General features: G+C 38.6%; 1 protein-coding gene across 4 annotated transcripts; it reads left to right on the top strand.

The window, feature by feature from the left end:
- Positions 1 to 454: 454 nt before the first annotated feature.
- On the top strand, positions 455 to 44,060 carry kitlga (kit ligand a). Of its 4 annotated transcripts, XM_075470514.1 has the most exons (12): positions 455 to 779; positions 10,831 to 10,999; positions 15,978 to 16,108; positions 25,970 to 26,080; positions 29,157 to 29,213; positions 29,663 to 29,815; positions 30,339 to 30,519; positions 34,207 to 34,263; positions 34,963 to 35,060; positions 35,300 to 35,400; positions 40,546 to 40,609; positions 40,706 to 44,060. In XM_075470514.1, exons 3-11 carry the CDS (start codon positions 16,088 to 16,090, stop codon positions 40,574 to 40,576), a joined length of 810 nt encoding a protein of 269 aa, XP_075326629.1. In that variant the 5' UTR covers positions 455 to 779; positions 10,831 to 10,999; positions 15,978 to 16,087; the 3' UTR covers positions 40,577 to 40,609; positions 40,706 to 44,060. The 4 variants fall into 4 exon arrangements, with proteins under 4 accessions (XP_075326629.1, XP_075326630.1, XP_075326628.1 ...); XM_075470515.1 differs by lacking the exon at positions 10,831 to 10,999; XM_075470513.1 differs by lacking the exon at positions 15,978 to 16,108.
- Positions 44,061 to 60,948: the final 16,888 nt, after the last annotated feature.

Raw genomic sequence — 60,948 nt, 5'->3', positions numbered from 1 at the left:
AACGTTCATGTGAAAATATCCATAACTCCTCAAATCCCATGACACAGACTTGGACTCATTCAGATGCTGAGTCATTCACTATATTTGGCCACATGCATTCACACACAAAGATGCTTGTACATTATTCAAAAACTTTCTTTCGAAAAAGAACCTTTTTCATGCAATTTTATCATGAATAAATAATTATCATATTAAGACTGTAGGCTACCACAACCTCAAGCTTTGACCATCAATGAGTTACATGCCAGCTCATAAAAGCGCCATTTGGACCCCAATCTCATTGTTGAGCAAGCGGTCCATTGAAGCCCAGAACCTGTTTTTCTCTGTTAAGTGTTTATATTGGCAGTATTAGTTCTGGAGTGAACCTCTTCACACATCCGTTCGTCAGAGGGCGTCTCTTTAACTGCTTTTTACATATCATTATAAAGGCTTAACGCCCTCCCTCTGCGCGTTGTCCCGCTCCTCCACTCCCCTGTGAGTCCTCAGTGACTGGATGTATGTAGTAGCCTAGATAGATGTGGCTGTATCCTACACGCCACGAGGCTATAGGTTGCAAAGACTGACCGTTTTATTAAATTTTGCGCTGTTCTTCTTCTTCTTCTTCTTCTTCTTCTTCTTCTTGGGGCTTTTTTCCTCCTCTGCTTGGATACTGCGGACTTAGGCATTGGATATGTGCACACAGGATGATGATAACCCCTTTCCTCCCCGTAGAAGTAAAATAAAATAGGCTTTCGCGCACACTGGATTTACTCCTGTCATTCCATATGAAGAAGTCAAAAGTAAGTGATTTTTTTTTTTATGTTGTTTGTTTTTGTTTTTTGAATCGAATCGTTTTTGCTGAAAGGAAAAAGCAGTTTGTGTTGTGGCGTTACGCGGGGCAGCGGGACACGTTCCTAATGCGCTCGACTAACCGGAAAGCTGTTTCGGTTTGTTTCTATTTACTCTGAACAGTTCTTAATGTACTTTCATAAAGAGAACCAACGTGGTTTGCACAGAGCTGCCTGGATTTAAGCGCTAACAGGATCAATATTACTCCACTGCGCTTCCTTTGATCAACATAATTACTGTGGTCATGTGGGTGGCAATGTGAAAAACCTGCGTTCCTCCTGAACACGAAATGTACTGAAATGCTCCACTTGTTCGCAGTTTTGTCTACCTCTTGCTTTTACGTTGTTGGAAAAGCTGCGCTCTCTGATGATAAATTGAGTGGAGCTAGTCCGTCATCTCAGAGACTGAGGACTGCTTGCGCCTTGCATAACTTTCACTTCCTTTACATGTTTCCTATTTATCCTTATGGATGTTAAAGTTAATCCTTGTATGATGTAGTTGGCACTTGACGCACACATGCGGCAAATGAACCGGCTACCTGTCTAATTTGAGTCATACATAAATAAACAAGTTGGCCTGAAAATTATATTCTCATATTAAGGTTTTTTCTTCAGATCTTTGGGTGCTCAGGTAGGCCATAACGCGAGGACAGGTGTGTGGTGAAGCTGATAAGAGAAGTGATCAGCCTTTTCCCCCGCCGCCTGTCCTCCCAGCTTGACGCAGCCCACTTCGACGATTTGACGAGCTCTCCAGGGCCAGTTTAGGCTACATGTCTGCATGTTCTGACACCATAATCTGTGCCCTATGACATGGTTTATCTTAAAAATTAATTTACACACGACTGTATAGAATTATTTTATTATTTCTGGCTAATCAAGACATTTCATTTAATGTCGTTGTCGTGTTTTTTTTTTTTTTGGTGTTACTATCACTAAATAGAAACACTTTCTTCACATATTTGAACTTATAGTTTTCATTTCTCAAACCCAGCAGAACCTGAGGTGTGGTGTAAACATGGAATACTCGTGAGTTACATGAGATCTTAATGTGTTAAAAGCCTCCTCGTGGATATGTGCAATCTTAAAGAAATTACATTGGATTAAAATCTTCTGTATACTGTGCACATAATACATTGTCAAAATTAAGCGTAAGAGGCTTCAATCTGCACTTCATCCCAGGGCCACTTAACCAAAGAGTGCGCATTTCAGATTTTTGACCAATCTTTGCCTCCCTCCTGGGTACTCCTAGAACCCATGTTAATCTCTAAATCAGATTTTGAAAGGAAAAGGACGTAAAGCATGTTAATATTGCTGTAGCAGTGTGTACGTGTGTGTGCACACAACTGGGAGAGAAATTCTTTGAAGTCTCCTGGAGGCTGGGTGGGCATCTCTGCAGCTATTGATTATATTCTGAGCAGTGTTTCCTTGATGCTTTTTAATGGGGTTAAAGAGTAAACTGAGCCACTGTATGTGCCTGACTTTATTAACAAACACCTTTTATCTTTCGTCCATGTGCAGACATTTCCACAGCTTGGGAATCCAAATTAGGAAATATGTAAGGAATATATTTCTTTTTGCTTTGGTCCCTGACTTGTGTGTATTGTAAAAAAGAAAAAAATTGTATTGTTTCTTCCTAGGATTGCACCGATCCTTATTTCTTCTCCTCATATTTGAATCGTATATCAATAGTATATCGTGGTAGACTTATTGTAAACTGATGACAGTTTGTCTTTGGTAAATTCATACTACTCTTTTAATGAGTAAGACTGTTGTTCCATCAGATTATGACAGCTAATAAAAGCCTTTTTTGGCAAGCTGTGGCGCACAGTGTGTCTGAAAGCATGTTGAGACCTTCACACCTTCACAGAACATTTGACACCAGTAGGGAGCGCTAGTTTTCTGAAGCCACTCAAGCAGGGCTTTGAGCTGTGCAAGGTTTAGACAGGCATCACATGTCGTGCCCTCTGTTTCCTTCTTCACACAAAAAAGAATTGAGCTTTTTTTTACTATTGATACAGCAGCAATATTTTGAGATTAGGGATCTGATGGTTTGAGTGACATTTAAGATGATCTTTTTCTCAATTGCTTGTTCCTGTGCTCTACCTTGGGTGTTTTCTCAAGTTACACTTCCCCATTCAGGTGAGGTGAAACAAGGCAGGTTAAGAGACTTTGAAGTATTCGAGCAGTAGGATGATTTAGACGCACACAAGGTCTGAGCAAAGGAGCAGATCTCTGAGAGAGGCTGTAAATCCACAGGCCCACTGCTCACATAATCACGGCTCAGTTTACCTCTTCTTTATTGTTGTGGCCTCTGGGATTTTTCTTCTTTATCATTTTTACTGAGTTGCAAAAAATATGACTGTTGATGATTTATTTTTTCAGGCTTTAAGGGTGCAGACTGAGAGGCAAAAAAATGAAGAGAAGAAGAAGACACACAGTTCCGAATGATCAAATTTATTATGTCACATGTTCCGAGAAGCATACAGGAGGTAGGCGTCATGGCAAAGAGGGTGTTAATGTGCTAGATTTACACTCTCCAATAATCACATCTGAATGAATTTGTTAAGTTGTTAATGAGATTATCCTTGCTGCAGGAAACAGAACGCAAAACATGAAATCAGAGCCAGCCTTCTGGGTTGTGTTCAGTTCGGCAGCATGCAGAGTGAGCCTGGTGTTGTGGAATCAAATATTTAGTTCCTCTAAGTGAGTCCCGTGACTTCAACAGCCCCATATATACATTTTTCATCCCAGGTTAATCATTTCTGTGTGATCAGCCCCTGGAGGTGATTTATGACAGTTCACTGAAGCCAAGTGTGGAGCTAGTAAATTATCCTGGCACACGGGCAGTTACTAATATTCCCTTGTTGTTCTCTGGCTGTCAGCAGACACACAAGCAGGTCATGTTGGTGGAGAATGTTCATTTATCAGGGCTGCATTAAGCTCACTTGCTGCAAATCTTCACTCAAGTTGTTTCCTTTGTGTTTGATCCACCCCTGTTATGTGACTGTGTGTCAGCTGTACTACCTGAATTGAAATTCACCCTCACTGCCCCAAAATATTCCTCTTAGGATGGTTCTTAATAGTTGCAGCATTAAATTAGGTAGACTTCGTGGGTATCATGTTGCACATGTTTCTCTGTAATGTGCTTTGAAACCTAGACTTTTTTCAAAGAGGTGTTAGAGGTTCATGTTGAAGCTGGTGTTTTGGGTCTCCCCAAAGACAAAAAATATTTGCACAGCAGACAAAACAATGCTTTTGGTGCTCCTCTCCAAACGGTTTTGTAGCTCAGTGAATAAAAGCAAAGAAATATTACATGACTGCACAAAATGCTCAATGGTCCTGTGTTGTATCCTATTCTATACATGCAGCACATTTTCCTCTAACGTATAATACATCTGCTTTAGATGAGGGGCATAAAACTACCAAAGAATAACGGAGGGCTGGAGCTTGTGGATTCTTTTAATAGCTTTTAATGGTGCAAACAGACTAATGTTTCATCTCCATCACAGACAATAATCTGCTGTCTTACTTAGAGATATTTACATGCAACCTCTGATCTTCTAATTGGTAGAGGACTGCTCTAAGCTATGAATTAAGTCATGGCTGCCCGCTTGTCAGTAGTAATTACATTATTTTTTTTACCAAAATAATATTTTGTAGTTAAGCTGAAATGTATGTAATTTGGTTGATAAACCAGTTCCTGAAAAGTTACCCTTTAAACAACTTTCTAATAGCAAAAAAATAATAAACACCTGGAGAAAACTTTGTTTCATGTCTCTCCAGCATTTCTCCAAAAATCTCACCAGTGTTCCTCAGTATTGTATATGTTTAAGCTTTTTGGCAGACAAAAGTTCTCATAATCTTAAAGATGACCTTTTTTCATATTCACTTAATGGGGGATCAGTGAATATGCTAATCTAGCCCACATTTAATGCCAACAGCAGATGGCTTTGCCTACCCTATTTTTGTGATGTTATAGCCAGTTCTTTGGACCAGACAGGGTTTATTATTTTCAATTAATTTTTTTTATTTATATAGCGCCAAATTACAACAAATGTCATCTCAAGGCACTTAATTAATATAGTCCATTTCAAGCCAATTGGAGTTCAATTCATTGTAATCATAATTAATTTCAAAATAATCCAATTATTATGAAGAGAAAGCTTAATTTTACATGGTTAAATTCAGGTAACCTCTTTCTTCTTCAATAATTTTAAATGTAGCTACTACGAGGAGCTTCCAGATGGCCTAGCTAGATGTGCTAGCGATCATTTAGCAGATATGGTTGCTAGCAGGAAGGAGCTAGGAGGCCAGAGCTGCGGCTGCAAAGAGCTACTTACCCCCTATATGGACAACAGTATATTTCCAATATTGTTGAAATATATTATTATTTTGTATTTTTACGTGTTTACAGTAATTGTTTTAGTAGCCGTGGATGCTAGCTGACATACCCTGGTTGCTCATTTCATCACTTCCTTAAAACAAGAAGACCAGGACCAACAAAAAGTGTCTAAGCATATCATTGCTTGTTGATTTTGCTCATGATTTGTGTTGTAACATAAAACAAACTTATAGATGTAAGAATGTATGCTAAGAGGGCTAAAAGGGATTTTTGGTGTAGGGGGACTTATTTTGCACAATTTGAATTTATGTCAAACAAATCTTTATGGCTGTCTTGTATTGTTTCTGAATGCATTAGGCTCAAAAATAAAATAATCTCATCTAGGCATCCAGGACTTGAACAGAATAAAGCAAGTATGCTAAAGGAGGGCAACTGCTCTTCTGAGTTCAATTAAGGAGGCACAATGTCTCACAGTTTAAAGAACTCTGCATTCGATAATATGGTTAAAAGACAAGAGCCATAGTTTGCCTTTTGTCCAGTCATGTTTTTAAGTCTTGCTTTTGTCAAAACTCTATCTGACTTTATGAGCATTAGATCTTTTGTGTCTTTGATGTCCTGGACCCTGAGAAGGGTCTGTATAATCCTGCAAGTCTAACCTTATCTATGCATTCTGAGTATTTTGCACGAATGCAACAACCAGCAGTGATAACTGCTTGGAATCCCTGGTATTTGTTTTTTGTTATGTTTGGAATATAAAACCAAGAAAATCCTCATTTGAAGTCATCCACCAAAGTGTGTTAGATGACCTGAAGAGTGTTTGGCGGCTTTGAAAGAGCCTTAAAACGTATAAAGCCAGCCAGGAAACAGAAAACTCACAGCAGGAACTCAGATCCATTAACTACCACACGCTGATATCTGTCAGTTAGGAATTCCTATTTTAAACTGACATGCAAGCTTTGAATTACTGGTTGGATGACTTCTAAGATTTATCTTACCTGGCTTTGCGCTTGTATTTGCAGAAAAATACACTGCTACTTGGGATCATGTGAATTCAACTGTAAGTGGGGAAACCAGTGTCACATGGATGCAGTACAGGAGTAGAGCCAAGCTAATGCTTTTGTTTTGTAGATTGGCAGGGAATCTGAACCAGAACCCGCCACTTTATCTCTTTTTTAGAGGCTATTAGCAACACTTAACATGGAAACTTTTAATTTTCTTCCCTCTGTCGTCCACACGTGTCTCGAGCACGCTGCATATTTGATGTTGAGGTTGTGGGCTTGCAATATTTGTATGTTTCAGCCAATTTCCCACAAGGGAGTAGCATGTCATTTAAAGTGTTTATAACAATAAATACTGCATAAGGGGATGTGGGTGTCTGCGTCCATATTATTGGATGTAATACAAATTTAAAAAGGATGACTAACAAACATTTATCAAGGAAAAAAATAAAGTCCAGATTTTCAAGCAAGATCTTTGCTGGTGGTTTCCCTCTGTTTTGCATCATAGCAAATTAAATATCTTTGGGTTTTGGAGTGTTGGTCTAAAAGTCACTGTGGGAACTAAGATTGTTTTGATTGTTTTACTTTATTGCTTCACTTTTTATATTGATCTTATTTGTGAAGCACTTTGAGCTACATTTTATGTATGAAAGGTGCTATATAAATAAATGTATTATTATTTTTATTATTATAAGACATAGCTATAGGCTTTTTGAGCTATTTCTTGACATTTTTTACAGTGAACCAGTAATTCATTCCTTGTGATTAATGAATGATGATTGTTACCGTCCTACAGGAAACAGTCTGTAATTCGTAGCTGAAATGATAATTTGTTACCTCAAGTTGCTTTGGGGGTCAGATGGCATCCATGCAGATACTTAGAAAAACACTTGGCCAAAGTATTCAATTTATTATTTGATGACTGCAGTCTTTTGCTAACCCTCTCAGGTTCAGTTTATAGCATATATTTTATCCGTTCATACTTCTCTTATTTTCCATTTCTCCATTTTCATATCAAGGGCTTCTCTTGAATTCTGTTGACTTGCTGAGAATGCAGAGACAGCGAGCAGTACTTCAGCAGGTGCAACTGAGTGTCCCTTTGACTATTCTCCTCCCATGTGGTACAAAGCAGAATTTCTAAAGGTTTTTGTGGTGTATCTGCTTTGGCCAAGAGACATATGTGCTAAGTGATGCCTAGCTCTGGACTCTCTTAAAACTGAGCCTCACTTCTTCTTCACCTTTCTGTTTGTGCAATCATTTTTGTGAGCATCAGGGAAACATCAAAGTACATTTTTCCATTAGGATTCATTGCTTAGGTTCGGTTGGGTAAACTCTTTCATTCTCGTGAACCACTGAAACTTTTCTAAAGATCCTTAATCAACGCTGGCTGCTCATGGCAGTAGAGCAAAGTCAAATATGTTTGGCTCCATTGGTCTTTGAATAGTTGACATTGAGGAGATCCAAGGTTCCCCTGAGCAGCTGCAACATCTGTTTTGTTGATGTAAACCTCGTCTTCCTAAAAATGTGAACGAGGTTTCTATTCTCCTACTGGGTTTTTGGAAGTGAACTTAAAGTCTGGATGCAATGTAAAGGGGAATAATTTATTTTTTTGACAAATCTGATGCTAATATCCCCCAAGAGACTTGTTCACATCTACTTCAAACAGGATTTTTATGGTTTTTATGGTTTAAATGGTGTTTCATCTGTTGTATAAAAATAGGGATAATCACTTTATATGGTCTCTTTTGTCTCTTAGCAGCAGTAGCTAACACATTATCAGATGAGGATGACTATATCTGAGTACATTTTTTAATGAATTCCTTTTTTCTTTTCTTCTTTTTGTTTACTCAGAAACCTTTAATTTAAAAGCATACTACTCATACTGTGGTTGTCTACACATGTTTGCTCTTTCAAAGATCTCTGCTCCTTGAGACTGACGAGTCATTCAACTCATATGATGAACAGAAGCCTGAGGTCCCTAAAGTATAAAAGACCTCTGGGTATTTTACAAGCGTAGACTGATCATTTCTGAATATTCACCACTGAGCAATCTAAGTGTGCATGTGGCTCAGCAGTCGCTGGAGGACATTTAGATGGGTCTGCAGTACTTGTAAACTGCAGTTTCCGCATGATCAATTTGCTTTTGAGGCATTGAAAGAACATGCAAAGGACTACTGATGCTGAAGTCAGAACCTGTGTTAGATATCTGCGCTATTCAGAAAAACTTTAAAGACGTGCTTGTGGGTTTTGTCAAATGCAGTTCGCTTTAAGCTTGACATGCTGTGCGGCAGACTAAAGGTGCTTTTTGTGGTTTCGGGAACTGTCACTTACAATTGTTATCTGGGTTTAATAATTCAATATTATTTCCTGTATTATTTGAGCCCCAGGGCCTCTTTTTTTTCTTTAATGTTCACCTGAAAGATATCTCCAATTTCAGTCAGTGACAGATCCTTGACTGTGAGGCCAAAATTAACAACCTTAGGCTCTCTGAATAGGAGACACTTTGGAAGACTTTTTGATAACATAAGTCTCCTTGTTCCCCTCAGGGAGTGAGATTAAGAAAGATTTTTTACTTTTGTTAAACACTTGTGCTGGTGATCAATAAATTCCCAACTGTAACATTATCAAATCTGATACAAAAGAAACAAATCCCATCAATGCCACATACATTTTAGTTTCAGTATTTCCAAGTTTTTTTTTTTTTTTAATTGAACATTCTTTGCTTGATACAGCAACTTGCAGGGTTAACAGTGGCAACAAGAAATCTCAAGAAAACAAGCTGGAATCTCAACGCTAGAACTGAAAACATTGTATTTCGAAAGGTGGTCTTGTTTTCATTTTTCAACAAAATATAACAACTTTTCCTCATAACATGTACACATAATCAGAAAAGTTTTGACTGAAAAATAAAATAGTTTTATTTTTGGTTTAGGCACGTGAAGAAAAGTTTGAATATTTGCACTTCACATTGTCAGCAGCATGCTTCTTCTGTGAAATTCAGTGTAGCAACTGAAACTAAAATGTACAGGAGCCGATCCTTACCATCTCATACAAGATAGATTTATTGTTTTCTAAGTGGGTGGCACATTCTTCCATTTTTTCCTTTGCCCTTATGTCAATCATGGCTGAATTAAAAAATAACAAAAAATAAGTTGTATCTGTTGAGCAACAAAACACATCAATCATTTGCTATGAAAGTAGAGAGCAAAATTGATCAATTAGACTTGTATAATTGGTCTGCAATAAGCTGGTGGGAGCCATTACCAACCAGTCATACATATCTGAGGTTGAATCACAAGATTAAAACTTTACTTTTTTTTGTTTTACAATTAAATATTTTCTTCCACTCTGTTAGATTCCATCCTGTCATTTGAGAAGAAGCTGGGTACACCCATAGCAACTTGGCAATCCAACACAGACTATCAACTTTCGAATGAATATCTTGGAGGATATAGGAGCAAGGCAACATAGTAATTAAGCTGAGCAGTGGCTTGAGAATTTGAGAGGGTAAAAACTTAGCAGGGCATCTATGTGGGGAATCTGATAACAAGCACAGTTGCATTACACAGCCTTCTTGCTTGTTGGCCAAGACGAATTCCCCTACTGCAGTTAGTGTATATTAACCAGATCTGTCCTACCCCTTTGTTTATTGACATAGTTGGTAATGCAGCTATATAAAGAAATTTAAGGGGATCATAAAACATCATGTTTCCTCTCCAAGGAAAACAAGACAGAGCATTCTGTCATCAAATACATTTTATCGTCAACATCCATCTCCCCACCACCCCCGTCAGATTAGCTTTCAGCTGTGGAATCAGACTTCCTGCTGGACACCAACACGACAATGTGATTGCAGTCAAAACATCAGTAGTTTAAGTTAAAATGTACTGTAAGGAAATAAAGTTTACTCTGGGTTTGTAAATGTGTATCCAGACCTGTATCAGAAGAATGTTTGACACACGAATAATAGTTGCTCTGGGAGAGAGAACATTTTTTTTTTCTGTCTACTAAGTTCACATAACAAAGACCATAATTCTTCAATCACATGTTAGGCAAATGTCTGATGCAGTAATTTAATAAGTTGGAGCTTAATTACTTTAATGTCAATATAAAACTACATTTGTCTGTCAACATTATTTTAGTATGACAACAATTCCTACTTTATATTATCGTCTTATCCCAATTAGCTCTTATTAAGCTATTTGGGCACAAGGCAGATCCAACAAAAATAAAGTTTCTTTGTCAAAGGCATCATGGCGTCATTAATTTAAGTTGTTCTGCTCTAGATTCTATTGAATCTGTTAAAACAATCCATTTTCAGACAGAGGCAGTATTTTATTTGGGTAAATTACTCTCGAGGCTACACATATATGTCAATATCTGCTGCTGATCAATCATGCAGACATAAAAAAGATAGCAGCTGTGATCATACATTACAACAAATCTCACAGAATATTCTGATTAAGCCGCTCTTCCGTCATTTCAGATTACAAATATGTGGACACACCCTTCTCGAGAAGAGTACTCCAGTAAGATCTTGAAAAGACGATTGACAGTGACTGACAGCTAAAGCTGCATTTTCACCCAAATTATGCATAAGTGCCAGGGATGTTTTCTGGTACATAAAAGGTTTTTTGAAACCGTTCTTTTCTCTTTTTTTCAGTGTGAAAGTGTGAAGAAATGGGGAAAACCAAGTCTGTCTTTGCTGCTTTCTGTGGGAGCTGCAGAGCTGGCTCCACTACACAGCCACATTAGGCAGCAGAGAGCGCTTTTCAGCTGCATTCACTCAAAATCTGGCAATGTTGTACCTTCCTACAGTGTTGTGGCAAGATGTGGGTATTTCTGTTTGTACTTATGAATGTAACCTCTGTGAAATGATCAGAAATGAACAGATCATTTATCTGATTCAATGCTGTGTTCTCACCATTGACGTGTCTGTCCTCCAACTGATTGAACTGACCTGAAAAGTTTGTGTTTCAGAGTACAACAGCTGGTATTGGTACAAACTGAATTAATGCATTTTAGAAGTTATGGTGTAGATGACTGTGACAGAAAGGCAGAAATAAGATGCTTGGAACAATAGAGCCCTCAGAAATGTCAAACACTGCAAGCCCCATTACAAAAGTATTGGATACTTTCAAGAGTCCAGCTTCCTAACCAGGGCTGTTTTAGGGATACATATCTTCCATGTACTTGTTCAGTTACTGATTCCTGTGGTTGAATTACATGGAATTGTGGTAAATACTTTGTAAGTCCCCAGTCCTTGGGGGACGTTCCTGCAGTTGAAATGCAGCTTAAGACACATTCTTTATTTCTTTTCCTGTCTATTTTCATTGTTTCCACAGCTGCATTGTTGTTTGTGTTTTTCAGTATTAAAACCTCTAATTTTCTGCAGACCACTCACAATCATTAGGAGGCCATATTTGGTATGTACTGAGCTTTGGAACCATTTGTTTAAAACAGCAGGGACTCTAAATTCCACCATTACTACTTAGTGACTTCTCATCTTGTTAGAAACTAGAACATTTGTTTTATGTTTCCTGTTTATTTCCTACAGCATATGCTTAATTGCCAACTGCTGAGCTAATTGGTGGGTTAAATGAGCCATATCTCTAACAATAAGCATGGTTATGTGTGGCAGCCTACATGCTGCTGCCATGAATTGATCTCAGCCCACATGGTCTTTGTCTCTTCATGTTTAGTTGTTCTGAAATGAACGATTTTGTCTTGCCTTCCTTTTTCTGTAAGACATTAAGTTAAGTTTTCCATTCATTTATTAAGCCCTTTTCGAGAATGGGATGCATGCATTAAATTTGCCAAAATGATCCATGTTATAAACAGTTTTTAAGTTAATATCGGTGTGAAATTCCCTCTCTGCCACAAGTAATTTTTTAGAGGGACTTCCACACAGTTGTAATTATCACAACAATCGCTGACACATAATATATCAATCACCTTTTAATGACAGAATGCAATTGATATACCTGACAGTTTTTGTCATTTCTTCATTAAATGCACTTTCTCTGCTGCAAAGTCCTACACTTTGTTATTGCATTCTATTTATTTTCATGCAGTAAGTAGTCTGTTTATCATTAGTTCAGTGAAAGCCCAGTAGTATAAAACAGAGCTTATTATTAAGACGGTTGCAATGACTGCAAATTTGCAACACCACAGCATTGACAGGCCAACTGCAGAGGATGATCCCGAGGATATTTGCTGAGTCAATACACTTAATGGGACAGCCCTAGTTTTACTTCTATCGGTTATTTTAGATGTATACATAGGTACATCCAGAGATAAGGGAGTACTGTGTGCAAGAGTTATTAGACTTGTCAGACCCGTGACCCTTAGGTTGCCCTCTGCATGTCTCAGTGTCATCATCTGGCTCCTCTCTATTAACTAGCTGTTTTTTGGGTTAGTGACAACAGCAGCTGCAGCAAAGTAAATATTATTTGCTGTCATTTTCATTATCTACACAAAGTAAGTGTGTATCAATCATTTGAAATTCAGTATGTTTTCTTTTAAAAAGCTTTTGAGCCTTTATTTTATACTTTAATCATTATGAAAAAAACACTGCTTTCTTTGAATATTTAATCAAGGTAATGGATTTGGTTACAACTGCAATATTGTCTCTGTTAGTAGTTGATCCATTTCAAGCTCAACACAGCATGCAAAAAAAGATTGATAAGAAATACAGCTGTCATTCTAGTCTTATGCTGCGTGTACACCAAGAGCGACCTACGCTGCCTGGTAGCGGAGGTAGTTGGAGAAGCTTCGCTTGAGAATTTGCTTTGGTAGCTTTGGTAGCTCGTGACGTCACATTTAGAATGTTAAATTTTTAAAGGCCCCGCGGCTGAGCAGCACCCCCGCAGAAAAAAACATGAGGAAAGAGAGGGCAGGGACACGAATAAACGTGTTGTTATTTACAATTTGTTATACAAGACATACATCACGTTACAAATTATGTAAAACTACATTAGGTACACCTGAGAAGAGCAGGAATAGCAGAGGCAGCTGTGAAAATAAACTAAATTCGAAATAAAATCCGAAATAAAACTTAATTGCAGTGAGAAAGGTATGCGTGGGGTTATTACACTATTGTATTGAAGCAGTTGACACGGCAGTTGCAACAGTCCCAGGATTAAACGACTATTGTTTGGATAGGAACCAAAGTTTACACGTCTGTTTCCGCAAACCCCGCGGATTGTCGGACCCCTACAATCTGTGGATTGTCATTGGTTTTCGCCGAAACGCGTCATAGCTCATTACCATAATGTTAGCTTGAGTTTAATCGCTGGAATCCGCTCTGGTAGCCCAGTTCGCTCACCCTCCATAGAGAAATAATGAATTCCGGCGCTCAGGTAGCGTAGGTCGCTCTTGGTGTACACGCAGCATTAGCTTTATGTTTTTTTCTGAGTTTTGATATCAAGGACCAAAACTGTCATAATCACAAATAAATAAATATATGTTGAAATAACTAAATGCATATGTTTTTATATGTTACATTTATCTATCAATTTATTTTTTACTTACTTTATATTTTTTTCCACTTTTTTTTTATTTCCAAGTTTACTTTTTTTTATTTCCACATTTATTTTTTTAAATTTTATTTATTTATTTTATTCGTTCAGGTGGATATATACACGGCAGGAAAAGGGGGCCTTTCATATCACGCAATTTCGAGGCCCAGATGACACTTCTGTTTTCCACTTTTATTTTGTTCCGATGCGTCTGAATAGTCATGAAAAATGTTAATTTAAAAAAAACTTCATATACGACGTAAATTTGGAAATTTAATGAAAGTAGTCAAAATAAGGGATGGTGTTGAGAGCTTCTTCCTCTCGTCCTGTTCTCGGCTGATCCTGCTGACCTGCAACAATACAGATGCAACTGAATATTTCTTGGATGTGTCTGCTCACTCCACATTACAATTACACACTATACATTACAATCAAGTATGCAAATGAAGATCGCCATTTAACGTTGATGCAGGTTAAACGCTAACACTGGCTGTCCCTAAATGATATACAGACTTGTTCAAATGATGAGCAACTTCCTCCAAATATTAGAACACCTTCAACTTATGTGTCTGTGTGTGCAGCTAAAATAATAATTCTGTCAGTTACAGTATCTACCCAAAACAGTAAATAGTCATCACTGACAATATTATTCTGAGTCAAGTCAGCCATTTGCCTTAGTTCACCAGCAATCTCCTGATGGAAGCCAATGTTTTTCCCGCAAGAAAGTAGGGCAGAGGCAGATGGTTTCCTGTGGTTTTATTGAGAGCTGATTGGTTGGCACTGTTTCTCGAAGATGACCAATCATGCTTTAGACCATGGTTATAAATACCCACCTTATTACCATACACTTGAGGGGGAAAAAGGGTGAAGTGAAGTAATAATGAGGAAAATAGGGAAAAGAAATATGTGTAGATTAGGAAATGTAAAAAAGTAAAAAAATAGATGAATACATGTGGAAATTAATAAATAAATAAATGTAAAGTAAGTAATAAAAAGTAAGTAAAAAAGAAATTCGTAGATAAATGGAAAATGGAAAAACACACGTATTTGATTATTGATTTCCATATATATTTATTCATTTGTTTATTTATTCCTCAATATTTGATACCTCTTCAATGCTGTTTATTCACTGAAATGATAAACATTGACACTAAATGTGACTGAGGTGCTTCCTGGCAAATTTGGGCCAGCTGGCATTTCTTCACCATGTGGTGTTGGAGAGAAACAGGAAGTAAACCACTGAAAACTTAATCAGAGATAGACAAAGTCTTAGCTTATATCAACTGTAGAGCATCTGGACAACAACAAAAGGCAGGAATTTTTTTTTTTTTGTCTATACAGCCTTTGTCATCTGCACTGTTTTAATCCTCATTATGAAACACAGGATCAGAGGTCTCATGGAAAAATTCAAATTGGTGATGTAGGCAGAAGATTAGGATAAAATATCCATCTCTCTAACAAAGCAGACGGCATGTTGCCATGGTAGACCAATGTCACACAAGGTCCTGCGTTCCGCATTTACTAGATTATGTGGATAAGAGAACCACGAGCCCGGCGGTCTGGAGAGCTTGTTCAGCTAATGACACATCAGGTTCAAAGTGGTGGTGGAAAATGAGACAAGGGTTATAATCCTCTGCATCAATACAATTAGAAAGAGCAGACTTGCTGCTGGCCTCCAGAGCTGTAATGCAACTGACAATGATGGATAAGAGTGAAAGTGGAGGGGTGCGTCTGACTGCTGTTTAGTCTGATATCAACTTGTTCTGCTACTTGAAGAATAAAAACTGTAGGGTTTACTGTAGTTTTCATTGTTTCACAAAAAAATGGGGACCATTATCAGCATGGCAAACGATTATGTTCACTGACAGGGCAGGTGCGACTTTAATCTCATAAATTCAATGAGGGAATATCCAAATGAGTGAGTTGAACTCTTCTCAATGAAGCCTAATTGTTTATTGATACATTTGGCATGAGCTGTGTGCGGAGGCTGTGAGCATTTTTGGAGCTTTTAGAATCAAATTTCGGTTTGTTTTTGAATGGTTATCGTCTAAACAACATGTTTTCTAATCTGTTTTCTCAAAACAAGACACTTGTTAAAAAGATAAAATCCTCTGAAAGCATGTTGTGGGACTACATCGCAATATTAAAAGTGGCAAATTGCACTGATATTTTATTTTTGTTGGCTTTTATATACTGCAAGGACAACTAAGATAAACCAAGTACCCTTGTTACACGCTCCTTGCATACTTGACTTTTTGAAAGTCATCCGTCCATCCATTTTCTATTCCAGCTTAATCCAATTCAGGGTTGCAGGGGGCCTGGAGCCTGGAGCCTATTCCAGCTGTCATTGGGCGAGAGGCGGGGCACCAGTTCATCACAGGGCCACACAGACAAACAACCATGCACGCTCACACTCCAAAGGTAAATTTAAAATCACCCGACATGCATGTTTTTGTACGGTGTCAAGTCAAGTCAAGTCAAATTTATTTATAAAGCACATTTAAAACAACCACAGTTGACCAAAGTGCTGAACAGAAGTAAAATCAAATAAAACAAAACAACAATAAAAAAGAATTAAAAAACCACAGGGAATAAAAACATACAACATTAAAAAAGAAAATAGAGAGTAGGGAGATAGAGAGAAGGAGAGAGAGCCAAGAATCAACTGGTAGGGAATGCCAAAGAGTACAAATGGGTTTTCAGATGTTTTTTAAAATGTTCCACCGACTGAGAAGCCCTAACGTGGGAAGGTAGGCCGTTCCACAGAGATGGAGCCACGACTGCGAAAGCTCGGTCCCCTCGAGTCGAGAGCCTAGATCTAGGTACCACCAGGAGCATCTGGTTTGCGGACCGAAGTGCCCTGGCAGGGTTGTGTAGCTGCAGAAGCTCAGATAAGTAGGGTGGTGCCAACCCATTCATACATTTAAAAACAATTAATAAAATTTTGAACTGAATCCTAAAATTAACTGGCAGCCAATGCAAAGAGGCAAGGATGGGCGTGATGTGCTCACTCCTCCTCCTACCCGTGAGCAAGCGGGCAGCAGCATTTTGCACAACCTGCAGGCGGCGCAGTGCTGCCTGGTCAAGGCCAATAAGCAGGGAGTTGCAATAATCTAAGCACGCCGTAATAAACATGTGGATCAGCCTTTCCAGGACATTCCCCGGAAGGTAAGCTTTAGCTTTAGCCAGCAGCCGCAATTGAAAGAAGCTTGCCTTGACTATAGACGATATTTGTTTATCAAACTTAAAATTCCTTTCTAGAATGACACCAAGATTCCTAGCAAAGGGACGACAATAAAACTTAAGGGAGCCAATGGCACTGTCATGGCCATCAAGGAGATTTTGCTGGCCAAATAAAATGATTTCTGTTTTGCTTTTATTTAAGGACAGAAAATTTATCTCCATCCAGGTCCGGATATCATTAAGACAATCCAGCAAAGCCTGAACAGAGGTCTGCTCGTTCGTCTTTAGGGGCAAATAGATCTGAACATCATCAGCAAAACAGTGAAAGGAGATGTTATATTTTCTAAAAATTGACCCCAGTGGCAGCATATATAAGGAGAAGAGGAGGGGACCTAAAACAGAACCTTGCGGCACTCCACAGTTTAGTGGGGAAGTGGCCGAAGAGTACTGGCCCAGGTGGACAGAGAAGCTCCTGTCTGAGAGATAAGATTGAAACCATTTCAGAGCAGTGCCTCTAATGCCCACACAAGTGTTTAGTCGATCCAGAAGAATTTTATGGTCCACTGTATCAAACGCTGCTGTAAGATCTAAAAGGACCAGGACAGCAGAGTTACCAGAGTCAGCTGGTAGGCGGTGGGAGGAAGCCAAAGTACATAGAGAGAACCCACACATATACAGAGAGAATATGCAAACTCCGCTCAGAAAGGCCCTGACTCTTGCTGTGAGGCGACAGTATAATACTGACCCCGAGACCACCGTGCAGCCCCAGATATCCAGATAATAAAGGTAATAATCTTTACAGATAGTTTAAGAGATATACCAACATTTTCTTCTTTGTCAAGACAGATCCATCAAACACCAAACAAAAACATAACAACCACAGAACCTAAATGTTTTTCTATGTCTTTGACCACAGGACACCACACCAGGGATACTTTTAGGGTGTTTTAAAGTTTTTAATACAATGCATACTGACAATGTATATTTTCTTATAAATATTGTGTTTTCCACAGAATGTTAGCTATGTACACATTATTTTCCTCAGCATCACCCTGCTCAGCATTACCTGGCAGCAGCCCATTATAAGCATAGTTTCACTTTGAGCAGCTCTAACTCTTCCAGTGGTTATTGCTCTTTGCAGGCATTAAACATTTTGCACAAGGCCCTCAAAGTTGAAGATAAAACTGCTTCTGCTTCTTTATACAGAATTAGATTTTTATTCATGGTAATTGTCAGGTGATAATCTTGGTGTAATATATTTTCTAGCAGCCAAGTCATTCTGAAAGGGTGTGTAAACGTTCTAAGCAGCAACAAAATAATTCAAGAAGACCAATAAAGCTCTGCTAATTAGGTTTTGTTGCACAGCGTCCAGTCAAATCATCACATATAGCCTCCACAAAACCCTCACTTGTCAGGAACATTGCCATAGCTTGAGGCCCGTTAGGTAGTCAGCTGTTGGATTTTGCAGTGATTGACCATAACATCTAGCTGGTGTTGGAATTTAGATCAAATTTGCTTTCATCAGTGCCAGTGTAATTTTGATAAATAGCAACTAAACAACCGCTTTATATGGAACACAGTAAGACAAAAAATAATGCTTATATGGAAATAATTAGAGGCATGCTGCACTTGTCTTTAATATTTTTTGTTGTGCACTTTGAGATGGTGGTCTGGGAACTAGGTGTGCATTTTCTCGTATTTGAGGCGTGGTTTACGAATGCCTAGAGCCTTTTATTGGGCGCTACGAATGTCTATCAAATGGCGTCTGGTTCTTCCCATGCTGCTTTGCGCGCGATTCATAGCCAATTGTATCACTTATACCAGATGACATATGTAGAGCGACAGAAATTCGACGAGGAAGAAGAAGAAAAAAAAGTAAAATAAAAGTAAACTTGCGTTCTAAGCTACTTAAAACACTTTCAAAGGCTGCATCGAACGGTAACGTTGTGTCCGCTGCCATGTTGGATTAACACTCTACAAGCTTTGGTATCGTGCATAGACGTCGTCATCGTCTTGCTGCCCCCCCCCGTTCTGTGATTGGTTCCCTAACTCAGGCAAAAATAAGGGCGGTGGTTTCCAGGCTGCCTTTGCAGTGTGAATGAAATCGCGCGCAAAGCAGCATGGGAATTCCCAGGCTAATCCATAGGTAAGCAGATGTGAATGAAAAGTTTGTTATAACAATAACTAGTTTCATCACTAGGAAACTCTCTGTGTTTGTAAATTGTTTTCTTTACTGAAATATTCTAATATAATCCAACAACAAAACAGCATTATAGCCTGTGGAAATCTTGATTGAGACTTTGTTTTATATCAATTGATTTAAATGACTGTTAAACTGCAGGACTAAGTGTCCAATACTGAGATTGTCCACTCGTTCAGGAATCCACTCATCTATTATTGAAAGTTCACTATATGGAAGACTTAACGGGGATAGAGGTAAGCAGTTGCTGAAAGATTCCAGACACTTGAATGCAACAGTGATTATTTGCCATGTATTTTCAGATACATATTGTATGAATGGGCTGCACGGTGCTGTGGTGGTTAGCACCGTCGCCTCACAGCGAGAGGGTTCCAGGTTAAACTCCCAGCTGGGGCCTTTCTGTGTGGAGTTTGTATGTTCTCCCCGTGTATGCGTGGGTTCTCTCTGGGTACTCTGGATTCCCCTCACTGTCCAAAAACATGCATGTTAGGTTAATTGGTGTCTCTGAAAAATTGTCCTTAGGAGTGTGTGTGGTTGTTTGTCTCGTTTGTCTCTGTGTGGCCCTGTGATGGACTGGCGACCTGTCCAGGGTGTACCCCGCCTCTCGCCCGATGACGGTTGGGATAGGCTCCAGCCCCTCCACGACCCGACCGACGGATTAAGTGGGTATAGAAAATGGATGAACGGATGGATGTTGTATGAATTGATGCCTGCAGGACTGGTAGGTGCCAAATTTGAGGTGATGGCCAGCACAAGTTTGCTGCTTTTGGTTAAGAACATAACGTAATTTATATCTTACTCCACAAAAAAATATCAAATGCATCAAAACAACTTTAAACATCTGTTTTAAAAGCCACAGTTAGATATTTCAAATAGAAGCTACACGAAAACTTCTCCCTTGTTTTATGTTTAGACCAAAACAACTAAAGTTTCGGCTATGTTTCTGTAACATATTTGAAGGTTTTTTAAAGTCCTATTATTCAGGCAGAGGAGGAGACTATCCATTTCACAGTTGAGATGTCTGTAGAATATAACTGTGCTCAGGTTTTCCCAGCAGGTTCATAGCTGCTGGTTCGAGGCAGCAATGCACTATGGTTTATTTTATCAATTTACTGTACAAGTTCTGAATACTAAATTGTATATACATTCATTCATATAAATTAATATAGATGACAATATTTGAAGAATTCAGGGGGTTAAGCGGTCCTTAACTGATTCAGGTCCTACTTAGAAGGCCGGAGTTATTTTGTTACAATTGGCAGCTATGAATCTGAGCGAGTGGCCATGACTTGTGGAGTCCCCCAGGGGTCAATTCTTGGACCTCTTCTGTTTGACTTGTATATGCTCCCTTTTGGTCAGATATTGCAGAATTTTAACATCAATTATCACTGTTATGCAGACGATACACAACTTCATGTGTCTCTGTCACCGGACGACTGCAGCCCAGCAGACGTACTGTGTCAGTGTCTGGAGGAAGTAAACACCTGGATGAGAGAGAATTTTCTACAATTAAATGAAGACAAAACTTAGATAATTCTGTTTGGTAGCAAAGAGAAGAGGGTCAGCGTTGGTAAATATCTTGAGACTCGGGCCCTTACAATCACTGACCAAGTTCGTAACCTCGGAGTGTTGATAGACTCAGATCTGACTTTCAGCAGCCACATTAAAGCTGTTACCAAGGCAGCTTTTTACCACCTCAGAAACATCAACAGAATTAAAGGTTTCCTCTCCCAAAAAGACCAGGAGAAACTCATCCATGCATTCATCTCCAGTAGACTCGATTACTGTAATGCTCTTTTAACCGGACTTCCAAAAAGAGCATTAAACATCTAGCTCATCCAGAACGCTGCTGCTGGAGTTTTAACCCGGACTAAGAGATCTGAACACATCACACCAGTTTTAAAATCTTTACACTGGCTTCCAGTCAGTCACAGAATAGATTTTAAAAGCCTGCTGATGGTTTACAAATCCCAGAATGGTTTAGGCCCAAAATACATCTGTGATATGTTCAGAGAATATAAACCTAGCAGAGCTCTGAGATCCAAGGACTCAGGTCAGCTGGTCCAGTCCAGAGTCCAGACTAAACATGGAGAAGCAGCATTTAGCTGTTATGCTGCAAACAAGTGGAACAAACTGCCAGTGGAGATTAAACTTTCACCAAATGGAGACATTTTTAAATCCAGGTTAAAGACATTTCTGTTCTCATGTGTCTATGCATGAAATATCTTTGAACATATCTGGACTGTTGCTTGTTTTTAAATTCATTTAAATGATTTTATTTGTTTCTCTTTATATTCTTTTATGTATTTTTAATGCTTCTTGCACTCCCTGCTGCAATTCTTTTATTTTATGTAAAGCACTTTGAATTGTTTGTACATGAAATGTGCTATATAAATAAATTTGATTTGATTTTGATTTGATTTATAATGAAAGTTATCTCTGTACCGATGCAGTGGCATGAGTTTTCATTGCCCCGAGCCTACTTTATTTTCACCAATTTCCATAGACTTCTGCTGCACACTTTATCACAGGGCTGTTCAGTACTGCTGCATATGACACCATGGTGGTATGGAACCATAAGACAATATTGTTTTGCACGGCTTCAGAACGTTTTACACTGTCTAGCAACAACAGTCTAGACTAGAAATAGAATAGAATAGAAAAATACTTTATTCATCCCCCAATGGGGGAAATTCAAATTAGTCAAGTAGCTAAACATTTTTTTTAAATATTTACAATGATTGTATTAACAACAACAATAATAATACCAATTCTAGTAAAAAAAATACTACTACTAAGTAATAATAATAATAAATGACTAAATTAACAAATAAATTAAAAAAAATCAATCAATAAATTTGAGAAGAACTCAGTAGTCACTGTTAAAAAGCCTTATAGCTGTGGGAACAAAGGACCTTCTATTTAGTCATATTTTTCAAAAATGTGCTGAGTCAGCAGATGTCTGTATGTCCTAAATGTGAAATACGTTGTGGTAAGGCTGTTTTTTAACCTGTAAAGGGCTAAAACAAAGGACATATCCAGAATATAAAGACATATTCAGCTATAGCATAGGGAGCGTAAATATAAGTGTGATATGAGCGCGTTACCATCTCAGTCACAGTAATGTATTTCCCAGCACCAGATGACAGATCAGACCTGCCTTGGAGCAAAGGAAAAAATCCTTCTACTCATCAAGCCATCATCAATAATATAATAACATTTTATTGACTTAGTCAATGAATGGATATGTTGCATCTCGTCATATTTGTAGAAAATATTAAATTAGGCACTTTTTGGACACCCTTGGAAGCCCTTTTCATATGTCATTATTCACTTTAATTTCTTTCGAATAAAACTATGACATAATTGAAAAATAGACAACTCTTGGAGAGTGAGAACCTTCACAAAAACTACCCACTTCATAACTTGTCAGCACCAGGAGGTCTGCTGAGATTTGAACCTCTGGCTTGTAGACAGAACCTACAGCTCCTGTAATATTGATTTAATTCTCACTGTTTTCATGTGCTGTGAATGTGTCTCTTGAAGACCTTTGACACTGTCATCACTCATCTCACACACCACGTCCTGCTGCTATACTTCTGTTTTCACTTGGCTTTATTTGCTCTCACAAAAAAAAAGCAGCAGGGATGACCAGTAGGTTCAGAGGAGTTGCAACAGTGAATGACAGCTTCTCTCTGCTGACAAGCCACAACTGCTCTCCTTCCATTGTTGCAAGTACATCAGTGAAGACCATTATAACCTTTTACTGGCTTTGTTGTACATACTCAACCATGCATGCAGTGAGAAACATCCTTGTAGTTTGCTAAAGGTTTTTAAGTAATTTGGCTGAATATTTTTCTTTAAACTAAAATCACATGGTGAAGAGAATTAATCCAGTAATGACCCTTGGAACAAATGTGTAATGTCATAGCAAACAAACACTTAAAGTGAGCTGAAGATGAGTGGTAGTATATGAAACGCAGCAGGATTTATTGTTTCAGCAATGCCTCAAGATGAAAGATGCCTTTCAGTGTAGAAAAAAAACAGTTGTTTTTTAATATATATTGGATATGTTTTTATTACTATAATTACATTTTTTTTTCTCTCTCTAATTCCATTCGGAAAAGCGTATTTCATGTGCTGCCTGAGCTTCGTTTTACAACCAGTTATCACCATCAACCTGAGTCATCCTTTACATAGACTATTAAGTGCAAAAGTCTCGAATTAAATTCTTATTCCAGTTTAAATGTCCAGGGCTAGTGCTTTGTTGCAGCATGAAGAGGAAATATTAGAAGCTGGACCTTTCGAATATGAAAATCTCCAGGCTCCTTTGACAGCTGAAACAAGGATTTTGACTTGTTTGGTAAGGAGATAAAATTCTGATCCAGCTAACACGTGGATTCATTTTGTCAGTTCAGCTTCCATGCATCTGTCCTCACCCATGTAACTCAGGCAGTTTGGATTTTGATGGAAAAAAAAAACATATTAAAACTCACAACAGTTTTAACACTGTTGTGGAACCACTTGAGGCAAATGTGATGTCAGAGAAGACAGTTCATGGTTTTATTTTGTGTCACATGTGCATATGTAGTTGTTTTCTCTATTAAACTGCTTTGAGATGTTGTATTATCAAACTTCGAGCTTTGCAGAACAACTTGCAGAATATTTACTGTAGTTGTGCCTTTGCATCTTTGATTTCATTAATTGTTATTTTAGTGCACAAATGTGGTTTACGATGCACAGAGGTTCAGAATCAACCGATTAATTATAAAGCTGTCAGAGACCATCTGTGTTTTGTTCCCCCCAAAATATTGCTTTCTTCTGTCTGCCATTTCAAGATGATGAGTTGAAGCTGCGGCGAAATTTGATTAAACCCCATCTTCCCTTTACATGGCGCTTTTCCTTTGGCCTTTCCTGCTGTTGATGGATCATTGTTCCTTTCTCTTCCTGTTGTGGTTCAGCTCGACCAAACATATAGTGAGAGATGGAACTTGGGTGGCGGAGTCAGCCACGAAGATTAACAGCTGATCTAAATCAAAACGCTCTCAAGGAAAATGTATGAATGACTTATTGAGAAGGAGAACAGTGAATGGCAGCAGAAGAGCAAGCATAGTCCTGAAACCCTGGTTCAAATAAACCAAAGAACTCAATCCTGTTATGCTGATTGAAGACTAAAGATTATATGGCTCATCTAACTGATATCTTTATCCCTCTCACTTTGAGATAATTCGAGATTTATTTACAAAAGAGCAGGTTGACATGCACTACTTACTGAGAACTGTGCCTGCCCTTAATCTATATTAAGAGGAGAATTGCAGGTCCATTGCATAATATGGGCAGATTGGCACAGAGTTCAGTAAGGAGGTTAGCCAAACGAATGACAACAGTGAGTTCATGAGCCTGCCAAATAACCGTGGGAAATTATATTTACATTAAGCGTCCCCTTGTACAGGGCATTGTGTCTGTCCTTGAGGTCTTACAAACAAATTGAAAGCATTTCCTTTTTCACAGCAGAGCCAAGTTCTAAAAATATAGTTTTTAAATGGTGGATTAATTACATTTACATTTGCTGCCAGCAGTTTTTTGTCGCTGCATTTCCCCATGCATCACTCACAAGGTCAGCATATAACCCGACAGCAGAATTACTGTAGGGTTAAAAGCTGTCGTTGCTCTACATTAGTCCTACTGGTGTATTTTGTTTCACAGTAACTTTTAAGTGTAAAAAAATAAGCATAAATAGTTCAATTTTCTATCACAAAGCAGTGTCGTTAACATAGTAGTCCTTTCCTCAGTAAATGCTGGCAATGGACCAAACATTACTGCTGTTCATCTTTGCATATTCTGTTATCCTGTTTGGTTTGACTTTGCATCATGTAAACATGTAGGATTATATTTGATGGTTTTGCACGTTTTACCTACTTGTCACAACAACGAATCCAACAGTTTTTCTAGCAACAAAGCCGGCAGATCGCCGGCTTCACAACCACATGAGAAGAGAGCTTTCTGGTGGCCTGAAAAATGTTGTTCTGCCCAATTAAAATAGAATGAAATCTGCATGTGCACCAGTTCCACGCAGCGTCTGTCATCTTTATGAAAGGAGCCTCTGTTTGGTTCAAGAATAATGTTGACTAGACTAATTATCACTCTGAATAGTAATTAAGGGGATTTTATTAAAAACCTGTTCTACTTTTGACATTTTTTTTAGCCTTTTCATCCAAGGCAATGCAGTTTCACATTAACTAAAAACAAGGATCCAGGGCTATTTGGATTTTTTTTGTATGTGCCTGAAGATCAGAAGTCCCCGTACAAAAAAGCATGACGATAGCATTTTGCACGAATTCCATTTTTTTTCACCTACATGTATTCCTAAACTGAATTGAACTATTTTTATTGTAATATGTACAACTATGAATATGTCACAATAGCAACTGCAAAAAGGCATATTAATTGACATGTTTGAAATTGGTTCATGTCAGCGTTACTGAAGTGTGAAAAGCTCTTTCTTTGAACACAGGAAATTATTTTTGCATCAACTTAAATGAGAAATATTGGAGAATATACCATGGAGAATATACCAGGGTATTTGTTGGATTGGTTCGATTTACAATACACACTGTGTCCAATGTACACAAATGCTTCGATCGATGTGCAATTCCAATTGTTATAATGTGAAATCGTATATTTATCTTTTTTTGACAATACTGGATGAAAGATATGGACTTATTGTCTAATTGTGGGCTGTAATTCAGTCAAGCTGCAGCAAATAGGTGTTGTAGCACTGATGATTTAAGGCCAGTTTAACGTGATCATTTGTATAGTAGTGTCCGTTGTGATGTGCAATGAGTTGTTTCATGTAAAGTCTGCATTTGACAGCATTATATATGTGTCTTGACCTACAGAGTTGGATACGCCTCTGTGTCCATTTCCTGCTGTTCATCACGCTTGGGGTACATTCAGATACACTTGACGTCAACCCAGTGACCGATGACATCTCTAAACTCTCTATTTTGGTAAGCACAACTTTGGAATTTAAACACTCTGGATTTAGAATTATTTAAACTGAATTTCAATTGCAGTCCCAGTCAGTATCAGCCATGACGGACTACCACCAAACAAGTAATAACCAACAACCCTGTTTTCAAAAAAGCCCCCGATGCTGTGTAAAATTTACTTGATCAAAGCAGGATTTTCTAAATCATTTAAAAGGGGCAATACTTTTGTAAATAACACTTAGGAATGGAGCTTATGTTTATGTCTGCCAAATGTTTATGCATTTAGCAGACGCTTTTATCCAAAGTGACTTACAAACGAGGATATAACATTACAGCTAACGTCAAAGCTAACAATAAGCTACACAGAAGGAAACAACTAATCAGTGGTGACAGTGTAGGGATAGAGTGCAGGCATAGAGGGAAGTACAGAAAGAGAAAGTGCAGTAGAAGGGGAAGTACAGGGTAAGTGCTGGGTTTCGGTCTTCAAGAGTTTCTTGAAGATCGACTGTTCTTGTAGCACTTGGTAGGTCATTCCACCATCGTGGAACGACACACGAAAAGAATCTGGATTGTCTTAAGCGTGGTGTACGCACTGCTAGACGACAACCCCCAGTAAACACTGTAGTTTGGAAACTAAAATGTGTTCCCATCCTTGCTTGGCTTGCAGTTGCTCAACAGTTTGGAGCCTGCTTTGTGTTTTTGTTACATAGTGCATGAGTTGTTTTCAGTGATTGACAGCTTAGGAATGCAGACAGGCCAGTTTATCATTCTCACACTTTGTCTACAGTTTAATGTCACTTTATGATGTGCAAAATGTGGTTTAATATTATCTGGCTAAAGTAAGAAAGGCCTTCCTTTAAAAACAAATACAATTTTGATGGCACCATACTAGATACAAAGATATTTATCATTGCTTTCATAGATTGATAATGCATACTAATGCGCCCCCAGACCATTGGGTTGTTGGCTTTTGAGCTGTGGGGTGATGAGAAGCATGACGGTCCTGATCCTTTTTTAGCAAGAACGTGATTTCCATGAAGAATTTCACATTTTGATTCATCAGGCCAAGGGTAATTTTGGCTCTGCCTCTGTCCATCTTAAATAAGCTCAAGCCTAATTAAGGGTAAACTTATATAGCAATGTAAATATTTGATTTTGTTAAATGAAAATGGTAGGAGACTTTTTGTAATGGTAGTATCCCAAATCCTCAAACCATATAGGTGAATCACTTATTGTATACAGATTTCACCTACATCACTTAGCCAGTTTAGGGATTCAAAAAGTGTACACCAATTCATAATGTAGATTGATACAAAGTTTCTCAAGATGTTTCTGGTCTTTGATATTTTTCATTGAGTTCTCTGTAAGAGATAAAAAGATAAAAATTATTTAAAAACCATTTACAAATTTCAGAAAATGAAAAATTGTTTTGGGACTAATTTTAAAATAAAGCCAGATAAATTCAAATAAGAACACAGTCGGGTATATAAATTATTTAATGTATTTACATTTTCGTCAAAATGAATTTATCAATTTATCAAAAAATTATATTTTGTTTTCCAAAACATACATCCCAATATCCACCTTTGACACTAAAATGTATATATTCAATATTATAAGAGTTGGTCATTGACATTTACAGTGTAAAAGGAAAAGAAATTAAACATATTCTAGAAATAAATCCAAGTAAATAACCAATTAAATATATTTCAGCAGTTACACTGGAGAAACCATAACTGGACATTGTGAATTTTAAATGTAATACTTCATTTACATATTTAAACTTAAAGCAAAAACTTGTTTCAATGTAAATAATCAGTTGGTGAAGTTTCTTACTTAAACCGCCAACCGCCATCATTTTTACCGTTAATTTGTTAAATCTCATCACAAAACAATTTTCCTACACTTAATATCGTTCATTTTATGGTGAAACTTGACAGTTGGAATGCATTTATGCAGATTTATGCCTTCAACTGGCCTTTTTAAAGACTTTTACTGATGGATTTTGTAAAAATGAAAATAAATCGTGAATTTTAAATGATTCAGGTTGTTAAAAATTCTGACTTTTGTGGGGTATTCGGCACACATTGGATTTTTTTTAATATTAGTATTGATGTCATTTTTCAAATTGAATTAAATTAAATTGAAAATTTGGTTTTTTTTATCTCAAAGGGAAATATTGTTGCAGTACGTTTTGTTTGTTTTATTTGTTATTTATGTTTAATTTTGGTATTATTATTTTTGAAAATATGCTAAATTTCTATTCTAGAGTCATTGTACAGGCCAGTTTCAGGTGGATTAAACTGCACAGATACTTGTTTTGGGTTAGAAAAAAATATATGTGGATATTTCTCACATATTTCTCACTATTTTTACTCAGCAAACTTTTGGCAAACGACAAAGTCGGCAAAGTCACTTTCTAATTTTGCATTATCTTATTTAAAAAAAGAAAACCTTGGTGAAATTTGCCAAACTGATATCAGCCTGACATATATACAAAATGTCTACACAGCCTGATTTAAACCCTTGCCTTTGTAAGTTATTTGGCTGGGACTCCGATGTTTGGCATTTCTCTGCATTACAGATTTGCCTATCACCAGGAATTAAAATAAAATTGAGGTAACACAGAAGAGTAGCCTTTCTAAAAAAAAAAAAAATGAATGCAGTGAGGTGTGTTGCTGGCATCAAAATCTAGATAAGAGAATTTTTTAGGATTAATACAATTTTGCGGTTCTGTTTTTTTTGGGGGGGGTTCATTTCTTTTTATTAATTTAACCTTTATTTAACCAACCAAGTCATTAAGAACAAATTCGTATTTACAATAAAAGTTTCACTGATTTGCTAATGATTTTGTTCTGTTTTTGTTACATTTTCACAACATTCCAATCTGACTGTAAACTGGGTCATGCAATCTGTCATGCAAGTATTTTTCCCAAAGACTAAAAATCCACGTTGGCATTTTATTCGAGTGTGACTCTACATATATACATATGTATATACACATTAGATCTTTGTGTGTTTACCAGACTGAAGTGTTTAAGTGTTCCGGCTTGACCTGTCCTCAGTTTAAAACCATTTGTTGTTTTTTTTACAGAGAGAAAATATTCCAAAAGATTACGAAATTCCTGTAAAGTACATTCCAAAAGAAAAGGTAAGACATCATGCCATTTACCCAGAGTAAATTATGATACCCCCCCCCTCCTCTATGTATTAAATCTGTGTAAAATTGATCATTTTCATTTCCAGCTGTACAGATTTTATTTATAAAACTTTGTATTCTGAACAATCCTTTTTCTATCTTTGTTTGCAATGACATGAACCTTTCATGTGTACTTTCATTTTATCAAGAAGAAACCTGCAGATAGACTTACCTTCTGTTTAGCTTCATTTTGACATTAAATTAACATATAGTTATTGTACAGTGTAGATAGTACTCTGTTAAGTACAGTGTTTACCCACTAATCAGATGACTCTACTCTCCTAAAAGCCTTGTTACTGATATTTTTGATAGATGTGATCTGTGCACTGTTGCATAAGCTGCATGTAACACTGAACAGAATTTTTATGCCGTATTTTGTCTTTTTTTTGTTTTCTTTCTAGGGTGGGATGTGTTGGGTGAAATTAAATGTCTTCCCCTTGGAAGAGAGTTTACAAGATTTAGCCAACAAGTTTGGAAATATTTCTTCCAACAGAAACGATATTAGTATAGTTATCCATATACTTAGAGAACTTCGCTACAGAATGGGTCCTCTGGTAAGTTGATATTGTTTCCACCAAAAATGTGTGGATAATGGATGAAAAGTATAGTTTTAGAAGTTGTGTCTTTATTCAGCCAGTATAATGGCTGTTCATTATGTTGTAAATGTGGAATTTGTGTTTGAAGATTCGCAATTTTGCATACTTTATTTAACTATTTAAAGCTAAAATCCATCATCACCATGCTATACAGATGCAAGCGGTAATTACATTATGTGTGGACTACAAGGAAGATTTAGAGCTGCTCTTGTAATGTCCCGTTGTAAACTCATGGCATTTAATTTTACAGTCATGATACAGCCCTGTGGCAAACATTTTATTTAACATTTTGAGGGTCATTTATTTAACCATATTCTCACAAATGTCACCTTTTGAAGTGCACATTGTCTGCCCTAAAGAGGCTGCATTTTAGCGATTCTAGCTTTAAATGACATTCAGGCTTTTTAGTCAATGCTTTGAACCCAACTGCACAAAGAAAATTTATTTGATTTTTGTGTGATCTGTGGTTATCTTCTAACAGGACTTGATCATGTACGAATTTGAGTGCCACTACAGAAGAGAGAGGTGGCAAACAGAGCAATACTTTGACTTTGTTAAAGACTTCCTCACAGCTGCACAGAATAAACATGATTCAGATGACTGTGATGCTCCTCCCTGTCCCACCACACCACAGACAGTAACAACAGAAGAATATTTAGAAGGTGAGTACTTTCAATATGTCAAATTTTATTAAATTAAAACCACAGACATGAACAGTGAGTAACAACTCATCTTGTTTCAATACAATGTTCTGTTGGTAAATTCATCACATGGATTTTACTATGACACCATGCCACCTACATATGGAAACAGCTACAGACTACAGTTGAAGCTTCCCTCATCAGGATAGCAGTGGTCCATGCAAAAACTGCTTAGGAAGAGCGCAAAGTCGATGGCATTCGGCTAATCTAATCCATTGAGAGATACCTTCACAAGTTAGAGCTCTTTTGGTAGCATGAGGAAAACCCAATTAATACTGGGCAGGTGGTCATAATATTATGGCTGATTATTGTATAGGTGAGGAAAGTTTTAGGAGCTTAATTCGAATGAAAAACATGACGTGGGAGAATATGGGAAAATACAAGAATTTTGACGTGTGATGTCAGTTCACGACAGTAGAATTTGTATCTATGGGTATTAGGGGTGTGACGAGATCTCGCGAGACAGATTTTTAACAAGACGAGAGATATCGTCGAGTTTAATCTCGCGAGATGTGTGAGCCAGCAAGCAGCCAGAATGACGTTGGAAAATACCGGTATTACCATTGAAGATGCCCCGCCACTTTCAAATCGTTTGACAGCATTTTGGGTACCCGGCGGAAATGATAATGAAAATGATAATGATAATGACAACAGTAGAGTGACTGATAAGACATGGACAATATGCAATATGAAAATAATGCCGTACACCGCGGCTAATACGAGCACGATGCAGAGACATATACAGCACCAGCACAGCTCGGTACTCAAATCAACAACTGCGCCTGTGAAGAAAACACTAACAAGCCAGACAACGCTGACAAACGCATTCGTTCCAAGTGACCACATCTTTTCAACAGCAGGAGACATAGTCAATGTGCAAAGATCCCAACTGCTGCCAGAGAATGTGGACATGCTAATAGTCTTAGAAAAGAACATGGCTGTGTAGTTGCAGCAAGTTGTCAGTGACATACTTGGTCAGGCTCTGTTTGCACTATTTGCACTCTGTATTGACAGAGAAGAACTTTGACTTGGTTTTGCACATAAAATTGTTTGCACTTGGAACAAAAGAAAGAAATATTTAATTTATTTTATTTGAACTTTTATAAGTTTTAGTTTGAATTTGTGGAAGAAGAAGTTTATTAAAAGCTCATGCTTACATCATGAGCTTGAGCTTGAGTCTCCATGAGTGTGTGACCCTGTGTGTGTGTGTGTTCAACAGGATCAAATGTGGAGGAGTAATTTCATGTATTTGTGTAAAGACTACATGACATTAAAGTAATGTTAATCTTTAAACCAAAGCACACTACAATAAAATGATCAGACTGGCAAGAGATCTAACAATCTGTCCAGCTTTCTTTGGACAAATTTGATGTTTTCTTGGAAGTTTAGATGTCACACTCTGAGTCTTGATTCATCTTCTCACATGCCTTGAAAAAATGCCAACACTAACATTATGATTTGGCACAGAGTGCTTTGACAGGGCGAGGATAAGTGGGAAGGGATTAAACATCCTTTGGGCAACAGTGTTTTTCGCATAAATCAAAGAATTACAGGTGAGAGAGTTAAACAACTGTTAGTGGTTTCACAGTTCAAACTTTACTGAAGCAATAAATCTGGCTCATGATTCTGTTCGTAGAAAGATAAGATGGCTGGGATGGCTTCCGAACCGACACTTTATTTGTGGTTTACGAGGGTTTCTGAAAATATTTATTTTTGTCTTTTGTTAAGACCTAATCCAAGTAATCCAGATGACATTTGCTCAAGTTTTTTTTTTTTTTTTTTTTTTTTCACATTAACAGGAGCATGTGTTTTTATTTAAACGATATAGAGTCACAAAGGAGGTTGTTTTTGATAATATAAAGTCATAAAAATGAAAGTATAGCTGCCTTCAATACTAAAGTTTTATATATCAGGACATGACAGATTATTAACCGATCCTTCCAAGGACTTAAAACATCAAGGGGGGCGGGGTACACCCTGGACAGGCCGCCAGTGCATCACAGGGCCTGCATTATTTTATGATTAGCAATTATGACCACCAATTTTGAATTTATCATTTTATAGTGACAAAGCTCATTCACAAGTCAAAACGATTCAAGACACACAAAACTAATGTTCTCTGAAGCAGACATCCCAGCAAGTTCACCCAACATTCAGACGGTGCAAAAAACCGGGAGCCACATCTCAGACATCAGTCAGCATGTTAAATGTTAAAGTTCATGACAGTACAATTAGAAAGAGACTGAATAAGTATGGTTGGTTTGGAAGGGTTGCAGGAAATGTCCAGAACAATGTCCTTTGGACAGGTGAGACCAAAGTGGAGATGATTGGTCATAATGCACCACACCATGTTTAGAGAAAACCAAACACAGCATATCATCACAAACACCTCATACAAACTGTCAAGCACGGTGGTGGAGGGCTGATGATTTGGGCTGGTTCTGCAGCCACAGGACCTGGGCACCTTGCAGTCATTGAGTCAACTGTGAACTCGTCTGTATACCAAAATATTCTAGAGTCAAATGTGTGGCCATCTCTCCAACAGCTGAAGCTTGGCTGAGGCTGCCATGCATCAAGACAGTCATCTCAAACACAGCAGCAAATCTACAACAAAATGTCTGAAAAAGAAAAGAAGGTGTTGCATTGGTCCAGTCAAAGTCCAGAACTCAACCTCATTGAAATCCGGTGGTGGGACCTTAAGAGAGCTGTGCATAAACCAATGCTGTAAACCTCAATGAACCGTACCCATGCTGTAAAGAAGAATGGGCCAAAATACCTCCATAACAATGTGGGAGACTGATAACATCATAAAGAAAATCATTACTTTGAGTTATTGCTGCTAAAGGATGTTGTATGTAGGAATGTACTTTTTATGTTTTAACACGCAGCTTACACATTTTGGCTTAGCTTTTCTTCAAAATATTTTGACACAGCGTAATACTGTTGTCATTCATCTGGGGTTGTGTGTACCTAATTTTAATGATTTGGGTGCATAGACTCTTAGATGCTGGGAGTGTTTCATTGTAGCAAACATTAGCAACTGGTAATTATCTGGGTCACATTGTTCATAGTTTCTAAGACTAGTTTACAACTTCTATCTAGCAACATTCCAGCCTCGAGCTCACTTCTGCTTGTAAAACTGCCGTCACGTTCTATGTGCTATTGTGAGCAAGCTCTATTTAGGACAGATCTCCTGTGGCTGTTTGGAGAAGCTTTTAATTCAGAACCATTATTTCTTCACAAGAACGTTGCAAGATAAAAACTCTAAACAGCTTCAGTGCTTAGATGGCCCATTGAGACACGGCTGAGTCACAGGACTGAGGGAAGATGTCCCAAGGTAGCGCATGTGAAAAGGAAGAAAAGGGCCGAAACCTGCCTGAATACGTGTCGATTACAGACGGATCTTTCAATCTTCCCAAGCGCTTTCCTTTTCTTTACCGGAGTAGTTGGATCAGGTCTTTTGTGCATGTTTGTCTGTCTGTGTGTGTTTGGAGGGGGGGGGGGTTGTTAGATGGCGTTGAGGTGACTTTTTAGCACCTGACAATAAATAGTTTTCATCATCAGTCAGTTACGCTCCCCTTTTTCACCTCCCCTGTCTCCTTGTAAAACTCACAGTCACTCTTTTTTATTTGCTTGTTCTTCCCTCAGGGTCCCCCTCTCCCAGCAATGATGGCCCTGAGTGTTCAGCGGACTGCGCTTCATCATGTAAGCTTGTGATTCTCAACATATTTGAAAAAATTACAAGTTGGTTGGCAAAACCAGCCTGCAGGCTTTTCCGCATTAACAACTTTTGCAGCCTTGTTCTTTCCACACTTTTCAGGTTGAGCCGATTTTCTCTTCTTTGACAACTCTCAGCAGGACAAATTCCAAGGCACACTTTACGTTCTAAGTCTTGCCTACTGCTTTTTAGGATTGAACCTTCCTTGTGAAAATCTCTGCAAATGTCTACATCTTTGAAAGTTGATAATGGCAAATATGATTAAAGATTAATTCGATCCTGTTACAGTGATTAATGAAGTATAGTACGTAGGTTAGTAACAGTAAGATGTGAGTAAAATACAAATCATCTTGGTTTGTTATGGCTCATTTGTAATTACAGGCCCAAACAGTATGATTTAGTACAAATTTAGAGTGTCTCTTTTTACAAATGAATTTTCAGGTCCTTTAACAACATTTTTCATTTATACAAGTTGAGAAATATTGGAAGGCTGGACTTTAGTATTTGGAGTAGATTTGTATTTATAGTTGTCTCTGTCCACTGTCAGCTGAGGAAAAGAGGAAATTTGATGAAAAACAGTCACTGACTTAAAATGTTTTGTGGTAGAAGGTGTAACAGATTCAACAAATGTTATGACAGAAAACAGTTTGTTCTAAATTCATTTAAAGTTTTCTCTTTCATTTCAGACACACAGCCAAGACTCCTTTCTAAGGCGGTGGAACAAAGCCTTCTCTCCTTACTGTGTATTCCACTCCTTGCACTTGTTTTCCTGCTGGTGTGGAAGGTAAGCTGACCTGTGACCCTGTATATTACCTGCGCCGTTCCAGAGATACGACTGTTTGTCAGTGGTTTTATAATGTTGTCTGAAGGTCTGAAGATAGATCTTTCTTCTGTGGAATTTATAACGTCTGGCGGCAGCCTATCAACTTTCTGCAGATTCAGTGAAGACCTTTATTGATGTTTATGATGTTTGAGTGTTTATGTGAGCTTTGGAATTAAAAGTAATTTCCTAATGCAACACAGGTCAGATCAAGACGGAGCAGGGAGGATCGTCAACAGAATCGCGGAGAAGGAGAAGACTTCACAGAAGGGAAAGCTCCTAAAGATGCTGACACATCAAAAAAGTGAGCTGGTTTTATATTCTACTGTTGTTTTCAATACAAGCTGTTTCTTTGTTTGAGTATTATAAAAAAGGATGGGTACTACAGAATATACATTATATTTGTCATGTATTTATCTTTCTTAATCAACTTGTTCTTTTCTTGAGTCACATGGCCGCCTTTCCTGAGTCTGGTTGACAGGGTTTCATCCTGCTGGAAAGGATGTTTTATTTTCTCCCTGCTGTTTCCAAGTGCATGTTCAAAGGGAGTTATTGAGTTTCTCTCCATAATGTTGTAAGCGCTTGTCTCCATTATTGTAAGGGCTTGACCCCTTACTATGTGAAGTCTGACTTCTTCGAGAAGAGAAAAATAGGAGCAGAGAGCAAGTAGGACAACCTAATAAAAAACATGTGTACTCTAGAATGACATATATCCAGTGTACAAACTCAAGATGTTCATGTTACTGTAGTTGCAGGAGCTTGAACCATAAAAGGGAACCATCAGTCTGGATCTTGCTACCTCTGCTGCATCAGTTTTGACAATGATTTTTCTGACCTCTCAAAGTCCCCCAACAACCCCAACTAGAAGTGTGACAGTAAATCACTGTTTATTGTATCGTTGTAAAGGGGGCCATGGGTCAACTTTTGCTTCATGGCCAATAACATGTTCGTAAGGCGATCAGCGATGAGAGAAACAGTGCCAGTAAAAGCACATGTGGAGCTTTAGGCCAACCAAATCAGCACTCCATAAATTTAATAACCAAGTTTAAACATGTAATTATAATTAGAACAGCGGACAGTAAGATCATTCTGTTAAACTTATGCAAACCATAGTTTCTGAGTGTAAGAACATGAGCATGCATAGGAGAGAGTGATTAATTACTCTATATACATGACACATTGTTATAAAGCGAGTTTTTGAGAGTTTTTTGTTTGACGACATTCACGTGTAGTCAGATTTTTACATTTGGTTGACACGTTTTATAAATGCAGAATTTTAATTGACATGAAACAGCTAATGGCCCACCAACACCCTATTTGCTCTTTTCTTAAAAAGTTTTGCTTCATACACAAATGTTGTGTTGAAGTCAACGCACTCGTTACATACTGATGGAAAGCCAGGATTCTTGAGATTTGATTATTGCAAAGCGTTTTATAATACTGTGACCAAGGAAGATGCAATTTGTGTAAAACACATTAAAAACAACTCTCACAAAAGGCCTCCTCGTCACCCAATGATGAATATTTTCTTGACAAAAAAATTGTCTTTTTCGTAAATGTAGAACATTTAGCCAAAAAAAATGGTTTCTTCAGTCTATTCAGATTACTGTTACATCATCATGTAGACATCAGCTGTGCATCATCTTTCACAAATTCTCTTTTATAGCCATGTAAACATTAGTCATATTGTGATTTCAAAATGAAGCCGGTTCTCTAGCATTTGAATGACCTCACCAGAGCTTGAAGGAACGTCTCAAACGAATGACGTTTGGACAATGTCGTGCCCGCAGACTTTAGTAGCCAGTCAGAATGTTTGGGGAGCATCTGCACATGTTTTTAGGAAGTTAAATAGAAAACATTCTCCTTCAAAAAATTGCATGGACAAAATAAATCTACAACTCAGTTCCAGTAACACTCAGAGTGATTCTGACAGCTTAGGAAAAACAAAAATACATTTTTTTGCTTTCAAAAGAGACCAAAACCAAGCCTCTATTCCCTTTGGTTCTTGAACAGCTTTCAGTTTAGTTTGATAAGGCCGTGGACAGGCATTTTAAGCAAATTTTTCCAGAATGGGGAGAGGTTAAATTAATTTCAACTTTTGAATAGGCAAATAGTTTATGTGCTTCTTTAAAGTTTTGGAAATAGAATATTAAATGATAAACAGAGAAAATGTTAAATAAGATTGCTGCCGTTGATGTGGGTGACCGGGGTTGGAATCCGCATGAAAGGCACTACTTCCAGTAGGGGTCCTTAGGCAAGACCTCCTTACGCTACCTGCCTACATGAGTGTATCAGCGTAAACATGCTGATGTTCTGTTTTCATATAAATTTTTACTCATTAATTTTTTAACTCATTTAGCTGCAGTTCAAATTGAATTAAATTGTTTACTGATTAGTGTTACTATCATCACTGCACAGAGTGAAATCAACAGCCTAATGCATGTAACAAAAAATCTTGGAGAAAAATTAATTATCTCTGTCTGTTAAATAAATAAAAAAAACTTTATTAATTTCACCTAGACTGATTATTATCTCATTTGCAACCAGAAAAAAGTCACATTACCGAAATGTTTGCATTTGTGCTGATGAAAACAAAATCTGTGTGTTTTGCTTCACCCAGCACACTTTCAAACAAGTGTATGACAGTGGGATATTGGTTTGTGTGCCCAGCTCATTTTAGCCAAGCGGTGGGACTCATCAGAAAGTTACCCAGCAAAAAGATAATTTGGGATTTGTGTTGGTACTTTGGTTCTTTTGTAATGCAAGCCATGATGTTTTCCTAATGCTATCGTCTCCTTTGAAATGACTAACATTTACCCAGTGAATTAGTGAAAGCACAAATTGTTTGGACAGGGCTTGATCTTGGCTCTTCCACTTGGTAGCACCATTCTTCCACACTGCTGACCTCCAAATTGGAACATTTTCACCTGTTAACTGTGATACAGTTGGTACATCATTATCTCACAAAGTGCTGTGACACTTGCTCTATTGAATGATAGTCATGTGCTGGCACACAAAAAAACAAAGACGAGAAGCAAAAAGTCCCTGTGGACATAAATCTGTAGATTTCATTGATGTGACTATTTGACATTTTGACATGAGACTGGGTTGGGACAACAATTAATTAACACACTCCTCAGACAGAAGAAAAATCATTTAAAGTAGAAAGCAGCAACTAAGCAGTCTTTTTAGCTCAGATATGACATCCACTGACAGTGGGACAGCAAAAACGGGGTTTATATTATGTATACCAGAGTAATGTCTTATAAATCAGTTGATAACAAGGACCAGGAACTATGTTCAGTATGTCAAACGTTTCTACTCTTTTAAGAAATAGTCCTATACTTTCATTTTGTTGTTAGACAAGGGAGATCCATTCATGAATATAAATTACAGCAATTAATAAAACAGTATATTTTACTCATGATAATAGTTGTATCACATAGAAGGTATTTGGAAACAACTTTTCTTCACAAATAAGATCGACATTATTATCTCATATGTGATGGTTTGTTTGGGCTCATAATATGACAGCAGTTTGACTTTTGATCTGTAATTGCTTGTTTTTATGATATCCAACTAATTAGCATTACCACAGCAGACACACTTCACTCCATCTCTTCAGTGTCAGTACAGTTCTCTATTGCCCCTTTTCCATTGCCGAGCTAGCCCTACTCTACTCGGTTCGATATAGCGCGGCACGGCACCTGCACCATTTCCTTTTCCACACAAACCGTGACCTGGAAGTGGGTGGAGTCGGCCCAGTCACCACTAACGTGACGTCGGTTTCAGGCGACTACAAAGTGTCACGCCGCGGTTAGTCATAAGTAAACACAACGATGGAGTGTAATGCGTAATGCAGTTGACAATTCATATTGTTTAGTTAAACCAAGCTCTTTTTTAAAAGAGACAGTACAAAAGTAAACAGCAGGAGTTGTCTCAGATACAGGCGTCGACGCCAGTGTTGGTGCCGGTGGAATGCAGATAGCAGCTGTTGCCTCAGCTGCAGATTGCGATGCCAATGTCGGTTCTGAAGCCTGCGGGATTGGAGGATCTTCGCTGACCTCAGCAACCGAACACTCTTTGGTTGCACAAACCGAGTCTTGACAACAAAGACGTCGGCGTCTCCACGCCACTCTCCTTGCCCCGGTTCGCCGGGCGGTGACCGTAAATGCCGTCCATTTGGTCGAACCACTTCCATGTCTTTCGGTTTGACCCACTCCGGCTGTTGTGATCCTTTACCTGCCGGTAATCACTCTTCAGCTTCTTCAGCTTGTCTCGGCACTGCTGAGAAGCCCAGTGATAGCCATGGCTAGCCATCATCTTGGCTATATCCTGGAACACCTTCTCATTTCGTGTTGCTCCGTCCAGTTCCTTCTGTATGCGGTCCTCGGCCACCACACACAGAAAGGTCTGCACCTCGCTCATCGTCCATGGGTTGGCTTTCCTTCTCTGGTCTTCCATATTCGTAGTTCTGTTTATTCTCTGTTTCTCTTGCAGGTGTGTTTTCATACATGGCGGGTGATTATTTAAAGCTCCCCGAGCTTCGCGGCGTGTATGACGCAATTTCACCTGACCAATCAGTGGACAGCACTGATCACGTGACGTTTTAGTATCGGCTAGTACCGACTAGACCCACCACTGAAGCAGGTACTAGCAGGTACTAAAAATCGTAACGGGTCCCACCTTCAACCCGCAATGGAAAAGCTCCTAATCAGGGTAGAGTCGTACCATGTAGAGCCGTAACGTTACAAAATTGTTCAGTGGAAATGGGGCATAATGTACTGATCTCAGAGCATCCATTTGTCACCCTCTCCTCTGCGAGATGCCAGTTCTGTTTGAAAGCCAAACTGAATCTCAGGCTCTAATTTCTGCAATAATTCTGCCGTGAACTGAGTCATGAGGAGGCACTGCTGCGATACACTAACAAAGCGCCAGCAGACTTAATGGAATGTGCATGAATGTGTCACATCATGAATCTGTGCAAATGTCACAGAGAAAACTTTCAAAAAAAGTGCTGCATTAGAACTACTCAAACAAATACAGTTTACTTAGAAAAGTTACCAAATTACATTCAACACATTTACCAACTATCTGTGAAGGAAGTTAAGTGAAAAAAACACCATCATACTACTGACAAGCATCAGAGGATTTAGCTTTGAGAGTTAGTATGATACAGGTTCTTCCCTGCATTCAGCAGTAATGCGTATCTGCAGCTTTTAAGTGCTTCAGAAAAACTGTACAAAATGTCCGCTCAGATTTTTTCATGTTCAAGTATCTGACATCACCTGACTCCCCAGAGCCTAACAACAAGAGCCTGAAATCCTCTTGTGTGGTCGCTGAGCTGTATGCAGAGCTCGACTCCTGTCATTGGAAGCCATTTCTGCCGGTGATGATGTTTTCTTGTTGTAGGATTTTACCTAATGCTTTTCCCTATGTCCTATTACAGAAACATGCTGAACGACAATGAGATGGTGTAAAGTTCTGCACGTTTATGTACTTCAGCGTAATTGGTGAGATTTTGTCAAATCCCATGCAACAGCGTTGATAAAGAGAACTCTTCCCTTGAATTCATCCTTAAAGCCTCTCCTCTCATTTTTGTCCCGCAGGGCTCTACTCTTTTCTCCTGTTGGTGTCCGAAGGTGAAAAAGCAACATGAAGCTGATTGCAGAGGTGAAAGGCCGGCTTTTGACTGCTCTCCAAGATTCATGGTGGCAAATTGACAGTTGCCATAACCACGAGTCGTCCAGTTAAATCACACCTGATACAGTTTGGACAATTGCCTTTCCTCCAAGACTGCATTAACCCATGAAAATGAGTGAGAGATGAAAGCTGAGAATTCCCCACCCTCACCACCAACCCCTTCACCAGGCTCCGGATTCTCTGCCTCCCACTAATCGTCCATCAGAACCTGCTGCTTCTTCAACCCTTTGGGGAAAACTTTGCATATTTATCTGCACGTTTCTCCAATCTACCTGCTTTTTTTGGGCCAACTACTTCATCTTCAAAGAACAAAGCAGAGAGTGACTGATGCCGGTAATATCTTATTTGAACTGAGGCATGAATTACTACCTCTGGTGACCCTCATGTTACCCACATTCTCCAGACTTTCACAGATTCTTCCAAGTTAGGGTTTCCCTAAAGAATTATAGTGTTAAAGCATGGTAGTTCCAATGTGTTGTCACATGGTCTGATTTAAGTCTGTGCCCATGGGGCCATGGGGATCTATGATGTATTATTTATTGGTGGTGGTACTCAGCTGCTGCAGTTCATTCAGCTGAAATGTTTCAAGCAATCATTTAACAACACCTTTACTAATGGGTTACATTTAAAGAGCAACCTGTGTGCAAACACATTGTAAACCAGAAAATGCATTCCTCCTCAACAAACTAGATTTTCTTGTAGCTTGTTCTTGGCATACATGATTTTGGCAGTTTAGAATGTGTGAATGGATTACATGGAGAAACAACAGAACATATACAAAATACGCCGCTTTGACTAACTTACATTCAGATTATTGAAATCTGCAATGACATTCTATTACTGAACATCAGGGATGACTTCTGTGGGTCCACATTTTCTTTTTCAATTCAAAGGTGAATAATTCTAAGCGTAGGCATCAGACACATCGACATGAATGGGCCTCCTGTTGTTCTGTTAGCTCAACAATGCCTTTATTCTTTTTTATGTATCTCACCTGTATAGTTTGCAAGGCACAAATTATCAGAGGGAGATTTCTGATGGTCATTCGTCTAAAAAAGGTAAACAAACCCAAGACATGGTTTGTAAAAACAAAGATAAATAATATAATTGAATAAACAAATAATCTAAAAATAAATTTTTTGATATAAAGATGTCTGTTTTTGACTGTTTGTTCACTGATCAAATGTAGTCGTCAATGAAACCCACTCCAGCCAACACCGTTCATCCAAAAGCTTTGATCTGTTCCCCTGACTTTGCCTTTGTCCAGTATTAGTGTTGTGCTTGCGTAGTAAAATCCACCCGAGACAACCTGAGATGGTCCATTCGTCAAATTTCAAATGCTGATGAGATAGTGATGGGTGAACGCTAAAGTTTATTCAGTTTTTTGGTAATCACTTTAGTTATCTTTATTATCCACATAGCTCAGCACATGGGAAAACCATACAAATATCAGTTTTGCCTTAAAGTTGCACCATAACACACTGTCAAAGGAAGTGCACTGTAATCTCTTTCACATACTGAATTGCTGCACTGTGGTGTGACTTTCAAATTTTTTTTTCTTTTCTGGCAGTCTGAAACAGTTGTCATGGAGGTTTTTGAAACTATGTGTTTTAAACTATAGCAATTGCAGAGTCTTTCAGGCCCTTGTTAATTTGAAATGAATGGGCCCATCCCTTTCCTGCTTCCTAGTTGACTAGGAAGTAGTTGAGTCCCGGAAAGCCTTGCCCTACCATGAACCAAGTATGTCAATAATAGATCCTAGAATTTAAAATGATTTAACAGTACTATTAATAACAATCAGTAAAGAGGTAGGAGTGTGAATAGGACACGCTGGCTGTGACCTTTCCCATCAGGCAACTAGCTGACACTGACGGAAGTGCCAGGACACATTAATCTGTTTTTGGTTTGAGTATTTCTATCATACCTGTGGTCTTACATTGTACGCTGTCCATTATTGGTTTTGTGCCTTGTTTGATTAGTGTGATTGACTCGTGTGTGTAGTACCAGACATGATTCCCAGCCTCTCTCCCTCTGTTTAACAAGAGTGCAGTTGGCTTGACCTGTGACCAGTTATGAGTTGGTACATCATTTTTCAGGTAAAGCAGCGCTTCGGTATGTGAAACCTGTATCGCAGTGGTTGTAACATTTTTGTTCACGTTACATTTTAGCCTTAGTAACTTTTAGGAACCACTACAGCTGGTAACTGCTTGTTTTCGTGTATTTGGGACAAAATGTTGGGAAATTTTTTTCATTTAGAAGACTATTCAAAGTATTCTGTGCAAAATTAAATCTGTGTTTAAAAAAAAAAGAAAATGTATACCACATTGGTGTTCATATAGTTCAGATCAACAGTACCTTTCAGCATGGATAGCTGGAATTATTTGGTGTGATAAAGTATTGTTTATTGTGTTAAACTGCAAAATAACGTTATTCATTCAAAATTGCATTTTTGATGAAAAAATGTTGAATGTTGACACATTATCTGCGTCATGTTCTGTATGGCAGTTTAGGACTGAGTGTTAATTTGAGAAATATACCAAATTTGTGTACACAGTACTTAAGAAGGAACGTCAGCACTTGTGATCTTAAAGCTTTTAGCCAATTATATAATTTTGAAGATGCATTTTTTAACAATATTGGATTATACTCTATGACAGTTTAGACCTGAGACTCTCTTCTATCATCATTAGGTAGTCTTTCTCAACATTAAGACCTTCACATTGCGGTATCCAGTATTCTGACAGAGACACAGGTTAGTCTAGCCACAAACTAACAAACAAGGCATACCATGTACGACGTTGCTTTTTATACATAGTCTATGAATATATTGAGCTGTAACAGGTCTAAGCTGTGAACAAACACAAATAAATAACATGGTCTCCCATTTTCCTGTCTATGAGAGAGCCAGAGACAGTCAGTAAGGTCTGATGCATGGAGGCCAGGAACCGAGCGATTTTATGCATTAGTCGAGAGAATGACTGCCTTTAAATACTGTTCCTATCCGGGTTGTTGTTGGGTCTGAGACAGCGTGCAGAGCTGCATCCCGAACAGTGCTTTTGGGCACGAGTGATCCAATCCATCCCACTGAACTGGGTGAATCCAATGGCTCTGGACAGGAAATAAGTCTGGGTGCCAAAAAAAGCAAATGTAATTATTGCCCTGTTGATATTCTGGGTGAAAACTCTACTGTATTCTGTATTTTTGTATAAATGTAAACAAACATATATGAACTATGAATAAAGTACGTGTAACCAAATGTTATTTATTGATATTTCTTTTCTACTTGATAAATAAAGACACCCATATATATATATATATGTATATATGTGTATATATATATATATATATAGATTAGTGTCTAGAGATAATTCCACAAAACACTGTGTTTAGGAAATGCCTGTTCTCTGCATCAATGTGCTTTTAAGGTCTTCTGTAAATTTTTTGTTGGATAGAAAGAAATGTTAAATTGCCAGGTTTTATCCCCTAAATCACATTGAGCTCCAAACATAACTTGAGAAAAAAACAGCCAACAATAATGTGTTATGTATCCAGTTGATAAAATAATAAAGAAAAATGATCCTCTCTTAAAAACAGTTAGATCATTTCTCTTGGCTTGCAGGATTTCAGTTCCCCCAAATGACCACAACCATAGAATGCAAGTTGATGTAGCTCTTTCATGGCCACATTTCATGAAAGCGATTATACCTTAGGGAGTGCTTGGCCTTCAGCCTTCTGACTATGACCACTTCACAGTTGTGACATTATCTCACGGTTTAGCACGACCTTGAATATATTATTGTATTTATGCAACATTTTGAACATTTGTCATGGACTATTTTTCCATCCCTAAGGGTGTAGGAGCTCAGATGTTTTGCTAACTCTGCCTTACCCACATCAACAATCTGTGCTATTACTTGTTAATTATCAACCACAGAAAAAAAAAAAAATTTAACAAATCAAAATGTTAAAGATGAACAATACAGCTTAGCAATTAGTCCCTTCAGAACCTCAACGTATGGACAAAAATCATACTCAATTTTGGCTTTAACATGTGGAATTTATTACACCTGACTGCGCAGCACCCAAGCAATTGGTTCCACGAGTTTTCAGATGGGAAACGCATACAGTCGCCAGCAAGATAATCGAATAATTTTGAGAAATGTAATAATTTTGCTTGCATCTGTTTCTGCTGTTTCAAAACACATTCTTTATCCTTCTGATGAAGTGATCTCTAAGGTAACTTGAAGCGAACCAGAATAGAGCAGTTCTCTTTCAATTCCAGTGCCTAGCAAGATTTGGATCGGTACCTACATTTATTCCATCTCTACATCTGTTTTATGAAATTTGCCTTGGTAGTTTCTGTGCAATGTTTCAGACAAACAAGCACACAAACTGAAGGCTGAAGAATTGTGAATAATTTTGTAGATGAAGGCTCTGTTATGGTGGGTCTGTCAGTGTGGGGTGGGTTTGAAGGACACGGATGCGGATATTCAAAAAGCAAAGTAGATTTATTTAACAAAAACAAAGTATCAACAAAAGGCGCGGCTGAGCCGGATTCAAAAACCTGAACTGTGGAAAAATTATGTAACAAAACAAAACACTTGGCATAACATGGAAAAAGACTTAACTGTGGCGTGTAGAAACCAAGAATATGTGCAGTATGTCCATTACGGATGTACCGCTTTTAATTTTTTTTATTCATATACTAGTCTATATACCGTTCACAGCTATCTCCTATCGCCTATCACCTATCTCCTTGTTTTTCTTTTTTTTTTGACACATACAAACCCCTTTGAGTTCAAGTCAAGAGAAAGCCTTTATCAAGTGACAAACAAGCAGAGATTAACATACAAACAAGCACCTTCACCTAGTAGAACTCAGGTTTTAGTCCAGTGCTAAAATATCATTATAGGTATGGTCTTGTCGCTAATGTTTCTTTTTTTAATTTTCTCTTTTTATCTTCTCTTCTTCCTTTACATTTGTTCTTACAAGCCGCTACGATATGCCTGGTTAATGCCTGGTTGCAGGAAAACAAGGCGCGTACAGATTGTGCAGTTTTAGGTTGGCTTAAAACGCTAAAAACTGTTTTTGTTTTTGGAAACATAACACAGCAGTGTCTTTTTCTGGCATCTTGGCTGCAAGAAATTAAGAATGATTTGGAAATTCTGCATGGTGTTGAGATGGAAATTATATTCCATCCTAATTTTTTTCCCAGTACAATACTGTTGAAATTTTTTAATGGACTATCTTTTTAATGAATGTCTTAAACTTCTTCTTTTAGTATTTGACTGATGGAAAAGTAGGTGGATCCATTTCTCCTCAGTGATTTATAAAATGTTGCTTATGTCAAGGCTATACTTTTGGCAATGTGTTCTATAAAAAAGTCTTGAGTACCTACATGTCACTGAAATACTACGATGCAGTCAGTGGATTTTCAGTTGTGTTGTTAGAGTTTAACAAATGGGAGAGCAGGGAATTAAACTATCTCTACCACTCTATGGAGCAAAAGGCGTTTTTTTTACCAATCACAGTAGATCCATCAGTATGTCTCAGTATTTGTAAATCCTATTTAGTAGGTTTTAATGGTACTCAAGAGCTGCACAGTATGTTAAAAAGTCGTGTCACGGTGTCCTAACCTAGCATCCATATGTGAGGGTTTTAGAGGTAAGCCTCGGCTTGCACCAAATCAATTCCACCCAGGCCGAGTGTAACAACATCTGTTATACACCTTTGGGGAGATGGATGCATACTGCAGTGAGAGAAAGAGACTAAACACAGACTGAGGAGTACAGACTGTCAGGAATGACAGCTGTCTCCGAGCAGAGCTGCCTGAACCAAGCAGCTCTCCGAAAGGTGTTAGATCATGTTGGAATAATTTTAGGGATATTTGGCAGCTCGTTCATGCTTGCACTATTTTCTTAGCGGTGGCGGAGTAATATCAACGAACATCCAGTACAAAATGTCAAATAAAACACGACAGAAGCAACTTTTCGTCACGAAATTTGATATGGATTACCAGTGCACACCAGTAACCACTCCGGTGAGTTGATGATTTTGAAAACGGACGTTTATGGTGCTTTTACGGACCTTATTAGACATGCGCATGACTTGCCATTCTGAAGCAGGCTGAGAAGAATCAAAATTAGGCAAATACCGGAGACAGCAGTAACATCAAAAAAGCGGTGAGGGGGGTTCTAAAACATTGCAGACGACTCAGAAAAGAGGCTTAATGTTGAAAATACCGCAGTTCCCCTTTAAAGTAAAAAAAAACAAAACATGAATTAGAGGTATCCTTATTAATGGTCTCAAAATTATGCACCCTAATATATAAATGATATAATTTAAATATGTAAAATATGTAAAATAGCTTTGTAGGAGAAAGAAGTATTACTTCATCATGTACAGTTGCCTTATCTAAACCCCCCCACATACATGTTATTTTGTCACTATGGCAAACTGTTTCAAAGAACTTTTTTGTGTTGTGAAAATTTCACAATTTATTCCAACAGTTTGCACAGGTTCTTTTAATCAGACAAACATACAGACACCACGTCTCCAACTTGGTTTACTTGAGGTTTTGGCTTTTCCATTAAATTGGATTATCAGTTGTTTTGTGGACACCAGGGGACTACAATGCACCATGCTAATTTTAGCTTTACTTAAAAAACATCCGGGAGGCCTTGACATCTTCACAGCTCATTGACACGTTACACTAGCTGTACTACTGTGTAATTGTGAAATCACATACTGCAGCATAACTTAAAGAGCTGTGTGAGAGATAACATGAACGTGTCAACTACCCAAAGCAGGTCACATCTGCATGGACGATATGTATGCTGAGCTTCTTCCCCCGTCACTCTGTTCTCTTCCTCATACTGTCAGTTTAAGGAACCTGACTGAACAGCTGACAGCACATCTGATACTGTCACAGCTAAAGCTAGTAAAGCTGTAGATGATGGACAAAACTACAGTTTAAATGCCTACTGTAGGAGCAGCAAACCTCTTTGCTGCGCGATCACCTCCTCTTTTTCTTAAAAGAAAACATCCCGACATGTGGAAGCAGTTAACAGCACAAAAGGAGATTTATTGCCATATCTGCTGGGAATCGGAGGAGAGTGCAGGAAGAATCTTGCAGGTGGAGGAACAAGTGCAAACTGTGGAGACACGGCTTTCTAATTTGAACTGATCTTAGGAGAGAATGCATAAATTTATGTTGGTCTGCAGTGCAAAACATTTTCACATTTTCCATTATTGTTTCAATTTGTCCATTCAGAGACACTGCTTAGGTGATGATCGGAACTGCACGGAAAGAGCCCTGTGTGTCTGCTAGTGCAAGTTTTTCTAAGCTTCTTTGCTAAAAACAATATCTGATGTTGAGCAAGTGATCGAAACCCATCCGTGGGTAAAATTTAATTTTATTGATTTTATCGTGATTTTCCCCCTTTTTTCCATGTGAGCCTACCTGCGATAGCTTCTGGACACTTATTAATCTCTGGGATTAAAGTTTTTTTTTAACAGAAACAGCAACATTTTTTAGAGTTCTTTATCTTCAGCGCTCCATGTGCGTGGCCTACACACAGCTGAAGCCTGATCTACAGTGTCCGGGCACCTAGCACTCAGCTAGCCTGGAAAGGTGCTAACCGTTAGGCTAAATAGCAGCAAGATGCCTCCCTTCTCCACAGATGACTACTACAGCCTCCTGCAGAAGATTGCAGTACTGGAGACAAAAATCCATCGCTTAGAAGTAAATGTGGAGGTAAATGGACTGTGTGGAAATGAAACAACCTTGCCATTGATTCAGAATAGTGGAGACGAGCAAGCTAACACACAGCTAAGGAGCACAGATAATGCAAACAAGAAAGCAGAATCTGTGCACTATAATAAATCATCGAATAATAATCCTCCCTGGAACCATCTCGGTGCAAAACCAAAAAGTAAATCATGTCTCCTGGAAGTGGGAGGACGTATCACAGGCAGGGCACAGCGAGCTGAAATATGTGAAACTGACTGGCCTTCACTTCCTACAAGACAGAGGAGCTCTTCTACCCCTGTACATGAGAGGAAACAGGACTGGACATCGGTGAATGGGAAGGTTAACAACAAACTTCCAAAACAACCGAGTGTGAAACTGCAGAACAGATTTGCTCCACTATCGAAGGACTCTGGATCTCTATTGGATGACCATCCATCCCAAAGCAGCGAGGCAAGGACTGAAAACCTGTCAAAAAGTAAAAGGCCACAGGGAAAGCTAAAGGCTGGGCCTGAAACTCTGATTGTGGGTGACTCTGCCGTAAATGATGCACAAAGGATGTGCGGTAAGACCACTGAAGTCCTCTGCTTTCCGAGGGATATGGTCAACGATCTGAAGGAGAGAATTCCTGAAATTGCAGATGAATATCCAGCTGTGACAAACATCATTCTGCATACAGGGTCAAACGATGTGTCCAAGCAACAATCTGAGGTTCTGAAACGGGACTTTATTGGATTATTAAACGCAGTGAGCTCGCTGAATGCAGCTGTATTCATCAGCGGACCTGTACCACCCGTCAGAGGAGGAGAGGAAAGATTCAGCAGGTTGTTGGCACTGAATAAATGGCTTTTATCGGCATGTGCTGACCACTCAGTGCATTTTATTCATCATTTTAACATTTTTTGGGAACGCAGGCATCTTTTTAAGGGGGCTTTTTATGCCTTTAATGACAGGACAGTTGGAGAGAGAGAGGGAAGACATGCAGCAAAGGGCCGTCTGGTGCGGGACTCGAACCAGGGCCCTCTGCAGCAAGGTCTGTAGCCTCTGTACATGGGGCGGCTGCTTAACCCTCTACGCCACCAACCGCCCCAAATGGATTTAATTTTAACAAGACAGGGGTGAAACTGTTCACCAACTTATTTTACTTCCTACGTCATCCATCTGTGCTCGGTGCCAAGACTGAGATAAACCAGGAGTTATCTCATAGAAAGGAACAAACAAAGCCCCGCAGAAACCTTGAGGAGGAACTCCATCTGCCCCCACCCGGGAAGTGCTTCGGAAAGGAGAGACATCAGAGGCAAGAAGAGGGGTCCTTATTTGCCCCCAACCCTCTCAACAGCACCAATGACCAGGACCAGGACCTTCCCCAGGCCCCCAAAGCCATGACAGGTCATGGCGCTCCTCACCCTCCCTTTCTCCCTCCTCCCCTCACCTGAAATTCACTGAGCAGATGATGGAGCAGATCAATGCTGGGCTCAGATCTAGCCCCCAGCCCAATCCCTTTTTGTCCCCCATAAACCCCCCACCAGAGCGGCAAAAGGTTAGCCACCGAGCCCCTCCCCAAGCAGAGCAGCCGAAGCAACGCCGCCCAGCCCCACCCACCCCTGTCCCTCCACGCCGCCATCATGTTCTGTCTCCGCAGTCTGATATGTGATGTGTAGAGGGTTTATGGCAGTTGTGACTTTTCCCAGGACAAGCTGGGACCCTGTTTATTAGGTTTTAAAATTTCTGTACTTTTAGGTGACAGGAGAAATGTGGCCCAGTCAAAACAGAGTTGCACTCTAAAAGATCTTTAAATAAAGTAAACATACCTTGTGTGCCACAGACTTTACACTAAAGACCTGAGTAACACTCTGGACAACTTTGGGCTTACTCATCATGTAACAGAGGCCACGCACAATAGGGGCCACACTCTAGACTTACTGATTTCTAAGGGTCTGAGCATTTCAAAGGTTACTGTGTCTGATGTGGGCCTGTCTGATCATTCCTGTGTTTTCTTTGAGAGTACGATTTCAGTGCACACAAATGTGATCTCAAAACAGTGTATAACTGAAAACAGTAGTGAGATCTTTAACCAGGTCTTCTCTAACACCTGCCCTGTCCGGGGGTTCAGTCAATGAGCTTGTCAGTAGTTTTAATGCTAAAATGTTATGGTTGCTATTGCTCCCATTAAGGTGAAGGTTATCTCTGGAAGTAAGAAGTCTCCATGGCAAAATTCCACAGTGGTGAAAAATGGGAAAAGAAAGTGTCGGAAAGCTGAGCGCAGATGGAGAAACAAATCTCCAGATTCATTATAACATCTATAAAGAGAAACTTCACTTATAATTTACAACTGAGGAATGCCAGAAAGTCCTACCTCTGACATCACCAAAAATAGTCATAATGCTCGGGCCTTATTTGCTACAGTTGACAGGCTAACAAATCCTCCTGTGTTAGTGGCAACTGAACTTCATTCCACCATGGCCTGCAATGACTTTGCCAAATTCTTCACAGACAAAATCCAATATATTAGACAAGCAGTTGGTACATCAGTAGCAGGTTCAACATATGTACCGTCTCCAACGAAAACCGGTTTAAACACCATGACACAGTTCCAACCCATTAATAGCAAAGACCTGGAGGACATCTTATGTCAGCTGAACTCTTCTTGCTGTTTAGACATCCTGCCAACAGTTTTTTTCAAAAGGGTCTCAAAGATATGAGAGTCAGACCTGTTACTGATTGTGAACTTGTCTTTAAAGTCCGGTGTGTTTCCGGAGCCACTAAAAACAGCTGTAATCAAACCTCTGCTGTAAAAGGACAATCTTGACAAGACACAAATGAACAACTACAGGCCCATCTCAAATCTCCCATTTTTAAGTAAGATCATTGAAAAAGCGTTTCTTCAACAGCTTAATTACTTTTTAAAACAAAACTGTCACGGCTCAGACAGACGACCACAATTGCGTCACACGAAGGTTTATTAACTTAAGGGGAAAGGGAAGATGGGAGTGAGTTGAGGAGAGGGTCTCAGGGGCTCCAGGGGTTCCGAGGGTTATCCGGGTTATGGTGGCCCGTCCAAGGTGCTGAACGCGTGTCCCCCCCAGTGGCAGTGATGCGTCCTATGGAGCTGAACAGGGCAGATGAAAAGGCAGAAGTGCAGTTCAAGGAGAATCCGAAATCGTAGTTGCAAAGGCAGAAGGCTGGTCAGAATTACCGGGGCAGAAGAGTAGACAGCAGTTGTCGAGGCAGAAGGCAGGTCTGGTTTTCCAGGGCAGAAGAGTTGTCAGGAATCAGGCGGGTCCGAGATCACAGAACAGGAGTCAGAGAGAGTCACAAGCAACCTGGTTCCAGCTGTGAGCTTTGCAGATGATCTGACAAGATGTGGCTGAAAAACAGGGCTTTAAATACAGAGCATGATGAGCTGGAATGAGGTGCAGCTGGCAGGTTAACGAGAGTGGAGCAGAGCAGGGACAGGTGGAGGTAATCAACAGAGGTTGTTACCAGGCAGATAGAGAGAGACCATGACAAAAATAACTGCTATGACACCTTCCAGTCAGGTTTTAGACAGAACCACAGCACTGAGACTGCTCTGACCAAAGTGTTTAATGACATATGTCTGAATACAGACGGTGGAAAAATGTCAGTCTTAGTTTTACTTGATCTCAGTGCTGCATTTGATACAGTTGACCACAATATATTACTGAAACGACTGGAAAACTGGGCGGGTCTTTCTGGAACTGTACTAAACTGGTTCAAAACATACTTAGAGAACAGGAAGTACTTTTTGTCAATAGGTAACTTTACATCTGAGCACACAAGAGTCACATGTGGAGTTCCCCAAGGTCCCATCCTGGGACCTCTTCTGTTTAACATCTACATGCTCCCACTGGCACAGATTATAAAAAACAACAAAATAAACTACCATAGCCATGCAGATGACACGCAGATATATATTACAATGTCACCAGGAGACCGAGGCCCTGTATAAGTTCTTGGTAAATGCATTGATGAGATTAATGACTGGATGTGCCACAACTTTCTCCAGCTAAACAAAAACAAAACTGAGGTAATTGTCTTTGGAGCCAAAGAGAAATGATTACAGGTCACCACAGAACTTCAATCTATACACCAAGAAACTACCAACCAGGCCAGAAATCTGGGTGTAGTGATGGACTCAGACCTAAATTTGGAAAAACACATTAAGGCAGTAACAAAGTCAGCCTACTATCACCTTAAGGATATATCAAGGTTAAAGGATCTGATGTGTCAGCAGGACCTGGAAAAACTAGTCCATGTATTCATCTTTAGTAGGCTTGATTACTGTAACAGCATCTTTACAGGTCTACCTAAAAAGTCCGTTAGACAACTGCAGCTTATTCAGAACTCTGCTGCTCGAGTCCTCACGAAGACCAAAAAAGTGGACCACATCAGTCCAGCTCTGAGGTCTTTACACCGGCTGCCTGTCCATCAGAGGATAGACTTTAAAGTTCTGATACTGCTCTATAAAGCTCTGAATGGTCTAGGACCAAAATACATCAGTGACCTCCTGACCCAGTATGAACCTTCCATCCAATTTGATGGCATTACATTTTGAGCATATGGAGAAATGAACCTATTACCATTAACTCGTGAGACTGGATTGGCCTTTTCTGAAAGATTTCACTTGCATTTTGCCCCATGTTATGATATAACAACCGCTTATTCTATAATTCACATTCAAAACAAAAGATATGGACTAACTTTAGAAGAAAACATATAATTTAATTTAACGGTATTTTAGAAATGTTTTCAAAAGTATGATTAGGACTAGTTTTTCAAATTTATTGTCCACCACTGAGAAAAACCTTTCGGTAGGGAACATACGTGTCTTTAAGCACAGTCCAAATTTTCTACAGTTTAGAAAGTGTTTTAATTAGCTTAGAACGCAAGTTTACTTTTATTTTACTTTTTTCTCTTCTTCTTCCTCGTTGAATTTCTGTCGCTCTAATACGTCATCTGGTATAAGTGACACAATTGGCTATGAATCGTGCGCAAAGCAGCATGGGAAGAACCAGACGCCATTTGATAGACATTCGTACCGCCCAATAAACGGCTCTAGGCATTCGTAAACCACGCCTCAAATACGAGAAAATGCACACCTAGTTCCCAGACCACCATCTTATCGAGATGTGGACTCGTCAGACAGGCTAACACTTCTCCAGCTCAGTCCACTAATCAGAAGGTCAGTGATTTGATCCCAATCTTTTCTAATCTGCGTGTCCAAGTGTCCTTGGGCTACATACTGAACCCAGATTGCCTCCAATCTATCATTTGTGCGTGAGAATGAGCATAAAAGAAAAGGAACTTCCTGTCTGGAATGAAAACTTACTGTGGATGAATAAGTCTTGTGTCATAAAGCATTTTGTGTTGTCAGAAATGACACTTTTCCAGTGGTGGACAAAGTACTCAACTCCAGTACTGGAGTCAAAGTATTGATACTCATGGTCAAATCTAACTCAACTACAAGTAAAAGTTGCTCGGTCAAAATTTTACTCAAGTGAAAGTACTGAAGTACTTACTTTTAAAAATACTTAAGTATTCAAAAGTGCAAAGTACATTTTCTAATATCAGTACATTGCTGTATTGTTTTCTGAGTGCTTTTACAGAACCATATAATTCTCTGAAACCACCTGATGATGTACTGACATGTAGAAGCACTCTGCTACAAAAAGTCTGTACCACCTGTAAAAACTTCAGCATAAAAATGCAATAAAAAAAAAATAAGGACAGCTATTTTCATAAAAATAAATTATTTAAAACATCCCCACCCAAAAAACAGGGGGGCCTTTTTTTTCTCCGCACACATTCACTGTGGAGTAGAAGTTTACTGTTGAGTCCATTACCTCAAACAAACTACAACTCTGCTTTGATGGAGATCTTCAGTTCACAAAATACTCTCGTATTCTCAAAAAACAAATACTCAAGTAAAGTACGGATTCTCAAAAATATACTTAAGTACAGTACTCAAGTAAATGTACTCTGTTACTGTCCACCACTGTACTTTTCCAACAGTCTTACTTGACTCTTTACTGATACCATAAAACTTTCACAAAACTGATTCTTCAAAAACCAGCAGAAAGAAAACCAGATGACAGGACTCAGAACTTATCTTTTCATTAAAAACACATTTCTGTTTTTAGTTTGATAGCCTGTGTAGATTGTGAATTTGCAAAAGACACTGCTATCAATAAATATTATTCTGAAGTAAAATTTGATAAAATAGAAAAGTAGAAATTATGTGGACAACCAAGGAGTTTTTTTATGTTTAGTCAGTGCAGGCAAAAAATTCTGGTTACTTTTCCACAAAGTGAAATGTTTTTTGTGTTTTTGGCAATTAATCAGTACATGTATGACATTGATACTCTACCGGAATTATTGTAAATAATTAGATCAAGGTTATGGTGTTATTAACAGTTTTTATGGCATGCATCAACAATATGTTCTCTATACTTGAATTTGTGTTTTTTGGTTAGTTTGCAACAAAAATTTGAGGTGAAAAACCCTTGCTTGTCAGAAATACATCAAACATGTTTGACTTCTATTTGAGAGTAGGTAACGATGCAATTATCTATCTAACATGCTTTCTAAACTGAAACATATTTACAAAAAAGAAGAAAATATACCAAAAAAACTGGTACAGTTGCACGAATTTAGAATCCAGGTAGTACAGAACATCAACAATAAAAAAGAAACAACTCTTGCACAAAAGTAATAATGATAATAAAATTGATTAAAAATCGAGTAAATTCTTCCCCATATATAAAAATTCCAAAAGCTATTTATACGTTTTAAGTCTTGGAATAAAACCTTAGGGACTTCTAGCACAGCTGATAGGTCCCCAAGGATCTGAGGACTGTATGAGGCACATACCAATGGACCATTTCATACTTATGGCAGGAAAATAACTAATAACCCTGATAGCTTCAGTGGAAGATGCTCTGCCACAAAAGTATGGCCTCAAGTACTCTCACCTGACACCAGCTTTCATAACCTCCATGGCTTCTACCTCACAGCCAGGTGCTTCCGCTCTACCATCCTTCCCCACAGATGACTCCCAGCTGCACAAACCAATGAAACCAAAAGTGAGCATTTAGCAACCAGACCTTTTTTTGTTTTTGTGACTGTACGCCAGCTGAACTTGGACCACAGCTGGCTCTTGGTGCGAGTGCACTTGATGGATCAGTCCCTTATGCATCCATGAATGCAACTTGGAAACATGTTCAAAAAGGGGTTTGTTTTCTATTTTTGAAAAATGTGTTTTCAGTTGTTGCTTTGTCTCAGGCAAAGACAAATATGATACAATGTTTCTCCCTCAGTTCTGGTTCAGATAACAGTTCTGGAAAACAATTGAGAGCAAACGACTCTGTCAGACAAACAGCAGTTCAAGTGGAGTCACTCTGGACAGGGATTTAACTGTGGGTTTTTTTCCAGAAATAACAATGGATGCAACTGTAGAGTGGTAGCAACAGCTTGAAAGCCTTCACTGCCAACATTATGAACAAGTAGAACAAATGTATAGAGACAACATCACACTACTCAGTAAAAGTTCCAATATTGTGCGTTTCTGGAAATTCCATGTGTATTCATAAATAGAAGAATTTCTGTAAGTATTTCTATTTAAAAAAAACTGTTAAACATGTAGCTGTAGCATCTTATATGCATCTTATAGCTTATATGCATTTGTGTAGTTCTTTTTTCTTTTTTACTGCCACATTTCCTCCGCGCTTTGACTGCAGCAGCTGTATTGTTTTCAACCTGCAATAAACATTCAAATTCTCAGCTTAATTCAGGACAACAGTGTTTTTTTTTTGCACAATGCACAGCTCCAGATGCGTTACTGTGATTTAGTCATCTGACAACAAGACAGATCTCTTTTTCCCCTAAATTGTCAAGGTTAGTTAAGCCGGATAAGCTTTTGATAACCTGAATGTCTTGAACCTACTTCATATTACAGGCCCCAGGAACTGACAGCTGAAGATGTGATAACTAAAATAATGTGAGAGACACCTAGAAAATAACTACTCATTATTGGGCCAGTTGTGTATAGGTGGGACGTGGCTCAAAATTCATCATAACCTTAACACGCAATTTTGTCACGTGAAAACTTTATGACATTTTTTTTTCTGTTGTCAAAAAGCATGCTGTAAAATTCAGTGACCATATTAAGTAATAGGTCATATTAAACACCTCTTCCATTATATGTGTGGTGATTGGGTAGGTTTGATTGATGGTGTGGTTGATTTTGGTTGTGCTTTTGTTTAGATTTTTTTCTTTTCGTTTTTGGATTCTTGTGTTCTGTGTCTGTTAGCTTGAGTTCCAGTTTAAATGGTTTATTTGGTTCATGTCAGTTAATTTTGCTTTCTGTCTTCCTTATTTCTGACCTGGTTTTAGTAAACCTTCCCAATTATATAGGCTACGAGTTTTCCTTTGATTATTGCCAGATCCTTGCCTTCTCTGCTGGGTTTATTTCTACCTGTTTACCACAGGTTGGTCTTTTGATCTGTCAGCTCTTAGTTTGTATTGACTTTAGATTTTTGTTTGAACCCTTTTTTAACTTCCTTCTCTGCAGCACTCATTAAGTTATCCTTAGTGGTGTCATCTTATCTCATAACATCATGACATTTATTAAAATTTACCATTTATGCTTTCATCAAAGGCAGGACATAAATACAAAATAGAAATTTGGCTGAACACTAAAAAGGAACTAAATATATCCCAGGACTTCTGCAAATAAAACTTTATTACTTTGTACGAGCCTTGCAGGATCAGCATGTCACGACTATAAACATTTCCTCTTTCAGAAAGACATAATTTCCATTAACAATAAAAGCAATGTAATTCAAGTAATGTACAACAAACATTTTCTTACATCAGTACTCTTTGGATGTAAGATCACAAGCACAAAAAACAATAAACTTTGGGCTCAGCATCTGTCATGCTGATCTCCCATGGTCACTTGCATTTGCTCTATATGAAATAAGCATATAGACATGAGCAAGGTTTAAGATACTTAGAATTAAAAAAGCAAATACTTTAGGGTGCATGTCAGATGAGAAAAAGATTGAGTCATAAGTTGTTCTGACCTGAGTGACTGGAGTCATGTGATTGTAACATCTTTTATCATATTTGTCAGCGACTGAAGCTGAATGTGTCAACATATGTCAGACAGATTATTTGGCCGCTCTGCTTTGCACATAATTCCCCCATAAATATGTGTCATGAATCATAGCAATGAGGAGGGTATGTGGGTGTGAGTGACTTTGATTGAATACGTGTGTGTGGATGAACGAGAAGTAGCAGTGTTGCTCTGGTCATAAGGCTCAAGATATTGAGTGCTCTGCTCCTAATTCTGCTGTGTCGATGCATACATTAACAAACAAAAACAAAAAAGCACCTTATCCACTCTTTTGAATGCATAACTAATCTCTCTATCATCATAAACTGTCTTTATTGTTAATGTCCCTTCCTACTCTGTGTGAGTGTGTGTGGGAATCAGCACAGAAACCTAGTCAGAAGTCAGGGGCTCTAAGGTTACTAATAGCCCACACCAATAGACTTGTGATCCACGTCTTGCCCTTTATGGCGCTCTTCCCTGCGGTCAGAGCAGAAAGCCTTCCCCCCCAGGTGGAGAGCGTGGGCCTGGCCAGCCCCGTCCCGTGAGGACGTAACAGGAGGCTTATCGGAGTGGCGGGCTGTGCTGTAATACTCCTGTGAAAGGTCTTTCAGGCCGCCTCCCAATATTGATTTTTCTGGGCAGGAGGAAAATTGAGAAGGCCCCCCCTCAGAAGCTTTGGAGCTGGGGAGAAGGAGGAGACAGGTAGAGATAGAAGGTTAGGTTGGGGGGAGTTGGATGACAGTGAGAGATAGAGAGAAGATCTGCATTCACCTGTGCCCCCAGCAGTCGCTTACAGCATTGTAGGGTTCATGCCTTCATACGTAAACAAAAGCCAAACTGTGCAGCTTATTATAAACAAATCAACCAAGTAACAGTAACACTTGGTGTGGTATCATTCTTTTTGTGTTACATTTTTACATAGAGGTCAACAGCAAAGCTTTCAACTTCTGGACTGCTTACAAAGAACAGCAAAGAGCATTAACTTTTGTTACCATGAGAATGTATCTTATTGCTACCATAAATAAACCTGACAGCTGAATATATCTTCAGTCGATTGCACTAATTTTAGGAACGTGGTCTGAAGGAAAAACAAGATAAAAGAGCAAAAAAAGGAAATATAAAAAAAAGACAATATAAATTGTTTTTGCATGGTACAAAGTATTAAATCAGAATGAAACTCTGTATAATGTATAAAGCAGGCCTTCCCGATAATCTGGGAAATTTAACAAAAGACGACAAACAAATTGTGTTTTCCAACTTTATTCCCAACTCAACAGTGCATAAGCTGACTTCTGCCTATAAACATAAAAGTGGACCTTTATCATTTAGTTCACTCTGTCCCGGCTGAGAACACATGGAGAGAAATTAGTTTCATAATGGTTCAAAATTGTGTATTACGCAATTTACACATGTGTATAACAATGTAAGACATGCAAAATATTTTCATATATGTACACATCATAAACTGCACAAACATTTTACATACAGATTTTTACCCCCAACCTCAGAGATACGATCATTTTCATTCTCAAGAAGCTTCCTGTGCATGCGTGTGCACATGTCCTGACACACACGGATCAGAAAACATTTGTGCACGGATCAACTTGCGTGTGCATGTGGAGTTTGAGACTTCTTTCACACCCTCACAACTCGCCACAGATTCACAAATGCAGGCTGCATTTAAGTGCTGGTGGAAAGCTGGACTATTTGGATTTCAATCAAATTTGAATTTTGTTTACCTTTTTAATTATCTAGAAGTGGGAAAGATTTATTTTAAAGGGATAGTTTGCCTCTTTTGACACAAAGCTGTATGACATCCCATACTAGCAATATTGTGCATGAACATTGACTTACCCCCCGTTGTGTCCTGTGAGCCGAGTTCAAGCCTCATTTTGGTGTTGACGAAGGTAGTCCGGCTAGTTGGCTGGGGGCACAAAAATAAAGCCTTTTGCTTCTCAAAACAATATGCGTTCAAAAGAGTTATACATTTGCATCACAAAATCATTGTCCAGGAAAAAGTCAGACCTCACAATCGCTTGGCGCTATGTTCTCCTGCCGACAGCCACGCCTGTTTCAAGGAGTTTACTGCTCGGAAACAGGGGACTGCTCGGTCTGCACTTCGGTCTGCATGGTCTAAAGCGTGAAACAGGCGCGGCAGGCAGCAGCACGCAGTGATACGAAGGGAGAGAAAATAGCGCCAAGCAATTGTGAGGTCTGACTTTTTCCTGGACAACGATTAGGGGTCGCAGTAGGGGGTAAGAAAATGTTCATAAATAATATTGGTAGTATGGGATTTCATACAGCTTCATGTCAAAAGAGACAAACTATCCCTTTAACATGGAGATAGACAAACCTCATCAACCTATGATTATAACACACAAGCCTTCACTTCCTTTTCTAGATCCTAAAACAGTTGATTCAGATATAATTTGGGAGCCATACAAATGTAAATGGATAGTTTAAATAAATGACTGCTGTAATGTAAGCACAGCTATTAACCTGCCACATGCTGAAGCATAGCTCAGCTGAAACTGGTCAAAACAGGCTGAGTATTATTTCTGTGGAAGTATTATTTCTTCCTCTACACAGTATTCTGTCAAAGTTGATCTGATTTCCATTACTGGCAACAGCAAATTCACAGAGATGAAAACATTCCAGTGTTCCAGTCTTTTTTAAATTCTTAGTCCATCCAGACAGCCCACTTCTGTTTCCTTTGTTGATACGGGCTCGGTTATCCAGATCGTGATTTGATTTGATTCAGGAATTTCACGGGGGGAAAAAAATAAAACAAAACAGGAAAACTGTTTATTTGCTACGGATTAGCAAAGCACTTAAATGATACCCATAATGATGGAGTTTGACAAAATGGGAGTAGTGAGGGCGTGTAAAGGAAAGGTATTATGTTTTGTTTGTGAATCCCGGGCAATCATTTTACCCACAGTTCTTCATTGTGACTGGAGCTTCTTAGGTTTATTAGCTTGTAGTTAAAAAAAATAAGGCACTATTAAGATTTCCATTTCATGAAGTGCCTTTATCTAGTATTATATTGTGTCATCACATACTGAAATGTATTAATCAAATAGTTCCAACAAGTGATCAGAAGATTAACTACCACAGACTTCTCTGCCCAGGCAGACCAGTCTCACAAAAAAACAAAAAAAAACATTACATTACCATAAGGTAATGCAGAATTGTTCAAATCTGTAAGCATTTACCATATATATTTTTCTAATCCAAACACATATTGATTAATATCTAAATCT

Source organism: Odontesthes bonariensis, chromosome 7 (assembly GCF_027942865.1).
Source record: "Odontesthes bonariensis isolate fOdoBon6 chromosome 7, fOdoBon6.hap1, whole genome shotgun sequence".
Classification (NCBI taxonomy): domain Eukaryota; kingdom Metazoa; phylum Chordata; class Actinopteri; order Atheriniformes; family Atherinopsidae; genus Odontesthes; species Odontesthes bonariensis.
The sequence above is the reverse complement of the archived record's forward strand: the minus strand, read 5'-3'. Positions and strand labels throughout refer to the sequence as shown.

Bases quoted from the DNA above. Each gene is read 5' to 3' on its own strand.
- kitlga (XM_075470513.1), top strand. From the start codon at position 10,967: ATGTTGTACCTTCCTACAGTGTTGTGGCAAGAT. The intron at 11,000-25,969 runs GTGGGTATTTCT...CTTGACCTACAG, and splicing joins CTACAGTGTTGTGGCAAGAT to AGTTGGATACGCCTCTGTGT. The intron at 30,520-34,206 runs GTGAGTACTTTC...TTCTTCCCTCAG, and splicing joins AACAGAAGAATATTTAGAAG to GGTCCCCCTCTCCCAGCAAT.